General features: G+C 47.0%; 2 protein-coding genes and 1 non-coding gene across 12 annotated transcripts; 2 read left to right on the top strand and 1 right to left on the bottom strand.

Moving 5' to 3' along the window:
- Window positions 1-25,537: 25,537 nt before the first annotated feature.
- MGME1 (mitochondrial genome maintenance exonuclease 1) lies at window positions 25,538-36,198 on the bottom strand. Its single transcript, XM_051845360.2, has 5 exons — window positions 36,064-36,198; window positions 34,984-35,528; window positions 30,042-30,261; window positions 27,063-27,195; window positions 25,538-26,680 (listed from the first exon to the last, which is right to left on the bottom strand). Exons 1-5 carry the CDS (start codon window positions 36,186-36,188, stop codon window positions 26,522-26,524), a joined length of 1,182 nt encoding a protein of 393 aa, XP_051701320.1. The 5' UTR covers window positions 36,189-36,198; the 3' UTR covers window positions 25,538-26,521.
- Window positions 35,524-60,063, top strand: SNX5 (sorting nexin 5). 10 transcript variants are annotated; one of them, XM_070052125.1, is made up of 15 exons: window positions 36,410-36,499; window positions 36,737-36,819; window positions 44,625-45,002; window positions 46,006-46,110; window positions 46,741-46,873; window positions 49,370-49,491; window positions 50,645-50,768; window positions 51,416-51,511; window positions 52,644-52,749; window positions 52,838-52,913; window positions 53,729-53,768; window positions 53,856-53,942; window positions 55,023-55,182; window positions 57,890-57,975; window positions 59,327-60,063. In XM_070052125.1, the coding sequence occupies exons 6-15, from the start codon at window positions 49,418-49,420 to the stop codon at window positions 59,375-59,377; spliced, it is 900 nt and encodes a 299-aa protein (XP_069908226.1). In that variant the 5' UTR covers window positions 36,410-36,499; window positions 36,737-36,819; window positions 44,625-45,002; window positions 46,006-46,110; window positions 46,741-46,873; window positions 49,370-49,417; the 3' UTR covers window positions 59,378-60,063. The 10 variants fall into 10 exon arrangements, 9 of the variants coding, with proteins under 9 accessions (XP_069908224.1, XP_008254574.1, XP_069908222.1 ...); XM_008256352.4 differs by lacking the exon at window positions 44,625-45,002 and having other exon boundaries at window positions 36,359-36,499; window positions 46,741-46,851; XM_070052121.1 differs by lacking the exon at window positions 44,625-45,002 and having other exon boundaries at window positions 36,361-36,499; window positions 36,741-36,819; window positions 46,741-46,851.
- Window positions 41,261-41,494, top strand: LOC127491239 (small nucleolar RNA SNORD17). Its single transcript, XR_007919825.1, has one exon. It is a non-coding gene; the product is annotated as a small nucleolar RNA SNORD17 (small nucleolar RNA).
- Window positions 60,064-65,529: the final 5,466 nt, after the last annotated feature.

Raw genomic sequence — 65,529 nt, 5'->3', positions numbered from 1 at the left:
GGGAGCTCCTGCTGAGGGCGTCTGGAGCTTAACTCCCCCCACCTCCTGGACCTCGGGGAGGCGACATAGACTGTGCCTCAGTTTCCCGCTGACGGGCACAGGACATGGTCCTCTGATGCCCCATCCATCCTTGCTTTGAGAGCTAGCGACATTGAGGGGTTGTCCGTTTCTGGGCCTCACCACCTTGTCCAGTGCACCAGCCTCACATGCTTCCTGTACCCAAAACAAACAAACAAACAAACAAACAAACAAAAAAACAAAACAGGGATCAACGCTCAGCACACGAGGCCCTGAAATTCATGGATCCCAGAGGGGTGGTGAGCATGTATGGTACAGGCTGCTGGCCTGATGATGACACGTGGCCCTCCCGCCCAAGCTCCACCAGAGGATTCAGCCACTCTAAGTAAGTGGTGGTGGGCTGAGGTGGGGGGGGGGGGATACAGCCCTTTCAGCCACAACACTTTGGCATGACCGGCTAGGACAATGGATTATGGAGGTAGCTCCCAGTCTCCACCATGGCAGACAGAGCCAACAGACACTCATGCCTAATCTTGACCTTCCCAGCCTCCCAACCCTGCTTGCCTGTCCTGATCTTTGCCAGTCGCCAGGAAACAGCTAAGTGCCCAGGGTCACTGGTGCTTGGGCTGGTGACCTTGGAACCTAGGGTCTGTTGATGGTCTTGGAAATGAAGATCCATGAGCTATTGGAAACCATGTATTCACCTGTATTAAGTCCACCCAGCTATTGACTATGAGGTCAGCACAGAACGGAAACACTGCCGTCCAATGTGCTGGGCAGAAGTATCCATTACCACAAAAGTGTCTCCGTTCTGGAGAGAGGGCCCTGCTACCCATCAGTGGGGCTTCTCCTGCTGATGTCTTAGGTTGGGACCTAGAAGCAGAGCCTGCAGCATGGATTCTGGATCAGTGATTTAGTAAGGGAGGCTCCAGGCAACCCGAAAGGAGGAGCAGTAAGGAAGCTACAGCAGAGGAAGAAGCCAGGCAGAGCTGAGGGCTGCCGAAGCCTGGCGGCGGTGAAGGGGTGAGGCAAGGAGCTGGTTGCCAGCTGCAGTGGGAGGCGGGGTTTCAGGGACAGCAGCCGAGGCTCTAAGTAGTTCGGGGCTGGCTCCCCCAGGAGGACTACCAGGTGGGAGACAGAAACCACAGGCAGAGATTCTTAGGGGTGAAAACGATTGAGGCCCACGGGGCCGACACCATGGCTCACTTGGTTAACCCTTTGCCTGCGGCGCCGGCATCCCATATGGGCACCAGGTTCTAGTCCTGGCTGCTCCTCTTTCAGTCCAGCTCTCTGCTGTGGCCTGGGAAGGCAGTGGAGGATGGCCCAAGTGCTTGGGCCCTGCACCCACATGGGAGAGGAAACACCTGGCTCCTGGCTTTGGATCAGCGCAGTGCCGGCCATGGCAAGGCAGCCATTTGGGGAGTGAACCAAAGGATGGAAGACCTTTCTGTCTCTCTTTCTCATTGTCTAACTCTGTCTGTCAAAAAAAAAAAAAAAAAAAAAAAAAGATTGGGGTCCACACACTGGCTATGGCTCCTGGGCAATCTCTCTCTCTCTCTCTCTCTCTCTCTCTCTTTTTTTTTTTTTTTTACAAATTGTGCTGTTTTCTGAAGAAACAAAAAAAATGGATATAAAATTCATGCAGCGAAAAGTCTTCCCCTTAAAGCAGTGCCTCACCTGCCAAGTCTCTCTGCTGTCATTAGTTTTTCCTGTAACTTTCCTGAGCCCTTTGCTCTGTATTTATATAAGCAAGTATGAATATATGTGCTCTGGCTCCCTGCTGGTTCTTTTTTCTCATTTTAATTAGCAAATAGCATACCATGTACACAGTCTGGCATCTCGCACATTTCTTTTTAATAACACCTTTGTATTTGTCTCCAAAATGGTACCAAAAAAGCACTTGCATTCATCTAGTATTGTGTTGTACAGATCTTCCTTAACACAGGTTATCACTCTCCTACTGATGGATGCTCTGTGGTTTTCCAAATTTTTCTACTATGGCGAATGCTACCATAACTATATACACGTGTTATTGTGAAATACATCATATATGCAAGCCCATCTATAAATTCCTAGAAATGCAATTGTCCAGGCTAACAATTTCATATGATTTAGGGCCATCTGCAGTTCCTTTTTCTGTGAACTGCTTGAATACCTGTTTAGTTATTTATTTATTTCATTTTATTTGAAAAGCAGAAAGAGATTTTGCCTCAGCTAGCTCACTCTCCAAATGCTTGCAACAGTCAGGGCTGGACCAAGCCAAAGCCAGGAGCTCAAAATTCCATTCTGTTCAGAGCGTGCAGTAGCAGGAAGCCAGACTGGAAGCCGAGGAACCAGTATTGGAACACAGGTATGCTATGGGATGCAGGTATCCCAAGCAGCAAGTTAACCGCTGAAGCCAAAACACCTATACCTCAATATTTGTTTTCCCCTCTGGCTTGTTGGTCTTTTTCTTCCTGCCTAGCTTGTAAGATTTTTTTTTTTTTTTTAATGTATCAGGAAGTCTGTCCCTTTGCAATGTAAGTTGCTGGTTTTGTCACGCTGATAAACAGGGCCCAATTACCCTGCGTAGAGATCGTGCCAATTTGCAGTATGTGAGAATGCCCATGTCCTCGTCCCGGTGCCAGCGTTATATTGCTGTGAGTTTGGAGTCTGGCCAATCTGATGGTGGAGGTTTTTTTTTTCCCCCAATGTCATTGGATGTGACATTGCTCTGATGTTGAGAGAAGGGGATTGGGTGTCCATTTCATGTGACGGAGGGGGGGTATTTGTAGCTGCCTGTTCTGTGTCCCGCCGGAACGCCCACCTTTCTGCTGAGTTCCCGCCAGACTCCTTGGAGAACTGCACCATTTTTGTTTCCTTATTTTACTATCTCAGGAAGGTTAGCCCTTTGTGACTGAGGTTGCTGGTATTCCTCCCAGGTTGTCATTGATCTTTAGATTCTGCTCATGCTAGGGTTTTTTTTTTTGTTGTTGTTGTTTTGTTTTGTGTTGCATTGTGTTTGTTTCTTTGGCTGACCGGAAGTTTTTGATTTTTGTGTGGCCTTTATGACCCCTGGAGGCTTCCTCATGAAATGGTGAGAAAGGTCTTCCCATGCCAAGGTTCCGTCGGAATTCTGCCCTGCCTTCTCCAGGTCTTTAGTGGCTTGTATCACATAGAAATCTTTGATCCGCTTGGACTATTTCCTGGTGTATAGTGGGAGGTATGGATCCAACTTTATCATTTTCCAGATGGCTGACAAGAGATTTTTTTTTTTTTTTTTTACAGGGAGCTGGTCCAAAACACACCAGAGTTTGCTTTGCTCAGGAAAAGGTCGCATGCCTTAGCAGAAGGTGCTGCGAATTATAGTAAGGAGCGATTTTCTTTAATTAACCAAGATGCATGCTTTCAACAGATACCCACGGTGTCCCAGGTCCTTTTATGGATACTAAGACTGGAGAAAAACCAGCCCAAGTCCCTGCCTTCAAAGAGCTCACACTCTCTTGGGGGTGGGGTGGAGACAGATGGTTAAAAACCAGTAACTAGCGTGTTAAGAGTTCACCCCAAGCTCTGCAGGCCCTGGGTTTCTCTGAAGTGAAAGGGTTTAGCGGCTGTCCCAGGTGCTGGTCAAGCAAGGACCAGGTCCTGGGACAGGTTTCCCTGATCAAGACAACAACTGGGAAAATGCCAGCTAGACCTAGGGCTAGGAGTATTTTTATTATGAAGATGTGGGCGAAGAAAAGCCTATGGGGTTTACACGGAGCAGATCCCAGGGAGGGAAGATGCTGGGTGAGAGAGGACCTTGGGACAGGAAGACAGTCCCTGGGGGCAGGGCTTGTTGCTTCTGGATTGGTTGGGGTTAAGAGTCCAGAAAGTTGATACGTGAACAGGATGCCCTGGTGGCCGGACAGGTAGGAATGCAATAGCCTTTTGTTGCTTTCCCTGGACGCTGTTCACTGATTAACTTCCTTTATCTTTCCCCTCCTCCATCCTCGGCTGCTTGTAATTAAATTCAAAAGAAAAGCCCATTTTCTTTGATCACTAGCTACTCTGGGGAATGAGGTGTTCTAGGTATGATGCTTCTGCATCTAATGAGGCCAAAGCCTGCAGGAATGTGGACAGGGCATGGCACAGGCATAGGGACAGCTTTCCTCTACTTCCACAGCGTCTGGAGCCCCAGCTGGGACACGTGAGGGCTGGGGTCTGGAATCGTGCCTCTGGTGGCTAATGCCTGCTGGGGCTTGGGGACCTTGATTCCTGTCTGCAGGCCTCTCCTGGAATGGTCTCTCCATGTGGCCTGGTCTGGGCTGCGACAATGTGGCAGGTTCCACGGAAGGGCGGGGAGAGGCAGATGAAGCCACATCGCGGACTAACAGCGAGCCCCGGAAGGAGGCCTGCGGCTCCCTCCTGCCATGGTTTACTTGTTAGAAGTGTGCGCAAGGCTGAACTGGAGGAGGAAAATCAGAGCAGGTGTTGTGGTACAGCAGCTATGCTATTGCTTGGGATGCCAGCATCCCTATCAGAGTGCCTGGGTTCGAGTCCTGACTCTGCTTCCAACCCAGTTTCCTGCTAATTTACACCACGGGAGGTGGTACATGATGGTTCAACTATTCTGGTTCCGGCCACCCACGTGGGAGGGCTGGATGGACTTCCAGGTTCCTGGCTTCAGCTTTGCCCAGCATTGGCTATTGCCTGCATTCGAGGAGTGAATTAGAGAATAGAAGATTTTTTTTCTGCCTTTTTCTCTCTTTTTCTGTCATTCTGCCTTACAAATAAATAAATCTTTCAAATAAATAGATAAAACAACAACAACAAAAAGGAAGATAAGCTAGGATGAGCATATGGGACTATATCTGTTGCTAAGGCCAATGTCAGAAAATACAGTTTGCCACATTAGGCAAGGAGGGCTGGGACCCAGTACAGATGATGCTGGGGGGATGGGTTGCTTTATAGGGAAGGTAGGGACATGTGACCTTGTTCCAGGCCGTGGGAACAGCAAGTGCAGAGGCCAGGACGAGGGGGTGTGCTTGACTTCTCTGGAGAGCGTGTGGACTGGAGTAGTTTACCTGGGATGAGAAGAGATGGGACAGTGGCGACAGACAGGCCCCAGAGCTGCAGGCAGCAGATGGCCATGTGGCTGTGGTGTAGATTTTGGCTTCCTTGTGAATGGATTGGAGACCAAGGAGAACTTTGAGCAGGGGAGTAATGTGATCTCAGTGATGTGTTTATGGGCTTGCTCTAGCTCAGTGAGAACAGATTTGGGGGTGGGAGGCAAGGGTGGAAATAGGGAGACCAATTAGGAGATGATTATGAAAATAAAGGCAGGACACAATGAATGCTTGGAGCAGGATGGCTGCGGAGGAGGTAGTGAGAAACGGCCGGAGGCTGGACAAGTTTTCAGTGTGGGTCAGTGAGCGGACGGTACACGCTGGCTTGTCTGGGGTGCTTCTGGATTGTGTAATGAAGGTCACGGCCATGCCGGTCGTTGAGGAGGAGTCCAAAGGTTTTGCTCTGAGTTACTAGAAGAATGGAGGCGTCATTTATGGCCCATAATGGGAATGACCATGCCAAGGGGTGGGGAGGGGCAGGGGTGAGTAGAAACCAGGAGTCCAGGTTGAGAAATTTTCAAGTTGTTTATGAGAGTCCAAGGGCTCAGAAGCACCGGGGACTTGCCAAGGGGGTGGTTGAAGTTCAAGAAGGTCTGAGGTGCAGCTGGGAATTTGGGAATTTGAACTTTTCTGGGACTTGGGAAGCCTGAGCCGGCAGGCTGAATGCTCTCATATTCCAGCCAGGAGAAGGCCCTGGGCAATCCCACGTAGAAGCTGGAGAGCTGGGGCTGGTGTTGTGATGCCATGGGTTAAACCACGGCCTGTGCTACCAGCATCCTGTGTGAGTGCCAGTTTGAGTCCTGGCTGCTCCACTTCTGATCCAACTCCCTGCTAATGTGCCTGGGAACACAGCAGAAGATGACCCAAGTGCTTGGACCCCTACACTCATATTCCCTGGATGGAGTTCTAGGTTCCTGGTTTTGGCTTGGTCCAGCCAGGCTCCACTGCAGCCATTTGAAGAGTGAGCCAGTAGATGGAAGACCTCTCATCTGTCACTCGGCTTTTCAAATACATAACTAAATCTTAAAAAAAAAAAAAGTTTAGGGAGTTAAGGAGGTCTCAGTAAAGGAGACTAGGAAGGAGCTGCCGTGGGAAAGGAGGTGACATGGTGGGAGGCAGTGGGGCCTTTGCATGTGCTCCAGTATGGGACACTAGCGGCACAGGCAGCAGCTTAACCCTCTGCACCACACCACCAGCCCCACGTTCTCCTCTCTGGAACAGGGCCGGCGCCTGCTAACCATGCTCTTGTCATTGTTTTGAATGAGAAATTTTCTTAGGTCTGTGCCCTTCCCTCATCCTAACCAGATCTTCGAGTGACTGATCTTTGAGTGATGTGGCTGTAGTCCAGATGGCAGAGGGCCACTGAGAGCCACAGGCTCCAGACTGCTTGCCCTGGGCCCTGCCCTTGCTGGCAACTGTCATTTTCCTTCTTAGGCCCCTCCTCCTTTACTCCAGGACTTTCCAGGATACCATTGTTTGCTCCCCGGCTTATCAGGTGCATGGAATACAGATGAATGTCCTGGGTGTGACCTTTAATCGCTGCTTGGGCTAATTTGAAAGCTTTTTTTCTTTTTCATTTTCCTGGTGTGATTGCTTACTGGAAGGCAGGTTTGTTTGTCTGAAGATTTATTTATTTGAAAGATAGAGGGAGAAGCAGAGACAGAGAGATCTTCCATCCTCTGGTTCACTTCTTAAACGCCTGGAACAGCCGGGTCTGGGCCAGGCCAAAGTCAGGAACCTGGAACCTCATCCGGGTCTTCCATGTGAGTGGCAGGGCCCCAAGTCCTAGGGCCAGTGTCAAGGAGCTGGGTTGGAAGTAGAAGAGCAGGAACTCACTCCTAAATGGGATGCCAGTGCTGGGAAGCGGCAGCTTAACCCTCTGCACCCCAACACAAGCCCCAGGTCCTCAAGTGACCTACTTCTGAGGCAGTTTGTCACTCCCAACAGATAAAAAATATTCTGTTTGTTGTCTCCCTGCTTTAGTCTTAGAACCTGGGACAGTGCAGCTCAGAATAAGCATCCAGTAAATATTTGTTGGATGAATGAACATATAAACACCTAATTGTCTAATATCCAAATAGCCCTGCTTTTTAATTTTACTTTTGAAATTTATTTATTTGAAAGGCAGAGTTACAGAGAGGCAGAGAGAGAGAGAGAGAGAGAGGTCTTTCATCTGCTGATGTACTCCGAAAATGGCCGTAATGGCCGGAGCTGCACTGATCCAAAGCCAGGAGCCAGAAGCCTCCTCCAGGTCACCCACATGCGTGCAGGGGCCCAAGGACTTGGCCCATCTTCCACTGCTTTCCTGAGCCAGAGCAGAGAGCTGGATCAGAAGTGGAGCAGCCAGTATGCCACAGTGCCGGCCCTTAGCCTTGCTTTTATTTATTTATTTATTTTTGATTTGACAGGTAGAGTTATTGACAGAGAGAGAGACAGATAGAAAGGTCTTCCTTTTGTTGGTTCACTCCCCAAATGGCTGCTACGGCCGGCGCTGTGCTGATTCAAAGCCAGGAGCCAGGTGCTTCCTCCTAGTCTCCCATGCAGGTGCAGGGGCCCAAGCACTCCTGGTCTCCCATGCAGGTACAGGGACCCAAGCACTTGGGCCATACTCCACTGCTTTCCCGGGCCACAGCAGAGAGCTGGACTGGAAGAGGAGCAACCAGGACTAGAATCCGGCGCCCATATGGGATGCCGGCGCCACAGGCGGAGGATTAACCAAGTGAGCCATGGCGCCGGCCCCACAGCCTTGCTTTTATAATGACCCTTTTCCACTGTCGGGGAGATGCCCCAGCTTGAAAGGAAAGGCCACCACGAAACACACCAAACACCGGAGTAACGGAAAAGGTTTATTGTCAGGCGAGGGAAACCTGACAGGTTGCTTCCGAGTGCAGAGTACTGGGAGAACAGATGTTACATAGCTTTGCAGAGGTAAGGAAGTGGGATCGGCAAATCCCGTTAGGGTGGGGGTGGAGCTGGCACTTGTGATTGGGCCATTTGGTCACCTGACTTCCAGTATGACACTAACACAACTTTCCAGCACATGTGCTTTTCCATGAGGTGCATCCTGCAACCAACCTCAGGCATGAAAATCCACACAATTTTGTTGACCTTCTACAAGGAAGACTGATTTGAAAACCAATCCATTGACATTTAAAAATAAACAGCAGGGGCCAGCGCTGTGACATGGAAGGTTAAGCCTCTGCCTGCAGTGTCGGCATCCCATATGGGCGCCAGTTCGAGTCCTGGATGTTCCACTTCCAATTCAGCGCCTGCTAATGGCCTGGGAAAGCATTGGAAGATGGTCCAAGTGCTTGGGCCCCTGCACCCACGTGGGAGACTCAGAAGAACCTCCCAGCTTCTGGCTTTGGCCTGGCCTACTCGCAGCCGTTGAGGCCATTTGAGAAGTGAGCCAGAGGGTGGAAGACCTACCTCTCTCGCTCTGCCTCTCTCTCTCTCCTTCTCTGTATCTCTGTCTTTGAAATAAATAAACCATTAAAAAAATGTAAAAGTAAACAGCAATGGGGGATAAACCCAGTTCTCTGTCTGGGGAATCTCTCTTGCTCTTGGAGAGGGGGCCTGGAAGCACTAGCTGATGTGTTTGATGGGGGAAAGGGGCCAACAGCATTAGGGACCAAGGCAGGAGGGTTCTGGTCCAGCTGCTCCCACTGTCCCCTTGGCCACTGCCAGCCCTGAGCCCCTGGGGCTCCAGGAGCTGTGCCTTGTATTCGAGGGGCAGTTCTGTGTTGCTGCCACGGTCCAAATGGTTGCTATTTCCGTAACGCCTCTGTTCCATCAGCCTGACATTTCCTGCACCGGTTCCAGGCCCAGCATACCATTTTAGCTGACGTGGGTGAGTGTTTCGTGGGGACAGCAGATGGATGGAATGACAAATAGCAGGATGGTGGGGACAGCTGAGAAGTGCTTTTTCCTGTGCTGGAACTGATGGCTGGGCACGTGCTCCGACGTAGACCAGAAGGGAAGGCGCAGCGTGTGCTAGAGGCCAGCGGGCAGGCTCACTTCCGTTTTTCCTTGGCTCTACACACCCTTGGCCTTACACCCAATCGATCCACTACTTGACAGTCTCCCATTGGGGTTCTCCAGGAAGCAGATCCTGAGGCAGCAGGAAGTGTGATGAGGCAGGGTGGTTAGCGAGCAGGTCACTGCTGTGGGCAACTGGGGCTCAGCACTGACTCCGGTGACGGTGCAGAGCTCGCCCCAGCGCGGTCCTGGGCTGGGCTGTTCATGCACCAGCGCCTGTTTTTCACTGGATGAGGGTTGCCCCAGCAGTGTTGACTTCCTGGAAATGTAGCCTGACCTGCACCCAGACAAAAATCCTCAGGTTCTTACAGAAGCTATCATTTGGAGCAGTGAGAGTGTGAGTGTGAGTGTGTGTGTGTGTGTGTGTGTGTGTGTGTGTGTGGAGGGGGGGATGGCTTTTTGCTGCACTGACCCACTCTTCCTGTTTGCTCCACATCAGATGCCAAGGTAGCACTGGGGACAGAGGAGACTGAAAACCTGGGCCTGGGACCAGCTTTGTGGTGCAGTGGTTTAAGTTGCTGCTTTGAAATGCCAGTATGCTATGTTAGAGTCCTAGTTCGAGTCCTGGCTGCTCTACTTCTGATCCAGCTTCCTACTACTGCACCTGGGAAAGCAGCAGAAGATGGACCAAGTACGTAGGCCTCTGCCAGCCACTTGGAAGATCAGGATGGAGTTCCAGACTTCTGGCTTCGGCAGATGGATGATCTCTGTCTCTTTCTCTCTCTCTCACTCTCTTTGTAACTGACTTTCAAATCATCTTTTTAAAAAACAAAGTCTTGGCCAGTGCCGCGGCTCACTAGGCTAATCCTCCGCCTGCGGCGCCGGCACACAGGGTTCTAGTCCCGGTTGGGGTGCCGGATTCTGTCCCGGTTGCTCCTCTTCCAGGCCAGCTCTCTGCTATGGCCCGGAAAGGCAGTGGAGGATGGCCCAAGTGCTTGGGCCCTGCACCCGCATGGGAGACCAGGAGGAAGCACCTGGCTCCTGGCTTCAGATTGGCGCAGCACGCTGGCCATAGTGGCCATTTGCGGGGTGAACCAACGGAAGGAAGACCTTTCTCTCTGTCTCTCTCTCTCTCTCACTGTCTAGTCTAACTCTGCCTGTCAAAACAAACAAACAAACAAAAAAAAAACAAAGTCTTTCTCTGAGTCTGGAGGTGGGGCAGAGATGGATATGTAAGCAGATGTGTGCAAACACAAGCAGGAGCTTCTGTTAAATCTTAAGGGAGGCAGAAGAGCTACTGGGGGTGCTCCGGCAGTGAGTTCAAGGTTGCAGAGATGTTGTTGACAGTTCAGCCTCTCTGCGTGTGGTGGCTGTTCTCAGGTATATGGGACAGATGGCATTGCTTGTCAACCTAGAGGTGCATGGGTTCCCCAGCTGGGGATCTGCTCCCAGGGTACTCAGCACAGAAACTACACCAGGAGGGGGCGAGGCTTCTCAGTCAGTCCCATGCTCTGGGCGATGATGGGTGGGATTACATGCTGGTGACAAACCAGAAGCCCTGGGACTGCAAGGTGGTGGGAGAGGCCCCCAGCCTTCCTCCTCGCTAGAGCCTACAGCTGGCTGGCTCCTTGATTTTCCATCCCTGGGAGAGGAGTGTGCTCCTCCCTGCCTCAACAACTCACCCATCCATGCCCACTCCCTCATGCCTGGCCTCAGGGCAGATCCTTAAGGTCTGCTCTACATATCCAGTGTTTGGCAGATGAGGAAGCACTGTGACTATGAGATGTCATTAATGAGGTTTCAGTTGAGGTGATCAAGGCCTCGGATGTCACTCTCGATGGGTCCACATTCCATGGCTCGGAAGTGGAAGGTCCCTGAGGTACACTGGGCCTGTGCCCTGTGTCCTGTGAGTGTTCATCTCCCCACAAGGTTGGAAAATTGTTGCACAGGTGATTTTACCCTTTCTTGCTCTGACTCAGCCTAAATGATCCTAAATGACTTGAGATGGTTTTATCAAATAACAAATATATATATATATATATAATGCACACACTCTATCTTTCTGATTATATTGAGAAGAAAACTCTAGGTAATAGTCTGTGGCACATGTCTTTTGCTCCAATTACCTATTTTTTTTTTTTTAAGGAGAGGAGAATAGGTGTTTAGCCTAACATCTCACATCAGAGTGCCTAGATTTAATTCTCAGCCTGGTCTCCACCCAGACAGGCTCCCAGAACACATTTCTTTTTTTTAAAAAATGATTTATTTATTTATTTGAAAGTCAGAGCTACACAGAGAGGAGAGGCAGAGAGAGAGAGAGTCTTCCATCCGATGGTTCACTCCCCAATTGGCTGCAATGGCCAGAGCTCCGCCAATCCAAAGCCGGGAGCCAGGAGCCTCTTCCAGGTCTCCCACACAGGTGCAGGGGCCCAAGGACTTGGGCCATCCCCCACTGCTCTCCCAGGCCACAGCAGAGAGCTGGATTGGAAGAGGAGCAGCCGGGACTAGAACCAGCACCCACATGGGATGCCGGTGCCTCAGGTTGAGGCTTTAACCCGCTGCACCTCAGCGCTGGTCCCAGAACACATTTCAAATCTAGCACCTTCCTGGCATCTCCTTTGCCATTCCTCTAGGCCAAGCCACTTCATCACTCATCTGGACCAGGAGCTGATGAACTTACTCTGTAAAAGTCCAGATAGTAAATATTTTATTTGCAGGTCACACAGTCTGCATTGCAACCACTTAACTCGGCCACTATAGGACAAAAGCAGCTGTGGACAAACGAGAATGAGTGAGTGATCCTGTGTTCCAATCAGACCTTATTTATGGGACGGGCATTGCAGCAGAGGAGGTTAAGTCTCCACTTGTGGCCCTGGCATCCCATAGTGGAGTGGCAGTTTGAGTCCTGGCTGCTCTGCTTCTCATCCAGCACCCCGCTAATGCACCCGAGAAAGCAGGGGAAGAACGTCCAAGTGCTTGGGCCCCTGCCACCCATGTGGGAGACCAGGATAGAGTTGCTGGCCCAGCCCTGGCTGTTGCAACTTTTTGGGGAGTGAAACCAGCGGATGGAAGATCTCTTTCTCTCTCTCTTTCTGCAACTCAGCCTTTCAAGTAAATTTGTAAATCCTTTTTAGAAAGGTAAAAACAATTCTTAGCTTACAGACTGTACAAACACAGGCAACGGGCTGGGTTTGGCCTATAGGCCATTTTTTGCTGAGCCCCGATTATGACTCTCATAAGAGACGTCCACCCTGTCCCTCTCTATCAACTCTTGCCCCCTGCAAACTGCTTTTCTTGAAAGGGGATAGAGAGGCCGGCACTGTGGTGTAGTGGGTAAAGCTGCCGCCAGCAGTGCCAGTATCCCACATGGGCTCTGGTTCGAGTCCCGGCTGCTCCTCTTCTGATCCAGCTCTCTGCTATGGCCTGGGAAACAGTAGAAGATGGTCCAAGTCCTTGGGCCCCTGCATCCACATGGGAGACTTGGAAGAAGCTCCTGGCTCCTGGCTTCAGATCAGCGCAGCTCTGGCTGTTGCACCCATTTGTGGAGTGGACCAGCAGATGGAAGACCTCTCTCTCTGCCTTTCCTTCTCTATGTAACTATTTCAAATAAAATAATTATTAAAAAAAAAAAAAAAGAAAGGAAAAGAAAGGGGAAAGAGTGACTTTTCTTCCCTGATTACCTCCGTCTTCCCATCTTACTTAGAGTAGAATCCAGCCTCTGCCATGGCCCACAGAGGGTGGCACCCCCTGGCTCCCGCAGTCTGCAGTTCCCTTCCTCACTGCTTTCTGGCCGCTCCCATCCCTGTCTGCTGGGATGTGGTTCCTGTGGTCCATCATGATGCTGGCCACGTTTCATCCATCAGCTTTAATCTTACATGATTTTACTTCACAAAGCTCATGGAAAAATGGAATTAGAAGTATGAGTTTAAGAGCGGGCACTGTGATGCAGTGGATTAAGCTGTGGCTCAGAATGTGTGCATTCCATAGGGCAGTTCTGGTTCAAGTCCTGGCTACTTCACTCCCCACCCCCAGCCCAGCTTCCTGCTAATGCAATCCTGGGAGGCAGCCGATGATGGCTTACATACTTGGGTCCTTGCCATTCATTTGGAAGATCTGGCTGGAGTTCCAGGTTTTGGTCTGGCCCAGCCTTGGCTGTTGCAGGCATTTAGGAGTGAACTAGTAGACAGAAAATTCTGCCACTCTTTCAAATAAATAAAAGGAAATTTTTTTTACAAGAAGTATTATTTAGGGGTGGTGTTTGGCATAGTGCTCTTAATGCTAGTTAAGATGCCTACAACCCACACTGGTGTGCCTGGCTCATACCCAGCTCTGGCTCCTGATTCCCGCTTCTTGGACAATGTAGATCCTAGGAGGGACTGGTGATGGCTTGAGTACTTGAGTCCCTGCCACTCACATGGGATACCTGGATGGAGTTCCCCAGCTCCTGGCTTTGGCCTGGTGCAGTCCTGGCTATTGTGGGTATTTGAAGACTGAAACAGCAGATGGGAGCTCTCTCTCTCTCTCTCTCTCTCTCTCTCTCTCTTTCAATGTGTCTTTTGAATTAAAAAAAAAAAGCACGAATTTACTTTGGTACAACAAAATTGGGGATGCAAATTATTTTTTTCATAATACATGGGAAATGCCTATTTATGAAAAAGCTATGAATAGATTGCTAGGGGGCCAGCGCTGTGGCGCAGTGCGTTAAAGCCCCAGCCCGTAGTGCCAGCATCCCATGTGGACGCTGGTTCTAGTCCCAGCTGCTCCTCTTCCAATCCAGCTCTCTTCTGTGGCCTGGGGAAGCAGTGGAAGATGGCCCCAAGTCCTTGGGCCACTGCACCCATGTGGGAGACCTGGAGGAAGCTCCTGGCTCCTGGCTTTGGATCGGCTCAGCTCTGGCCGTTACTGTCATTTGGGGAGTGAACCAGTGGAATGGAGGACCTCTCTTTCTCTGGTTCTACCTCTCTCTGTAACTCTGTCTTTCAAAGAAATAAAATAATTCTAATAAATAAATAAAAACAAATATTTAAAACATAGATTTCTAGAAAATTTTGTACCAAAATAAACTCATATTTTAAAATGTGTTTATTTATTTGAAAGGCAGAGAGAGAGAGAGAGAGAGGAGAGACATACAGAGAAAGATATCTTCCATTTGCTGGCTCACTCTTCCATACACACAGGGCTGGGCTGGGCCGGGCTGCAATCAGGAGGCTGGAACTTCATCTGGGTCTCCCACTTCAGTGGCAGGGACCCAAGTATTTAGGCCATCATCAGCTGCCTCCCAGGTGTATTAGCAGGAAACCAGATCTGAAGCTTTGGAGTAGCTGGGACTCAGACCAGGCACTCCAACATGGGATGCAGACATCTCCAGTGGTGGCTTAACCTGAAGTGCTGCAACACCCGTGCCAAGCTCTTATTTCAAACTCCATTTTTGTTTGAACATGCTGACATACCATCGTATGTCATCCTTGGAGGAGCCCCCTCTGACCCACAACCCAGACTTGAAATTCCCCTCGCTGGCTCAGTGAGTCTCCATTTCTTCAGGGCAACAGCCATTCTGCGACTTTCTTACTCATTTCTCCCTTGTTAGTTGTCTGCTCTCTTCTGGATGATGACCTCCCCATCTGTCTTGTATCCCCCGTGTTCTGCACAAAGCTAGCTCACGACATATGCAGGCACTTAAGTTTAACGTTTGTTGGGTGATAAAATGATTTAGGTGGCAGATTCATTGGATGGAGGGACACCGAGACAGCTGGTAAAGCTGCGATGGCCGGAAACTGGCATTTGGATCTGTGGACTAAGAAGGAAGACCCGCTCTCACCCACTGGAGCACCACCCAATCAGCTGAGGACCTGGGTGGAGGAACGGTGCCCTTCCCTCTGTCTCTCTCCTGAAGCCTGGAACATTATTCTCCTCCTCCTCCTCTTCCTCCTCCTGGAACATTATTCTCCTCCTCCTCATCCTCCTGGAACATTATTCTCCTCCTCCTCCTCCTCCTCCTTCTTTTAAAAGACTTATTTATTTATTTGAAAGTCAGAGTTACACACAGAAAGAAAAAGAGCCAGAGAGAGAGAGAGAGCCAGAGAGAGGTCTTAAATCTGCTGGTTCACTCCCTAATTGGCTGCAACGGCCGGAGCTGAGCTGATCTGAAGCCAGGAGCCAGGAGCCAGGAGCTTCTTCTTGGTCTTCACATGGGCACAGGGGCCCAAGGACTTGGGCCATCTTCTACTGCTTTCCCAGGCCACAGCAGAGCTGGATTGGAAGAAGAGCAGCCAGGACTCGAACCAGTGCCCATATGGGATGCTGGCACTGCAGCCAGTGGCTTTACCCGCTGTGCCACAGGGCCAGCCCCACTTTTTTTTTTTTTTAAAGATTTATTTTATTTATGTGAAAGAATTACAGAGAGAGAGATTAGAGAAAGAGATCATCCATCCACTGATTCACTTCCCAAATGGTCACAACGGCCATGACTGAGCCAGGCTGAAGCCAGGATCCAGGAGCTTCTTCCAGGTCTCTCACAATGGCGTAGGGGCCCAAGCACTTGAACCATCTTCCACTGCTTTCTCAGTCGCATTACCAAGGAGCTGGAGCGGAAGTGGAGCAGCAGGGACTCGAATGGGTGCCCATGTGGGATGCCAGTGCTACGGATGGTGGCTTTACCCACTAAGCCATAGCACGGGCCCCTGGAACACCCTTCTTTTCCTGCCCTTGCACATCAGAACTTGCGGTTCTCTGGCCTTTGCACTTTGGGACTTAGGCCAGCGGCCCGCTGGTTTTTAGGCCTTTGGCCTCAGGCTGGGACTTTCACGACGTGCCCTTCCCTTCTTCTGAGGCCTCCAGACTCAGACTGAGCCACGCTCCCTGCTCCCTGCAGTCTGTATTCATGGACTCTCTGGGGAAACCGACACAACTAACCCCCAATCCCGTGATTTTCTCAGCATCGCCTCCCCGTCCTGCCTCACAGCCCCGTTTCACAAGCCTTGGCTTACTGACTCCAATCTCTGCACTCACCAGGGAGCCCGCAGCCTTAGCTGTTCAGCACTAACCACCCCGACTCTGGTGAGCCACTCTGATCCCCCACTCTTTTTCTGCTGTTCGTCCCATCGGTGAGTTCTCTCTCTCTCTCTCTCTCTCAGATTGATTTATTTGAAAGTCAGAGTTACACAGAGAGAGAAGGAGAGGCAGAGAGAGAAAGAGAGAGAGATAGAGGTCTTCCATCCACTGGTTCACTCCCTAAATGGCTGCAACGGCCAGAGCTGGACTGATCTGAAACTAGGAGCCAGGAGTTTCTTCTGGGTCTCCCACGCGAGTGCAGAGGCCCAAGGATTTGGGCTATCCTCCACTGCGTTTCCAGGCCATCGCAGAGAGCAGGATTGGAAGTAGAGCAGCCAGGACTCCAACTGGCACCCATATGGGATGCTGCCACTACAGGCAGCAGCTTTACCTGCTATGCCACAGCGCTGGCCCCGACCTCTCTCTCTTAGAACATTCTTCGGTGGCTTTTGTCTACATGTTCCTCTTTCTTGACTTGGAATTCAAGGTGCACCCAATTCTCTCAACTTGTGACCACCTGTACCCTGTATCATGTTCTGCAGTTACTAGCCGAGCCTGGGATTAAGAAAAATACCCACATCTGACCGCTGATTGCAGTCATGGAAAATAAAGTGGTGGCCTGTAGGACAGCTCATTTAATAAGCAGTGTATAGGCATGCAAAGCATATGTACTGGGTGTTCCACGTCTGCCCAGCACTGCAGGTGTTTCCCATGAATGGGGACAGTGATGGACAGGTAGAACACAAATGTGAGTCAAAGTGGGCGGGGAAAACGATGGCACCATGGCGCTCAGGAGCTCCTAGGAGGAAGGAGTTACTACTTGCCTGGTGCCTACACCATGTGCAGCATTTGTCACACATTTTCCCACGTTAAATGTCCAGCAACGCTTAGGTCAGTACTCTCCCCAAATTACGGATGAGGAGACAGGTGTGGAGAGTTAACATGACTCACCTGACATGGCTGGGCTGGGATTTAAACCCGTGTTTATCTTACTCTGAGCCCCTGCTTCCTGCACTCCACCATCTTGTTTCCTGGGAGTAAGCGGGCAGGACATAAGCTGGACATCAGTAGGCTTGAGTTCAAGTTCAAGTCCTTAGACAATTCAGACATGGCTGAACAAAGGGAAGAAGGGAAGTTATTTTAGGCAAAGGCACCAGCATAAGCAGCAGCTTAGAAATGCGTAGGAGGGGCCGGCGCTGTGGCATAGTGGGTAAAGCCGCTGCCTGCAGCATCCCATATGGGCGCTGGTTCGAGACCTGGTTACTCCACTTCCAATCCAATTCTCGGCTGTGGCCTGGGTAAGCAGTAGAAGATGGCCAATTAGGGAGTGAACCAGTGGATAGAAGACCTCTCTCTCTCTGCCTCTCCTTCTGTGTGTGTAACTCTGACTTCCAAATAAATAAATATTAAAAAAAAGTTTTAAAAAAAGAAATGGGTAGGAGCTTGGTGCTGCAGGCAGGTGGGCCCAAGTGGATGCTTCTAATTAGGTGACCTGTGCTTGCGTTCTTTAGACTTCTTTTTTTTTTTTTTTATAACTTTTACTATCTCATTAGCTTTAGCGACAGTGTTTAAGCCATATTAGATAACAGTTCAGCAGCATTTTCCTTTTAAATTCTTATTTAAGGCAGTGAGAGAGAGATAACTTCCATCTGTTGGTTCACTCCCCAAACACCCATAACACCAAGGTTAGGCTGAAGTCGATAGCCAAAAACTCCGTATGAATCCTCCGCCTGGTGGCAGGGACCCAACCACTTGAGCCATTATCACCTGCTGCCTCTTGGGGTCTGCATTAGCAGGAAGCTGGACTTGAACCCAGCCCTACAATATGGGTTTCAGGCATCGTAAGCCGTATCTAAACTGTAATGCCGAATGATCACCCCAGCAGCATTGTTTTTTGATACCCTTTCATACGTATTTTTGTACATATCTTTTCAAATAGCTGTCTTTGAAGATTAATACATAGCATTTATGCACTCCTAAATCCTTTTAGACCATGCTTTTAGAAACATTCACGGCAGACTGTCCAAGGCAGCTTTGTTGTTTTTTAAAAATGTATATACATATGTATGCAAATATATATATTTATGTATACATATTTTTTCTTTCTTTCTCTTTTTTTTTTCTTTTTTACAGGCAGAGTGGACAGTAGGAGAGGGAGAGACAGAGAGAAAGGTCTTCCTTTGCCGTTGGTTCACCCTCTGATGGCCGCCGCGGCCGGCACGCTGCAGGCAGCGCACCGCACTGATCCAAAGCCAAGAGCCGGGTGCTTCTCCTGGTCTCCCATGGGGTGCAGGGCCAAGCACTTGGGCCATCCTCCACTGCACTCCTGGGCCACAGCAGAGAGCTGGCCTGGAAGAGGGGCAACCAAGACAGAATCCGGCGCCCCGACCGGGACTAGAACCTGGGGTGCCGGCGCCGCAAGGCGGAAGATTAGCCTATTGATGATACGGAATACTGGCAACCCAACGGGCAGCTGAACCTGCTGCACCACCCCCACCCCCTTTTTTTCCAAAGCAGATTTGGAGGGATTTTTTTTTTTTTTTTTTTTTTTTTTTACAGTCAGAGTGGATAGTGAGAGAGAGAGACAGAGAGAAAGGTCTTCCTTTTGCCGTTGGTTCACCCTCCAATGGCCGCCACGGCCGGCGCTCTGCGGCCGGCGCACCGCTCTGATCCGAAGGCAGGAGCCAGGTGCTTCTCCTGGTCTCCCATGGGGTGCAGGGCCCAAGCACTTGGGCCATCCTCCACTGCCTTCCTGGGCCACAGCAGAGAGCTGGCCTGGAAGAGGGGCAACCAGGAAAGAATCCGGTGCCCCGACCCGGACTAGAACCCAGTGTACCGGCGCCGCTAGGTGGAGGATTAGCCTATTGAGCCGCAGTGCCGGAGGGACTTTTAACTGGAGCTCCTGTAAGCACTTGGTTCAATCCTGTGTGGGGAATGTGTGATGGGACTGGGGGGTATCCATGTTGCCTCTCTCCCGCTGATGTGGCACTGCTCAAGAAAAGCCACCAGGCTGTAGCTACAGTCTCCTGCCAGTTTGCTAAGTAGGCTTGTTCCTGATTTATGTCTTCTCTTCTGAGCCAGTGACCCAGATGCATTTTTTTCTTGGGCTGTGCATAGTTTTCCTTCATCATGGACTTAGAGGAAAGGCAGTATTGTTGTAGAAAAAATGGGAAGGACAAACTGCCTAAAATAGGGATTAGATAATGGGAGAGTTCTCGTGTAGTTGAGCTTATTATTATTTTTAAAAAATATTTATTTATTTGAAAGGCAAAGTCACAGAGAGAGAGAGACAGGTCCTCCATCCACAGGTTCACTTCCCAGATGGCTGCAACAGCCAGAGTTGAGCCGATCCGAAGCTAGGAGCCAGGAGCTTCTTCTGGGTCTCCCATGTGGGTGCAGGGGTCCAAGGACTTGATCCATCTTCTACTGCTTTCCCAGGCCATAGCAGAGAGCTGGATTGCAAGTGGAGCAGCCGGGATTTGAACCGGTGCCCATATGGGATGCTGGTACTGCAGGCGGTGGCTTTTTACGCGCTATGCCACAGTGCTCTCCTCTTAGTAGTTGAACTTATTCAAGCTAGATCTGTGTTAACGACCAAAACGCCCAAATCATTCCAAAAGACAAGGTCTGCCCACTTTTGGCTTCTGCCCCATAAATGCAGTGCTTGCGCTTACCACTAGATGGCAATCCTGTTCTAAAGCAGATTGTATTCAAGGACTAAACTGATCCAAATAAAGAATGAATTTTTTTTTTAACCCATCAGGCCGGAGAGGCCAAAGAGTCTCAAAATTCTGTGTAAAAGACCATGTAGAAAATCAGGGCATTTCCTGACTGTTGATGAACAACTTAATACTTTATCCCTTCTAGTATTTTTTGTTTGTTTGTTCTACTTAATACAATTGGTTGAATTCTGTAATTAATACACAGTTATTCTTTAGTGTTGAAACTTAACTGAAAGGTGATCCCTGTTAAATATAAGAGTGGGAATAAGAGAGGGAAGAGATGTACAATTTGGGGAAAAAAAAAGAAAAGAAAAGAAAATCAGGGCATTTAAGATACCACCTGGGAGTGTATAAGCTGAAATCAACATTTCGGGGAGGAATTTGGTGGTGGTGTTGACGCGCGTCATCCAGCAGCAGGTCTAGGTCTGATCATTTGGTAATTGCAATGAAGGCAAACATTTTGTCCCTACTGTGCACCAGACACTGCTCTAAGTGCTTGCCTCATTGAATCCCCACAACTCCAAGAAGCAGGTGCTATTATGTTCCACCAGATTACAAATGAGGAAATCAGGCACAGGAAGGGCAGGTGACTTGGCCAAAGTCACAGAGCTGGTAGGTCACAGAGCCATGCACGTGCCTCATGTGTACTGGGAGACACATAGCGGTGTTCAGTGCAGCCCCATGTGTAGCAGTGAAACGCCGTTACCCTAACGGTCCCGGAGCATGGCAAGAAAGAACGAGGGAACATCGCAGAGTGGTAAAACCAATGCGTGGGGCTTTGGGGTGGTCACCTTGGGTATTTCTCAAAATCAGACGCCGAGACAAAGCAAAACAAACACTAAAAGCAGAAAGCAAAGCTGTGTTATTCACGGAGCCCAGTACATGGAGTCAAACTATAAAAAGGAGACACACCCAATTTATGATGGTGGCCGTCTCAGAGGGAAGTGGGATTAGGGAAACAGAGACAAAGGCTTGATCTTTAATGGTCTATTTATTTCATATTCTATTTATTTCATATCTGTCTATTTTTCTCCCTAGAGATTCCTCTTGAGCAAAAAGAAAAAAAGAAACAAAACCTCAAACCCTAACCCAGAATGGCATTTTTGATTGAATCTTCATAAACGTGTTACTCAAATCTGACAACTGTTATTGTCCAGGTGACATCCAAGCCTTTTGCTCAATCAGGGGGCTCTCCCCAGAGATTTCCTAAGGTCCCTTCGGTAGTCTCAGTAACTTCAGGGGATCAGAAGGTGAAACTTCCAGCAGTAGCATGTGTTTGCTTAACTTTTAGGCTTCTGCTGCTCCCAGAGTCAGTTCTGCCTTTTATTTGTCAATTGAACGGTTTATTTTAAGGCTGTTTTTCTTTATGCACCAGATAGAAACCACTTATGTGTTTCTTTAAAAATAGAAGCTCCAACTACTCCCTCGCTTCACTTACTGGTTGAGGGGGTAGGTAGGTTATAATCAAATGTTTAATTGCTCAGGTGGAAAGTCCCAGTTGTTAAAACAAATTACCCTTCCGGTTGAGTCCTTGTAAAGCCAGTAGGCAAACTGGTTACCTAGAAACACAATGACTTATGACTAACCCTTGTTCTGTATTTACTAGGTCAACACATATAAAACCTTAGGCCCTATGCTGACAAGTTTTCCTAGAAAGATAGTATGTTTACAGAGGTTGATGTTCTCAGACTATCAGAGCCTAACGGCTCCAAAGAAGAAGCCAGGTCTAAGCAGAGAAACAGCCCATCATTTTTGGGGAAAGACTTTTGAAAACTGGGGAGGCAGGTGTTTGGCACGGTGGTTAAGATGGGCGAGAACTGTAAGCTGATATGCCTGCATCCCATATCAGAATGCCAGTTTGAGTCCTGGCCACTCTGTCTCTGATCCAGCTCGCTGCTAATGTGCCTGGGAAGCAGCAGCTGATGGCCCAAGTGCTTGAGTCCCCGTCACCCATGTGGGAGAAATAAATGGAGCTGTTGGCTTCTGGATTCACCCTGGCCCAGACCCAGGTGCTGCAGGAATTTGGGGAAATGAACCATCAGATGGAAGATGTGTTACTCTCTTTCAAATAGAAACAATTTTTTTTTTAAGATTTATTTTTATTTATTTGAAAGAGTTCCAGAGAGAGGTAGAGACAGAAAGAGAGGGGTCATCCATCTGCTGGTTCAGTCCCCAAATGGCCACAATGGCCGGAGCTGGGCCGATCTCAAGCTAGGAGCCAGGAGCTTCTTCTGGGTCTCCCACATGGGTGCAGGGGCCCAAGCACTTGGGCCATCCTCCGCAGCTTTCCCAGGCGCATTAGCGGGGAGCTGGATTGGAAGTGGAGCAGCTGGGACTTGAACCTGCACCCATATGGGATGCTGGTGCTGCAGGCCAGCGTTTTAACCTGCTACAACACAGTGCTGCCCCTCAAATAGATAAAATCTTAAAAAAAGAGAAAGAAAGAAAAAGAAACTTGCATCCCATTTCAGAGTCCCTGGGTTGGAGTCCCAGCTCTGCTTCCAATCCAGCTTCCTGCTGATGCACACTTGCAAGGCAACAGGTGATGGGTCAAGTACTTGGGCCCTTCTACTCACCTGCGAGACCTGTATTGAGTTCCAGGCTCCTGTTTTCAGCCTGGCCCGGCCCTGGCTGTTGTGCATATTTGGGGAGTGATCCAGTGAATAAAAGATATTTCTGACTTTTTTTTTTTTTAAGATTTATTTATTTATTTGAAAGTCAGAGTTACAGAGAGAGGAGAAGCAGAGAGTTAGAGAGAGAAGTCTTCCATCCGCTGGTTCACTCCCCAAATGGCCGCAACAGCTGAAGCTGTGCCGATCCGAAGCCAGGAGCCAGGAGCTTCCTCCGGGTCTCCCACGCAGGTGTAGGAACCCAAGGACTTGGGCCATCTTCTTTTTTTTTTTTTTGACAGGCAGAGTGGACAGTGAGAGAGAGAGACAGAGAGAAAGGTCTTCCTTTTGCCGTTGGTTCACCCTCCAATGGCTGCCGCTGCCGGCGCGCTGCGGCCGGGGCACCGCGCTGATCCGATGGCCGGAGCCAGGTACTTCTCCTGGTCTCCCATGGGGTGCAGGGCCCAAGCACTTGGGCCATCCTCCACTGCACTCCCGGGCCACAGCAGAGAGCTGGCCTGGAAGAGGGGCAACCGGGACAGATTCTGCCGCAGCGCCGGCCTTCTCCTTCTTCTCCTTCTTCTTCTTCTTCTTTTTTTTTTTTTTTTTTTTTTTGGTCAGGCAGAGTGGACAGTGAGAGAGAGAGAGAGAAAAAGGTCTTCCTTTGCTGTTGGTTCACCCTCCAATGGCCGCCGCGGCTGGCGCGCTGCGGCTGGCACACCGCGCTGATCCGATGGCAGGAGCCAGGTACTTCTTCTGGTCTCCCATGGGGTGCAGGGCCCAAGTACTTGGGCCATCCTCCACTGCACTCCCTGGCCACAGCAGAGAGCTGTGGGCCATCTTCTTACTGCTTTCCCAGGCCATAGCAGAGAGCTGGATTGGAAGTGGAGCAGCCGGGACTCAAACTGGCACCCATATGGGATGTCGGCGCTTTAGGCCAGGCGTTAACCCGCTGTGCCACAGCACTGGCCCTAATATCTCTTTTAAATAAGTTTTTTAAGAAACTGAAACTTGGGGGTTTTATGTTGTAGCATAGCCAGTTAAGATGCTATCTACAACGTTGACATCCCACATGGGTGCTGATTTGAGACCCTGCTGCTTCATTTCCCATCCAGCTCCCAGATAATGTGCTTGGGAAAGCAGCAGAGGATGGCCCAAGTGCATGGGTCCTTGCACCCATGCTGGAGACCTGGAAGAAGCTCCTGGCTTTGGCCTGGCCCAGCCCTGGTCATTGCAGCCATTTGAGGAGCGAACCAGCAGGTGGAAGATCTCTGTGCCTCTCCCTCTGTCTTTCTGTTGCTCTTTCAAATAAATAAATTTTAAGCAAATTAAAAAAAAAAAACCCTGAAACTTGGTTCAGTGCCAGCATGGTTTTGTGAGCTGTGGAATGTATCAGGAATGCAGAGGAAAAGGAATGCGGTTTGCTCTGAATCTTAGTTCATCTCTCCAGACTGTAGGGCTGTGCTCTGCTCCAGAAAGGAAGCAAAAATCTTCACTAGCCTTAATCGGACAGACTTGCCTTACTGTACATCTGCAGTTGCTTTTCACTGAAGTTTAGTGTGCTGTGTATCACTTAGGGGGAGGGGTGGTACCCCAAAATCCAGTAACACCTTGTCAGTTCTTGGAAAACTGTCTTTTTCTTCTCCTATGTCTTAGGAGTGCTGGTGACTTTTCATTGTCAATCCCTCTCGGGACTGACACTGCTGTTAATGGGTGAGATCCAAGGAGTGTGGGAACTGGTGAGCCCTTGAGTGGTCCAAAGAGTGTACCTGCTTTGTTCTACCGACCACAGCACCTCCCTGGGGCTCCTCTGAGGGCCCAGCTAATGGAACTCTTCAGGTCCCCGTTAGTTTGAGAGACTCCTGGGATGAAGTGATGGCTCTGAGGTGAATTTGGATTAACCCAATTGCAGAACTATATTAAAATGCTATTTTGCTGGGTCTAGTCTCTTAAATTCTGAGATGAGACTTTAACATGTCGCTCCCCCTCTTCATGGAGGAACGACACTAAGCCCTGCCTAGGCTTCATATCCGAGTCACGGCACCATTATGTCGCTCCCCGTCTTCACGGAGGAACGACACAGGACCCTGCGCTGTTCTTTCGTCTGCTCGGCCCTCCCCGGGTTTGCTGCTGGTTCTTCCCGGGTTGGCTGCCGTCCCTTCCACCTCTGTGGAAGGGCGGTTCCCCCTGGCCACTTTCCCCACTTCCGCAGGGGAGCGGCACACCGCCGGCCGGCTCTCTCAGGGCTGCACAAGGTGTTCCCCTTAGATGTTCCCCTTAGATGTTCCTGGTGCATGCCGTCTCTCTCCTCCTTTATAGTCCTTCTCTGCCAATCCCAACTCGGCTGCCCACACGCCGAGTACGCTGCTCTCCTCCAATCAGGAGCAAGTCCTACAGTTTATTGGCTGAACTGGAGGCAGCTGTGTAGAAGCTGTTTTCTCCCAGCGCCATATTGTGGGAGAGCAGATGCATAGAATAAGTCTTAATTCCTGTAACTTAGTCTAGTCCGAGTTGCTCCCAGTTGCTCCCCACATAACAGAACAGAGTGGCAAAAAAAAAAAAAAATCTGTTAGTAGAGGCTTTGTCTTTGGCAATCACAGGGCCTGAGGGTGTATGCTGAAGGGTACTGAATGAACCCAAAGGCCTCCCTCAGTCCTCTCTTGTCTGAATCTTCTTTTTTGTCAGGGGACCATGGTGGAGAGCTCTTCTTCTTCTTTTTTTAATTAAAGATTTTATTATTTATTTATTTGAAAGCGTTTTAGAGAAGGGGAGAGACAGAGAGAGAGATCTTTCAGCTGCTAGTTCACTCCCTAAATGGCCGCAACGGCAGGGCTGTACCAGGCCAAAGCCAGGAGCCAGAAGCTTCTTCCAGGTCTCCCATGTAGGTTGCAGGGTCCCAAGTACTTGGGCCATCTTCCATTGCTTTTCCCAGGCTATTCACAGGGAACTGGAAGGACTCACCAAAGCTACTGGGCCAGTGGTCAAATTTTGAATTTAACAACAAAGTCCGAATAATTTCCCAGTAGACAGAATTAGCCTATAAACACAGATTTAAATAAACAAAAGCAAAAGCCTCATTGCTCATATCTTGTATTTTATTTCTTATAAACAATGACTAACAAAAGAAAAAAAAGTGATCATAGAAGTCTACTATTTTAAGGTAGCAACAGTAACTTAAATGCTAACAAACCCACTTCATAAAATAGGAAACCCTACCCCAGGGCTACAATGGGCACTTATTAGGTTTCCAAAAACCTAATAATGACTACCAATGACTAGCAATACTTCTTATTACATATCAAACACAGGCTTAAAAGCTAATGGATTTCTTTGTTCCTCTAGTAGCTGAAAAATGTCAGATGGCAAATTTCCTGTGTACACAGCAGAAACTGTCACTAAAACACCCACAGTGGCCTTCTGCAGACTGAGCCCTGGACACAGCTGTGGTCATTTGAGGGTGTGCCAAGGGATACTGCAAAGGAACACAGCAAATATGCTCCGTCTTTCTACACAGCAGCACTTACTCAAGGCGAAGCAATCACACGCAGAGTTCTTTTTAAAATGTTTTTCCCCTAGTGGAAATTGGAGCAAGCCCCACGTTTTGGGAGAGAGGAAAGGCAGGGCTGGTTGGCTGATGTGCGTTTGCCCTCCACACACACCCTAAGGGGTACTCGGTGCTTCCCTCCCTGTGAGCCCTGGGGAAACGCTAGGCACGCCAAGCCTCACTGCCTTCCGATCTCAACTCAAAGGCTGGGCATCCTGCCCGGGAGACACAAAGACATCAAGGTGACCGCCAATCAGACTGGCCCTCTCCTCAGGTCAACAACAGGGGTAGCACAGTTGGTACTTAAAGTACTGAACTACAGCTCTCCAAATCTAGGCTTTTCTGTCTTTTTGGTAGCAATAACTTTCAACAAATTAGTACTTCTGCTTACGTTGGTGTAGCTCTGGGCTCCGGCGGCACCTCCATCTTTAGATCACAGTAAACAGCAGTGTATCTTCTGGAACTACAGGAATGTGCTGCAATGTTTCCAAATGGCGCCCTGCCTCCTGCCCCCTAATCTGGCTTCTGAACATTCTGGTTCTTCTTTTCTGTGTATTCTTCTAGTCGAAGCAGCCACTTGGCCCAGTACTGGGCACAGAGTTCTGCATCCATGAAATGTGGGTGGGCAGGGGATCCGTCCTTGTAGGCCACCACAATCAAGCCACACTGAACCTAGGAGGAAACACAGGCAATTCCACAGTTCTCCATCAGGTTCATTTCCTTCTTACCCCAGGGCAAACTCAGTAGAGAACAATTGGCAGGAATATCTCCTACCCGATTTCTAAGGTGGGTTGCTGAAAGACTGCACCAGGATACATGAGAACAGAGAGGACAGATAAAACAATGAAGAATGGGCTGTGATCATTAAAGGAACTATTTTTAAGAAGCCAGGAAGAGGCAGGAAAAGTGTTTTAAAGTGGGAGAAGAAAAACAAAAGGGGTGGGGTGGGGTGAGAACAAGAAATAACAGAGTCAGCAGTGGGATAAGAGCAGAGCAAAGACCCCAGGGTCTTAGGTAGGCATAAATAAGCACTGAGCAAAGCCTGAGTCCTGACCTGGAAGCTATAGTTGGCGTCATAGTTTATGGCTCCCACATATGCCACAACTTGCAGTGGGTTGTCAAATGTATTTCGGAGAAAAGGCTTTGGTTTTTCTGATGTCTTCCAATCAATCACACACAGCTTGCCCCTAAGGAGAAACCAGAAGTCTCAGCAGATGATAGTTCAAACTGAAAAGTTCACGAGGTGAACTCTCCTCTTATGTATCATGTCTTTACTTGTCACCCGACTACCATTGCTTCTATTCCCCGTTTTCCAAACAGGCCATTAAAGGACCTACTGGGGGCTGGCGCTGTGGTATAATAGGTAAAGCTGCCACCTGCAGTGCCAGTATCCCATATGGGCACCAGTTTGAGATCCAGCTATTCCACTTCTGATCCAGCTCTCTGCTATGGCCTGGGAAGGCAGTAAAGATGGTTCAAGTGCTTGGGCCCCTGCACCCACGTGGGAGACCTGGAAAAAGCTCCTGGTTCCTGGCTTCAGATCGGCTCAGCTCCAGCCGTTGCAGCCAACTGGGGAGTGAACCAGTGGATGGAAGACTTTCTCTCTCTCTCTCTTTCAGCCTCTGCCTCTCTGTAACTCTTTCTTTCAAATAAATAAATAAAACTTAAAAAAAAAGACTCCATCGGGGGTAAGATGGAAAATGCATCATGAAAGGCATCCATGAGAGCTGCAGATGTGGGCCAGTGAGAGAGCTGAGAAACCACCTTTGTAGTTCAAGGTTCTAAACTTTCATGTAATTCTTTTGGACTTCCATGGCCTCCTCCCCTTTACCACTTGACAGGGAAACTGAAAACAGATCTACTGTTGTTTTGGCTGATTTCCTTTCAAGTATCTATGAGAATGAAAGACAACACATCAGTAGCAAAGTCCTCATAATGAAAGACTATGAATTTTGGCAGTTCAAATCAAAGTGGGGTTCAAACCCTCAACATTCAACAGACACCAATTTTATGCAGAAACATAAATAAGTTATTATTTTGGATCCTGCAGCAGTGAAGATGGTTCATGTCTTTACGAATTTAAAACCTGGGGGCAGCGCTATGGCATGGTGGGTGAAGCTGCTGTCTGCAGTGCTGGCATCCCATATGGGCGCCAGTTTGAGTCCCGGCGCTCCACTTCCAATCCAGCTCTCTGCTGTGGCCTGGGAAAGCAGTAGAAGATGGCCCAAGTCCTTGGGCCCCTGCAACCACATGGGAGACCCGGAAGAAGCTCCTGGCTCCTGGCTTTGGATAGGCGCAGCTCTGGCTGTTGCAGCCATCTAGGGAGTGAACCAGCAGATGGAAGACCTCTCTTTCTCTCTGCCTCTACCTCGCCATAACTCTGCCTTTCAAATAAATAAATAAATAAATCTATCATAATAGTTAAAAAAAAAAACAACTAAGATAGAGACATCATACTTCTTGACTGGTGGTGCAGCAGGTTAAGCCACTGCCTATGACATTGACATCCCACATTGGAGGGCTAGGTCGAGTCTTGCTTACTCTGCTTCTTATCCATCTCCTTGCTAATGTGCCTGGGAAAGCAGCAAATGATGGCCCGAGTGCTTGGGCCCCTTCCACACATGTGGGAGACCCAGATGGAGCTCTGGGCTCCTGGCTTTGGCCTAGACCTGCCCTGGCTGTTGTGGCAATTTGGGGAGTGAACCAGTGGATGGAAGATCTCTTTGTCTCTCCTGTCACTCTGCCTTTCAAAACAAATAAATATTCAAAATATATTTATATGATTGGAACAAAATAGCACATTATGGGTGTAATAGCAGACACACTGATCAATGGAACTGAATAAAGAGACCAGAAATAAACTCATGCATTTATAGTTATTTTCTTTCTTTCTTTCTTTCTTTCTTTCTTTTTTTTTTTTTTTTTTTAACAGGCAGAGTGGATAGTGAGAGAGAGAGAGACAGAGAGAAAGGTCTTCCTTTTGCCGTTGGTTCACCCTCCAATAGCCGCCATGGCTGGCGCGCTGCGACCGGCACACTGCGCTGATCTGAAGGCAGGAGCCAGGTGCTTCTCCTGGTCTCCCATGCAGGTGCAGGGCCAAGTACCTGGGCCATCCTCCACTGCCTTCCCGGGCCACAGTAGAGAGCTGGCCTGGAAAAGGGGCAACCGGGACAGAATCCAGCGCCCCGACCGGGACTAGAACCCGGTGTGCCAGTGCCGCTAGGTGGAGGATTAGCCTATTGAGCCACGGCACCGGCCAATATAGTTTTCAACAAAGGTGTCCCAGCCTGTTAAATTTCTGGGTCCACAGGACTCTTGTCAGGTAGAAGCCAGTGATGGCACAAAGCTGTTAGGTTGTGGTCTAAGTGGTTTCCAGACTAATGATTATTCCATTGATCTTTTAAATTTAAACTACTGCTCCAAGGCTTACCCACAGATTTCCCCACCTCAACCTGTTCTTACTGCTCACACGCTTTATGTGGAATGGGGGTACCTGCAGTCGATAGCTACCCTTAGAGTCCAGAGTCACCGGGAAAAAATGAACACAGCAGCAATATGAAAACTGCAGGAAGCTTTACTAAGTTCAGAGTTCCTGTCTGTGTCAAACATTGCCTGGAAGCCAGGAAGTTGATTTTCAGGGCCAAGAGATCACAGTGCTATCTCTAGGAAAACAGGAAAGAAAGGCAGGAATCTCATGGTATGTGTCCTCCTGGGGGAAGGGAAAGAGAAATGCGGGTGGGAAAGCAGGCCATGCTACGGATATTGAACAGTACACCACTTCCCCACCAAACAGTTGACTTGGGAATACTAGTTGATGTGGAGTATGTAGGTGCTTCCCTCTGTATCTGTCTTCAACTCCTGGCCCACATCCAGCTCTTGGACATCACGTAGTTTTTGACTTTAAAGAGGCAGAGGCTTCAGTACTTATTGGCACACCCCGAAGCAGGAATTGAAAGAACCTTTTGATGGGCACCATCTGTCCCCGCTGCATTAATTCACTCCCAGCCTATGAGGAAGACAAAGTCACACTTACTGATACTCAGCCACACAGTCCAGCAGACCCGCGTACTTCAAGGTCTCATGTTGAACTGCACTTTCCAGAGCTCGCACTCCACTGACGTCTTTCAGAACATGCTGGACACTTTCGATGTAGCCACATTCGAGGAGATCCTCACCTCTCCCTTGGGAGTTCACCTGGGGTAGAAGTATGCTTTCCAAGGCTTCATGGAACCGTCTCCCTTGCAAGAAAATGTCTAAAAAGGAAATCAAGAGAAAAAGATAGTAAAAAATAATTCTAAAAATGATAAAATTAAAATTATACAGAAATTTCCTTTAAGTGACAATCTTCAAGACACCAAATTTCAGGGCCGGTGCTGTGGCTCACGTGGCTAATCCTCCACCTGTGGCTCCAGCATCCCATATGGGTGCAGGGTTCTAGTCCCGGTTGCTCCTCTTCCAGTCCAGCTCTCTGCTGTGGCCAGGGAGAGCAGTGGAGGATGGCCCAGGTGCTTGGGCTCCTGCACCCGCATGGGAAACCAGGAAGAGGCACCTGGCTCCTGGCTTTGGATCGGCACAGCGCCAGTGGTAGCGGCCATTTGGGGAGTGAACCAACGGAGGGAAGACCTTTCTCTCTCTCTCTCACTGTCTATAACTCTACCTGTCAAATAAAATAATAATAATAATAAAAAAAGACACCAAATTTCAGCCTCTTTTTTTTTTTTAAACAGGCAGAGTGGATAGTGAGAGAGAGAGACAGAGAGAAAGGTCTTCCTTTTGCCGTTGGTTCACCCTCCAATGGCCACCACGGCTGGTGTGCTGCGGCCGGCGCACCTCGCTGATCCGAAGGCAGGAGCCAGGTGCTTCTCCTGGTCTCCCACGGGGTACAGGGCCCAAGCACTTGGGCCATCCTCCACTGCACTCCCTGGCCACAGCAGAGAGCTGGCCTGGAAGAGGGGCAATCAGGACAGAATCCGGCACCCCGACTGGGACTAGAACCCAGTGTGCCGGCACCGCTAGGTGGAGGATTAACCTATTGAGCCGTGGCGCCGGCCTCAGCCTCTTGTAAAACCACAGGATGCACTTTGAAACCAAAGGGATAGAACAGTATATACAATAAAATGAATTTTTTAGAAAAATATTTATTTATTTGAGAGGCAGAATTACAGACAGAGGGACACAGGGAAAGAAGTCTTTCATCTGCTGGTTCACTCCACAAACGGCTGCAATGGCCGGAGCTAGGCCGATCTGAAGCCAGGAGCCAGGAGCTTCTTCCAGGTCTCTCATGTGGGTGCAGGAGCCCAAGCACTTGGGTCATTTTCTACTGCTTCCCCAGGCCATTAGCAGAGAGCTGGATCAACAGAGGGGCAGCTAGGACATGAACCGGTGCCCATATGGGATGCCAGTGCTGCAGGTGAAGGCTTAACCTACGCCATAGCTCCGGCCCCAGTAAAATGGCTTATAATGAAGTATTTATAGTAGAATTAGGACAAAGATCCAGGGGCTAAAGGTCCACACTTGTATTATCCCACTTGTATTTAACTGTAAACTTCAGTAAGTTAACTGATTGTGAAAAATAAAACCATTAAAACTTAGGGAACTGTGCTTCTGCTTAAAGTTCTTTTACAAACAAAAACTTACAATAACAATAGATGGGGGAATCCTTTAACAAACAGGATTAGTGACTGACAAGGAATGAAAATTAAGGCACACTCAAGTTAAAATAATGAATTGGCTATTATATGCAGTTTGCAGGGACAGGGACATTCTCCTGTACCTTTTTTGGTTTGTTTTTGGTAACAGGACAGTCTGACATGGTTGCCATGTCCTGATTTTTTCCCTCTCAGACTTTAAAGTTTAGAAAAGGAAATGCAGTAGATTCAACAAATCCAAGAAATACTACATATTCCACTTGACTTTTGGTGAGGGAATGAGAGAAAAAAAGAGGGAGGCCTTGTTAGGATAAGCAGTGGCCTTAGTGCCTTCAAAATATTATTTAGTTTTCAAACAACAATTCAGCAAGTTAAGGATCATCACCTCCACTTTCATGAATGAGGCCCTGCTCTAGAAAGTGCAGTTAAACTGACAAAAAGCAAGACGTCAGAACAGCAGCCTGGCACCAGGGTCTTTGTTCTTTTCAGTCCACCTTACAGAATAGCAAGGGGGGCAAACTCAGACATACAGAGAGGGAAATGCACAGGCTACAGTCCCATCCATGGAAGAGGAGGAAACAATCTCATCGAATGAGGTGACGCTAAACCATAATTACATTTGTCAGTCTTTGAAAGGTCAATTCTACTACGGGCAAAAACCAGAATCACTTCTGGAAAATTACTTGGAGAGTTAAATGGAATTCAGACAGAGAAACCAAGTTATTCTACTCCAGGTTTACTTGGGATTAATAGTACATGAAAGGCTTATAGGAAATTTAAAATCAATGAATTAAAACCTAGTAGGGGGCCGGCGCCATGGCTCAATAGGCTAATCCTCCATCTGTGGCGCCGGCACACCAGGTTCTAGTCCCAGTCGCTCCACTCCTCTTCCTGTCCAGCTCTCTGCTGTGGCCCGGGAGTGCAGTGGAGGATGGCCCAAGTGCTTGGGTCCTGCACCTGCATGGGAGACCAGGAGAAGCACCTGGCTCCTGGCTTCGGATCAGCGTGGTGTGCAGGCCGCAGTGGCCATTGGGGGGCGAACCAACGGAAAAGGAAGACCTTTCTCTCTGTCTCTCTCTCTCACAGTCCACTCTGCCTGTCCAAAAACAAAAAAACAAAAAAACAAAAAAACAAAAACAAAACAAACCCAAAAACCTACTAGGGGGGAAAGGCGTTGTATCCCAAAGGATTAAGCCACTTGGGATGGGACACCTGTATCACATGGTCCCGACTCTTCCAGTTCTGATCCAGCTTCCAGCTTCCTGCTAATGCACACCCTGGGAGGCAGCACATAATGCCTCAAATACCTGGGTCCCTGGTATCCACAGCCCCAGCTGGTGTGGGCATTTAGGGAGAGAACCACAGTGGATGGAAGATCTTCCCTCACCCCCCCGCTCTATCACTCCACTGCTTTTAAATAAATAAACAGATCTTAAGAAAAACCAAAACCCTAGTGAAAACCAGGGTAGTATTTGTCTACAGCATAGCTTAATGAAGCATAAGACAAACATGTTAAAAACAGGAAGACTGCTGTATCCACGGCTACACCAACAACTGATTCCCTGCAGCAGGTCTAAGCCCTGCTAGGGTCTTCACAGCCACAGGCCCACAAGCATGCCAATCTACCCGATGGCACCCTTGGAATCTAAGGCTCAGAACACTAAGCATGATTCAATTGGTAAAAATAAAATAGAAAACAGTCAAGAAAAGACTCACTGTAGGTGGCATCAAGCTCGAGTATCCACTCAATTAAAGGGATGAAAGTGAAATGCTTTTAAGTCCCAGTATATAAAGTACATTAAAAACGTTCATACATTTCCAATATTCTGATGCTGGAGCTGACAAGATATGGCTTCTATTTTAGAATTAAAAAAATCAGCATACCAAAAACATTATAACAAATAAACTCCTGCCCTTTCTACTATGGTCAACATTTATTATAAATTAGACTAAGTCAGACACTCTGCTTATCACCAAAACGGTGAACTGATGCTTGGGATATTGCTCAAGAGTTTGGAAGAATGCCAGCTCTGGGCACATCTCTGCGCTCTGGACTTCGGCAAGAGCAAGCAGGAAGGAATTTATCAATTCAGGCTTTTTCAGACTGCTCCTCTGGACACATTAATCAACTGAATTCTGATTTTACTTGTCTTCTCTTTCTTTTGACCACAATACTAACCTATACTATTTTCTAAAGAGTGATTCTGCTCATTTCTTTAAGGTTGATACTGAGATAAGGAAAACAGAGGAGTGCTAATTTTGATCAAAAAGCTGACTCTGGAATTCCTTGGGGTGGGGCTATTGGGGCTCATTCACATTCCAAACAGAAATTCCTCTCCTTTATGAAGAGGGCCACCAGCAAAACTTCCTTATTTTGTGTCAAGAGCTAAAGACTCAAACTATCAATTCTAAATTTTAGAGGTACATATAAAAATTCCAGATGTCACTGAACGATTTTTATGTTTCTTGTTTAGAATACAGAGAATTGTTTGCTTTGTGTGTCTGCCTCACACAGCTGAGGAATGCTTTAAGGGGCTAAGGTCACTTGTGTCATGTCCAGGACCACCTGTAAACTTAGCGTTTGTCTTTAGAACGTATGTGGCCACATGTTTAATGTGTTATACATTTACATACACAGTTGTTTTTAAGCTGTCAGAAAATAAGTACACTACTTGAAAAATAAAAGTGCTTGGGTACCACCGGGGCACATGTACTGCACAGGCGAAAGATTGATCAAAGTGAAACTTAATTTTGACAAAAAACACTGACACCATCCTTATAGGAGTAGCTATTTCATCCCTGCCAAATGGTTTTTGTTTTTAGTCAGACTCTCTTTTAAGGAAGCCATTTTTCTTACTTGTCTAACTTAGAGGTTGAAGGCTAACATCTATTTATTCTCAGTTCTTAATCAAGATCATTGGATTATCTCAGTTTACTAAGATCTAAATCTGGACCATGTGTTTTTACTGGATTCTTTACAGAAGCCTAGCAAATAACTAGAATTGTTATCAGGTGATCCACGTCTTTCCATAATCAAGGAAAACAAGCAATTCTAGTATTAAGTTTTACATCTCATAAAACAAATGAATTTTATGTATCACTGAGTCAAGTTACTTGACCTCACTGCTTCAGTTTCACCTGTAAAATGGAGACAATATTATCTATCAATATCTAACTCAGAACTTCAGGAGGATTGAGTTAATGATGTACACACAAAGCGCTATTTAGTGCTCATTATTTGAAAGCGATTCCTTACTAGCTGAACCCCGGTGCTCTGTATTCTAGAAAAGGCAGTGACCACGCAGGACCAGACTGTAAGCACATTACTTGAAGTATATTCTGCAAAGCCATCTTCTCCCAGTTCCAGAACCATCCGCTGTTTCCACCTCTCCAAATAGAAAACTTGTTGTGGTGTCATGGTGTGCTGAAGGATCCGGGTCACACTCGGAATCACTTTCTTTTGCAGGGGGATTTTCAGAGGAACCGAAGGGTCGCTTGCATCGGGTCTCACGTCCCTCTCCGGATTGAAGATCGGAAACCAGTTTCGCGGAACTTTTGCTTCCTTATCCTGCTTAGGGGGATGACGCTTACTGACAGGTCCGTAGAGCAAAGCGTCTTCCTCAAACAGAGATTCTGGGGTCTGGGCAGAGCCTCTGCATGACAACACAGAGCGTACTAAATCAGAGTATTTTCCTTGGTCCACTTCTTCGTAAGGGTTCATCTTTTTCTTCCGGCCAAAGCAGTAAGAGGAAGTGAAGAAATTCATCCGGGGAGCCGGTTCCCCAGGGAACCCCTTGGAAGGCCTGAGCTGCCTGCAAACGGCCTGAAAAGCCTTCATCTCTGATTTCCAGTCTTGTGTCCTTTTTGTCTTCCTATTAAAGAGAGAAGCAGTGTTAGGTACCAGACACGTCGAGTATCCGAATCACCCGGGCGGAAGCTGCATCAGAACGACATCGATCGCGCATCGAGAGCGCGGTCAATGAACTTTCCCCGCACGTTCGGACAAGGCGGTAACCCACGAAAGGGTCATCACTACCACAAGGGCCAGCGAGACGACCCCAGTCCCTTCATCTGAAAGAGGACGCCCGGAAAGGGGAGGCAGGGGCGACTCAACGAGGGAGCCCGCCCCGCCGCGGCCTCGGGTCCCAGGTTAACAGTCCCCTGCCTCCTAAACACTGGGCTCTTCGCTAAATACTCCGTGTACGTGACTCTGAGGACTTTGACAACCTCGTTTGACAGACGTGGGATTCCAGCTGCCGGAGCAGGGTTGGAGCAGGCAAGTGGCGGGCGTCCCCAAAAAGCTACTTCCTGATGGCGCCGGCAGGATGGCGGGGGCCCCTCGGGCAGGAGTCTGAGTTAGGGAAGAGCTCTAAATGGAAAACCAGCCTAAAGCATGGGGGTCGGTACCTCAAAAGCCACCACGCTTCGCTTAAGTCCCGGAGCCCCAATAACCTCTCGGGACCCGTACTTTCATCGGTCCCGCGCTTTGGTCTGGAATTAAGCCCCGCCCCCAGACAAGACAGCCCCAGCATGCACTGCGCTACTCACGCCCCACCTCCTCGCCTCTCGTTCACCTCCAAAGTCGCGCGCTTTGTGGGAGGCACCGCCTCTGCCCCTCCCCTTAGGCGGAAGCGCGGGCGCTTCCAAATCGCGCCCGTTCGCGCTCTCACGAGATCTTGAGTACGTCACCGCTCGTCGCCATCTTGGACTCGGGCTGAGTAATAAATTCGCCCGCAGCAGAGCGCGCTCTTTCTCGAGACGTGCCTCGCTCAGAGAGTGCCCGTGGCTCCGCGTTCTCGTCGCGGTCCTGCGGTCAGCGGCCTCCGCGTGGTGCGGAGCGAGGGTAGGCCCCGCGTTGCTTCTTTGCCCGGCTTCAAGATGGACGGCAGCGGGGACGGGGGAGGCCGCTCTGGGGGAGCACGTGGCGCGCCTCCCGCCCGCTCCCGGGGCTGCTGGGATGGTGGCGGAGTGTGGCGGCCTCCCGCTGCCGTCGTGCCGGGAGGCCAGCGGAGGCGGGGCCGCGGCCGCCCCTGAGAGGCGCCCCGGCGGCGGCAGCCCAGCCTCTTCTTTCCTCGCACAGCCAGGCGGCACCTGCTCGAGGCCCGCGTCGTCATGGCCGCGGTTCCCGAGTTGCTGCAGCAGCAGGAGGAGGACCGCAGTAAGGTGAGGGCTAACCCGCCGACTTCCAGGGGCCCCCCACGTTCCTCCCTCGACCCTCCCCGGGGGGCCCTGCCCGACGCGGGAGGCACCCGTGAGCTTGGGGCAGACCCCGTGGACCCCAGGGAGAGCAGAGACGCGCGGCCTTGCTCAGAGGCCAGTTCCCGTGTTAATCCCTGCAGGCTCCAGTTTTTTCTTTTCTTTTCTTTTTTTTTTTTTAACGCAAAGATTACCAAACTTCCCTTGATAACGTGGTGGCTGGAAAGGGGATGTGAGATCCACTTGACATTGCAAAAACGACCCGTTGGGCCTGTTGTCTCCGAATTGGCGCCATCTCTCCCTTTTTGGAGAAAACGATCTCTTGGCTCAGACCACTGGGCGAATTCCCATCAAATCAAGTATACGAACCACGCTTCCTTCAACTCGATAAACACCAAACACCAAACGCATTGTCGTGGGGATTGTGTGGGCTTTAGTAGGTGCTCAAATACTCACTGAAGTCGGTCTTAGGTTTTGAAGTCTGATGTGTCTGGATAAATCGCCCGCAGGCCGCGTGCTGAGGGTTGAGCGGTTACTAGCGTAATTAAATGAGGTTAGCGTAGCCAGTTGACGGTCCAGAGGCTTGCCCTGCGCTCCTGTTGGCTCGTGCGATGCTTACGGTTTGTGAGTCAGGACTTTGCGTGCACAGTCGTCAGCATCATAGATTTTGGTGATAGAAGGAATAACAGACCCTCAGGGAGCGGTCTTAAAACTCGCATTTCTGGAGCAGTCAAAGGCACCTTCCAATGGTGACACCTTCCTGTGCGTGCACAGCACAGTTGGGCCCAGAGCGCTGGACTGTAGGAACAGGAGTACCCTGTGTCCCTTAACAAAGTAGAGCGTTGTGCTTGGGAGCATCTTGGTTCTCTTTTGAAAGTTGAAAGAAGTTTTTTTTTTTTTTTTCTAAAACTGGAAGTCAGAACTTTGAGACTTTTATTTTTCCCCAGAACACTTTCCCTAAAGTGTTGGGACTGGATATGAATTTTTAGAGCCATTTGTGTTTTACTCTTTCTGGAACTTAATTCCTTCTGGCTGTCCTGAGCCAGGAGCAGTTAAGGAAAAGGACTTGATTGCCTAAGCTCCATCTCCTTACTTGTTGCAGCTTTGGTATAAAAAGACCTCCTCCCCCAGTCTGATTCAGCAAAATTTGCAGGCTGCCAGGGACTTTAACTGTCTCCTGGTTTTAGTGGCTCAGAAACTTCTGATTTTTTTTGAATTACAGAAATGAGATAAAACTAAATATTAGCCTTTTTGCTTCCTGATCTATGCTTACAGTAGTGCTGTGATTGATCAGATCTAGGGAGTAAGGGTGCGTATGAAGTGGTAATGAGAGGCCAAGTCATGGGCTAACTTGCCACATTGCAGTTCTGTCAGTTCACCGAAATATTTTGTACTTGTTTAAATATTCTGATTGTATGCTTTGGAATTTCCATGAGGGTGGATTTCATGGATTTGCTCACCCCACCCACCATGAGGTTAAAAATAGGGAATGCACTGGATTCTTGAGTTTGAGCGCTGTTGAGCAATAGTCATTTTGTCTACTTCAGCAGAAGACTTTCATTTTGTAATATCATTTAGCCAAAGATGTTGGGATGTTTTTCCTTCCTCAAAAAGTGGATTTCAAGAGAGTTAAGTAGTTAGTGTAGTTCTTAGTTCTCTACTAATGGTAAAGAGTGTATATAACGATAGAATTTAGAAAACCAGAGTTTAGCCAATACGTAAATTCTGTTGATGCTACCTGGGTCTCCAGGCTTTGAGTTTGCCAATAGTCATGGAGTAAGCAGCTGGCCCCTATATTTAGGTGACCCTCATGGATTTAATGTATACCTTGAGGGATTCTTTGGGGATGAGTCATTTCTGTTAGTCTAGCAAACACTTGCAAATCAAATGTAACATTGTAGTTCTTGGAGTCCTGCCCCTTGGCTTTTCTTGATTATGAAAACTTAAGATTTCTCTGCTTTATAATTGCAAATGGGTGGAACTAAGTTGAACTCGTGGAAAGGTAAGGCTCTGCAGGTGCTGGGCCCTGGGCCGGGTGACCTAAACTTTCACAGGTTGATACATGGCTTTGGGTTGATACATGGTTCATGTTGGCGCATGCGTGTGTGTGTGTGTGTGTGTGTGTGTGTGGTTTTAAAGGTTTTATTTATTTGAAAGAGTTACAGAGAGAACTTCCATCCACTGGTTCACTGCAGGTAGCTGCAATGGCCAGGCAGATACCAGGGACTGGAAGAAGCTCCTGGCTGTTGGCTTCAGATTGGCCCAGCTCTGGCTCTGGCTGTTGCAACCATTTGGGGAGTGAACCAGCAGGTGGAAGACTTTTGTCTCTCCCTCTGTAACTCTGCCTCTCAAATAAATAGATAAAATCTTTTTTTTTTTTTTTAAAGGAGCTCCCTGGTCTCCCAAGTGGGAGCAGGGGCCAAACACTTGGGCTGTCTGCTGCTGCTTTTCCCAGGCCATTAGCAGGGAGCTGGATTGGAAGTGGAGCAGCCGGGACATGAACTGGTGCCCATATTGGATGCCAGCACGGTGTTGGCAGGCAGTGGCTTCACCCCTATGCCACAATGCTGGCCCCTGCAAGTATAGTAGTTTTTTTTGTTTGTTTTTGCAAGTATAGTTTTAAAAAACTGGTAAGGAAGCTACCTCTTAAGGGCATCAGCTGGGATGAAGGTGTGTCTGATTTGTTAGTATGGAAACAGTCCTGAATTTTGACCAATACTGCATGAAGCTCAAACTTACCAGTTCTTATAGACTGAAGTTTCCTGCTGTATTCAAGACTTTTTTTAATTCAGGAAGTGTGTCTTAAGCACTGCCCACACTGACAGTTCTGCGTCAGTGACTTGCACACAGCCAGCATCTTAAGGCCCCTATTTGTGAGTGCTACATTAGCATTCATGATCTGCTCACATTTCTAGTTTTGACTTATTCAAATTCTCAATCAGTGAGACCTAGAAGGTGACTTACACTTAATCTGGGACTTTAGTTTAAACCAGAGTTTCTCAGTCTGAGCAGTGTTGACATTTTCTTTCCTAGGGATTGTCCTGTGTTGTAGACTGTTGAGCAACATGGGTGGCTTCCTACATGACAGCAGCCTTCTCCTGTTTTTTTTTTTTTTTTTCTTTATTAATTTGCGAGTCAGAGAGAAAGAGGTCTTCCATCTGCTGGTTCACTAGATTGGTGCCTTGAATGTCTCGGGTAGGTCAAGAAATGGGCAGTGAGGTTAGATGCATTCCATCCCCTAACTTGTAGTGAGGGCATAGACGTGTCTCCCCTGGATGTGGTAAAGTGAAGTACAGAAGTGTCTCACCTGTGGCTGTTGTTTTCTGACTGGCTGTTGAGTTACTCTGAGATGCCTCTCCTAAAAGAGGAACATGGAATTGAGTGGTTTTGCAACTTAAAGGCAGATAATAAATACAGCAGAGAAGTGTGTAAGTTGCAGTTGGAGGGCCAGAGGAACTGAGCTGAACAACAGTTTAAAAATTAGGTCTTTGGCTTGACTCTTCCCCTTTCTGCAGATTGACGTAACTTTTTCAACTGCTGCATTCCGGTCTGGAGAGTAAAGTGTGATTTTCTGCTTTTGTTAGCCTGAGCTCTGTCTGAAGGGCGTGCTGGTCAGTGAAGAGTACAGATGCGGTAGCTTCAAGTCTGGGCTTTCAGTGGTCTTCAGAGAAGAGCAAGCCAACACTGGGGCACTGTGCTCATGGTTACCAAGGAGCTGGTGGGTGATAAGTAAGCTTTGGAATATTTGCATCTGGAAAATGACCCTCATCATGCTCAGTCCGCCCATAGAGCAGGCAGCCTTCTCTCCATGCTGCCATTGTGTCTTGAACTGCGAGATGGCTGGTAAGTTTTAAATTCCTATAGTTCTGCCGTGCTCCTGAATTACCTTTCTTAGTAATGAAGATAAATGTTTTCATCTTGGTGATCCTGAAATGAGATCACATAAAGGGCTGGCAGTGAATGTTCTTATACTCGCTTCCACTTGAGTAACCAGAACAGTGTGTCAGCTTTGTCACAGATGTCCTCCAGTTGAAGAACCTGGGAAGGAAGGGAGGTAGACTTGAGGGCATCTACTGTAGGGGAACGGCTTTAGCACTGAGTAAAGGAAGAAATTAGTTTTTTCTTTTATTTTGGAGTTGCTTTCTTTGCTGCAGTGGTGTGCTAATTCCCATTAGGATTTCTGTGCTAGGGAATCCAGACAAATCATACATGGGGACTTCAAACGCTCTATGGAAAATGGGACTTCCATGAACTTTATGAAGACCCCTTTGTATAGCTGAAGCCTTTTTGTGAAATGATTTGACAATCCAAATGGGATTTCTGGACATGATTTAGTTACTTAGGGTAGTCATTTAGTTGATTTCTCTCTCCATGTTGAGATTCAATTAGCGCATGGGCTTGCAACCTTGTGAAATGATGATTCAGTTTATCCATTCGCTGAGTGCGCTGTACTGACCGTCTTCCAAACCTCAGTTCCTGTTCTAGGAGCTGGGGCTGTGCAGCCTCCAAATGCCCTGCAGCCTGCAGTGTTCTACTGTGGGCTGCTCGGGTGTTGGTTGGCTGCTGGTGAGAACGGCTAGTGACAGCAGGGGTGAGGCCCTCTGGGCCCATCTCACCAAGATGAGTGGTAAAATCTGATCACTTGCTCGCAGCCCTTCTAGTTTTTTTAGGCTTATTCACGAGAAGTTTTCATAGCTATATGTTAGTAGACAGAGATCTAGAAGTCCTTAGTTTTTGGTTTTTTTTTTTTTTTTTTTTTTTTTTTTACCTTTAAGAATTAAGATACATTGCAGGTCTGAGATACTGGAAGAACGCCAGCAGGGCACAGGGAATGGCCTGTAAAGGCAGAGTTAATGTATTCTTATCGTTAATGTAATTGTTTTTCATTTGCTAGCGCAACAGAAATCTGGGATAGAATACAGGTAAATTAGCTTTTGATTGTTTGCGGGATGAGGAAGAAAACTGTTCTGAGTACCAGTTCTTTGAGACATTTTAGCCGTTTAGTATCAAAAACTTGAGGCATAAGGTGGAGTTTGAGAGAATGGAAATTTACTTTTCTTGGGGCTGATGCTGTAGCACAGCAAGTTAGCTGGCATTCCATATGGGCATGGATTTGAGTCCTGGCTGTTCCACTTCTGATCCAGCTTCTTGCTAATGTCTTGGGAAAGCAGCAGGGGGTGACCCAAGCGCCTTGGGCCCCTGCATTCATGTAGAAGACCCAGAATAAGCTCCTGGCCCAGCCCTGGTCATTGTGACCATTTTGGGGGGGTGAACCAGTAGATGGAGGATTCTCTTTTTCTCTGCCTGTGTCTCTGTAACTCTGATTTTAAAATAAACAAGGTTAATTAAAAATTATTTTCCTTGTGTGGTGAAACAGTAACATGATAGTATGTTTCCTAGGTGCTGTCTTGTAGATCTTTAATGTGTACAGAAGTTAATTCAAATATGGAGTGTTATAGATTTTATTTTCTCACCAGTGATCATTAGACAAGGTGTGAGTGATAGCATACCTGCTGAGATAGACTCTGCCTTTGCTTTTTATGATGAAAGGAAAATTTGACCCAAGCCGCAGGCTTTTCACCTAGACATTGTGAACAGATCCTCATTGGCAGTCTTGGACAGACATCTTAAGAGTGAAGGATAACAGGCCGGCGCCGCGGCTCACTAGGCTAATCCTCCGCCTAGCGGCGCCGGCACACCGGGTTCTAGTCCCGGTTGGAGCGCCGGATTCTGTCCCGGTTGCCCCTCTTCCAGGCCAGCTCTCTGCTGTGGCCAGGGAGTGCAGTGGAGGATGGCCCAGGTGCTTGGGCCCTGCACCCCATGGGAGACCAGGAAAAGCACCTGGCTCCTGGCTCCTGCCATCGGATCGGCGCGGTGCGCCGGCCGCAGCGCGCCGGCTGCGGCGGCCATTGGAGGGTGAACCAACGGCAAAGGAAGATCTTTCTCTCTGTCTCTCTCTCTCACTGTCCACTCTGCCTGTCAAAAAAAAAATAATAATAATAATAATAATAATAAAAAATAAAAAAGAGTGAAGGATAACAAAGCAAAATCCACAGAGTAACATTTAGAAGGGAAAGCAGGAATGTAGCATGTGCTAGCTAAGTACCTTTCTTAGCTTTGGCAGTAGAAACTAGAAAATCAAATAGATACAAGTTGTCTATCTGGTAGTTTTCCTTCTAATATTCAAAGTGGAAACAGTGGTCTGGCATTGTATGTTATATATACAGCTGGCTAAATTTAAATGACTATTGGACTAGCCCCCATCTAGCTTACCAGTTACTGCAGAATTTATTTCTTCCAACTGTGTCCTGTTGCCTTGGTTATATAGCATTAGTCAAACAGTTTGCTGGTACCACAACAACTTAGATTTATCATACTTTAGTTTGTATTTTCTCTGTTCCCTTTGTGGGTTCTGAGTTTTGGGATCTCCTTTTGTGATGTTCAGCTTCATAGGTACCTTTTGCCATCTTTTGAGTCTTTAAACCTGTTTAGGGAGAGGGGGCACTGCTGGTGGTGTTACATGTGTCACATGTGCCAGGGTGAGTCATGAGATTTGGACCAAAAGTGAGTACTTGAAGACAGCTCTGCAAGGTCTTGGGGTGCCCCAGCTGGGGGGTTGTTGATCAGGTGAGCAACTGCATAGTGAGTCATCCTCTGAGACATTTTCTGGGGCCTGCCCTGTGGCACGGCAAGGTAAGTGAGCAGGTTAAGTCACAGCTTGGCAGTGCCAGCATCCCCATATGTGCGCTGGTCTGAATCCCAGTTGCTCCACTCCCAGTCTATAGTTTCTTGCTAATGTGCCTGGAAAAGCAGTGGAGGATGACCCCCTGCATGCATGTAGGGGACTTGGATGGATTTCCAGGCTCATGGTTTTGGCCTGGCCCATCCCTGGCTGTTGTGGCCATTTACTTAGGGACTGAATCAGTGGATGAAAGATTCTGTCATTCCCTCCCTCTCTCTGCCTCTCTAATTCTTTTTTTTTTTTAATTAATTAATTTATTTGAAAGGCAGAGTTAGAGAGGTCTTCCATCTGCTGGTTCACTCCCCAAATAGCTGCAGTGGCTGGAGCTTCTTCCGGGGCTCCCATGTGGATGCAGGGGTCAAAGGATTTCCACTGTTTTCCCAGGCCATAGCAGAGCGCTGGATCAGAAGTGGACCAGCCGGGACTTGAACCGGCACCCATATGCAATGCTGGTCCCTGCCTTTCTAATGGATAAATCTAAAAAAAAGAAAAAGAAAAGGAAAAAAGAAACCAAACCCCCAAACCAGTACTTTGGTTATCTTGAGATTAGGGAATAGTGAGTTGGGTGGCAAGAGTGCCACCCACCTTCTTAAGCAAGTATGGTGGTAAGGGGTTGTGGAGTTAGTGTCCTTGACTAAGCATCTGCAGGAATGCAGAACTTTGCACCCCACTTGGTGCTTCTGGAGTGAGGGCACGAATGCTGACTTAGAAACGCCAAGCATTTCACAACCCTTTATTACTCTTGGATGTTCTGTGCGTCATTTGGAGGTTATAGGCTATGATATGAGAAAGTTCATTTAGCACAGGGCTAGAGACTGAGCCTGGATGCTCACATTTTGCAGCTATATTTTAGACAATCCTTTAAGACCCAAATACAGGCTGTTTATTTGGTGGTTGAAGCTTTATAAAGTGGTAGGGGTTTGCTCGAATCCTTTCTAGTGTGGGTGCCCGATACCCTGTTAGTCATCAGGCTGCTAACAAAAGCATCAAAAGTTAGTGATTCTGTATTCCTTTGTGTCTTTTTTGACAGGCAGAGTTAGAGACAGAAAGGTCTTCTTTTCCGTTGGTTCACCCCCCAAATGGCTGCTACGGCCGGTGCGCTGCGCCGATCTGAAGCCAAGAGCCAGGTGCTTCCTCCTGGTCTCCCATGCGGGTGCAGGGCCCAAGCACTTGGGCCATCCTTCACTGCCTTCCCGGGCCACAGCAGAGAGCTGGACTGAAAGAGGAACAGAACCTGGGGTGCCGGCGCCACAGGCAGAGGATTAGCCAAGTGAGCCACGTTGCCGGCCTCCTTTGTGTCTTAACATGCATGCCCGAAAAACTATACTCATCAGGGAGGAAGACACTTCATAAAAGAGTTAAGCGTGGGAACCAGAAGATAATCGTTCAGTGGAACAGAAGTTGGCTGGTAAAGTTCATTGTAGCTGTAACTGTGATACTTATGAGATACTTATGAGGAGTGTGTTCATTTGGTAACACCTGCTTTGTCTTTTCAACCCTCATTTCAAAAGTTGGGACAGGCTCCCTCATGGGGAGTTGGACAGGCTCAGCAGCTTTGCTAGGCTTATAGCACGGGAAAAAAGGAATTATCAGCCAGGGTTTGTAATTTCAGGAAATGGAATTGGCTAGTTTTGGGGGATGCATTTTAGGCCTATCCTGTGGGCTGTCCTGTCTCTAAACAAGTGTTCATTGCTACTCTTACACTTAGTTCATTTTATTCCTCTGCGTGGGCCTGTCTGACCCCTGGCAGATAGAAACATAAGGTAGGTGAAGTGGCCAGTGTTGCTCTGAAATCACATTTTGGTTTGTTGTACCCTGGTATTTTTGAAGGTTGTATTTGCCCCATGGAAACTTACTTGAAGAAAGGAAGCTCTTACCAGAAATAAACCAGAGCTGGAGTCCTTGTTGTGATAAAAAAGAAAAAAAACTAAAACTCTTTAAAAAAATAAGGGCCAGACACTTGGGGAATTCTCTTGCCTTCCCAAATACATTAGGAGGAAGCTAGATTGAAAACAGCAGTGGGGATTTAACTTGGTACTAACAGGGGATGTTAGCAACACAAGGTAACCTACTGAGCCTTGTTAATACTTCTTGAATGTTCTTTGTACTTTGGCATTTATGTAATAAGTTAGGTTTTGTTCTTTCTAGGCATCCAAGCTGTCTTAACATACAGTTAAGTATTTGGCTAAATATTTCTCATGTAGTTATAAAGTGTGTGATGTACACTGCATTAGAAGCATATTACAGGACTCAGGCACGTGAAGAGTGAAGTTTTCGCTTGAAGTGAAGATCTCAAAACTTACTTTGTTCTAAATGATCTAATGAAGACTACTTTTAAGTAGTTCCCATGTTTGAAGGGTAATTTTGGGGGCTAAAACATTAGAGACTAATATAAAACAAATGTATTTCAGCTGAGATCTGTATCTGTGGACCTGAATATTGATCCTTCACTTCAGATCGACATACCTGATGCACTCAGCGAGAGAGATAAGGTCAAATTTACAGTGCACACCAAGGTAAGTGACTGCGTAATACTAAGAGTTCTGTCTTGTACCAGCACCACGTGAGGACCTGTCACTTGCAGTAAGCATCAGCTACTTGCTGATGCTTCAGCTTTCTGCTTCCCTGGGGCTGAGGGTGCTGCTGGTCGTTAAGTGTGGTCTGTATTCTTGAGAAAGCCTAACAGGCAGAGTAATGCAGCAGTCACCCACCTACACAGCCCAAGGCTTCCACCTTTGGTTTTTTGTTTGACTCTAAGGGAAGTGTCCATCTTTCCCTAATTCCTGAGTTTAGAAGGTCTTCTCCCCTGTTGTTAATGCCTCTGTGACTTGGTTGCCACATCTCACTTGATAAGGAGGCAATGAGAAGACAGGCAATGGGATTGATTCTCTGCCTGCTTTGTGCTGATGAAAGCAGATGAAAGAAGCGTGCAATTCTGGCCTCTGGGTGGTCATTGCAGGCTTTAGAAAACTGTTTTGTGTAAAGAATTTTCTTAGAGATGTGGTTTGATCTTAGTCTTCATGGGGGAGTTTATTTCTGCTTTGTTCTTTGTGAATACAGAATTTTCCCATAGGCAGCCCAGGAAACCCAAACCGCTTTATCTAAGAGTGGTAGTTACCACTTAAATTTCTCTCCTTTCTTTACAGACCACACTGCCCACGTTTCAGAGCCCAGAGTTTTCTGTTACAAGGCAGCATGAAGACTTTGTGTGGCTACATGACACACTCACTGAAACAACAGAGTATGCTGGGCTTATTGTGAGTGCTTTTTAGAAAACAAGTAATTGAACTAGTTTCTTCTTTTTATTTTAATGGTTCGTGAAAATCTTATTTTATCTGCTTGCTAGGATGTTTGCTAATTCTTTACTGGTAAAGTTTTTTTTTTTTTTTTTAAAGATTTATTTTATTTGAAAGAGTTAGAGATAGAGAGAGAGGTAAAGATAGTTCTTCCATCTGCTGGTTCACTCCCCAATTGGCCGCAACAGCCAGAGCTGTGCCGATCCAAAGCCAGGAGCCAGGAGCTTCTTCTGGGCCTCCCACGTGGGTGCAGGGACCCAAGGACTTGGGCCATTTTCTACTGCTTTCCCAGGCCATAGCAGAGAGCTGGATTGGAAGTGGAGCAGCCAGGTCTCAAACCGGTGCCCATATGGGATTCTGGTGCGTCAGGCTAGGGCTTTAACACTTTGTGCCACAGCGCCGGCCCCTACTGGTAAAGCCTTAAAATGTACATGGAGAATAAACAGCTATGAAGTGAAGCATAGTGTATCTACTACATGTACAAGGGTAAAAAGCTGAATACTTTAAGTCTTGATGCACTTGTGTATATGTTTTTTCCTCTGGCATTATTTATTTGAGAGGCAGAGAAAGCTCCCATCTGCTGACCCAGTCCTCAGATGACTGGTGGACTGAGACTAGGCCAAAACTGGTAGCTGGTAACTACATGCAGGGCTCCCAACAAGGCAGGTGGTGATGGTGTTGATGGCAGCAGAAACCCAACTACCTGAGCCATCACTGCTGCCTCCCAGTGTCCTTATTAAATAAATAGGAAGTTGGTTGAACCCAGATACTCAGCTGAGGCCAAATGCCCTGTGGTCGTTTCTCTGGGATATCTGTAGAATTGATTTCTGGAAACCTCAATTTTGACTTATCAGAAGTGCTCCAGCAGTAAAGGAGATAGTTGTCAGCCTTCAAGTTAATTCTTGGCCATAGGAAAAAGGACTTCATATGAAATTTACATGTCTTGTCTTATCGCACACCAAATCATTACCCTTTTTAAAGATTTATTTATTTATTTTTTCTTTTCTTTTCTTTTTTTTTTATTTAATGAATATAAATTTCCAAAGTACGATTTATGGATTACAATGGCTTCCCCCACATACCGTCCCTCCCACCCACTACCCTCCCCTTTCCCACTCCCTCTCCCCTTCCATTCACATCAAGATTCATTTTCGATTATCTTAATATACAGAAGATCAGCTTAGTATACATTAAGTAAGGATTTCAACAGTTTGCTCCCACACAGAAACATAAAGTGAAAAATAATAGATGATTTTTTTTAAATGATGATGAAATCAGATCAGACCTATTGTCATGTTTAATCCCAGTGAGAGTCAAGTTGGGAGTTGATAATTTCTTTTTTTTTCTTTTTTTTTTTTTTTTAACAGAGGATCAGTTTAGTATACATTAAGTAAAGATTTCAACAGTTTGCACCCCCATAGAAACACAAAGTGAAATATATTGTTTGGGTACTCGTTATAGCATTAAATCTCAATACACAGCACATTAAGGACAGAGATCCTACATGAGGAGTAAGTGCACAGTGACTCCTGTTGTTGACTTTACCAATTGACACTCCTGTCTATGGCATCAGTAATCTCCCTATGCTCCAGTCATGAGTTTCCAATGCTATGGAAGCCCTCTGAGTTCTCCGATTCTTATCTTGTTTAGACAAGGTCATAGTCAAAGTGGAGGTTCTCTCCTCCCTTCAGAGAAAGGTACCTCCTTCTTTGAAGACCTGTTCTTTCCACTGGGATCTCACTTGCAGAGATCTTTTGCCAGAGTGTCTTGGCTTTCCATGCCTGAAATACTCTCATGGGCTTTTCAGCCAGATCCGAATGCCTTTAGGGCTGATTCTGAGGCCAGAGTACTATTCAGGACATCTACCATTCTATGAGTCTGCTGAGTATCTCACTTCCCATGTTGGATCACTCTCCCCTTTTATTCCATCGGTTAGTGTTAGCAGGTACTAGACTTGTTTATGTGCTCCCTTTGACTCTTAGTCCTTTCATTATGATCAATTGTGAACTGAAATTGATCACTTGGAATAGTGAGATGGCATTGGTACATGCCACCTTGATGGGATTGAATTGGAATCCCCTGGTATGTTTTTAACTCTACCAACCCAAATGACTTCTTAGTAACTGAACAAAACTAATACTGACACTTGTATTTAAAAATATTTACTTCATTCTAAATTAGACTATATTTTGATTATCCTTTGGAATTAGAAAAACATCTTGATGGTTAATTCCCAGTTGTAAGCATTGTCACAGTAGTTTCAGGCTGACATTGAAGCAATACATTCTCGTGCTTACTGATTGTAATGGGTGAACTGAACACATAATGTGGTCGAAGTGAGTGCCTGGCTGTAGGGAGGACACTGCTTTTTAAATGGTCAGAAGGAATAGGTAAAGAGAAAAACAGGAGTGGATTGGATGGCTGGCTTCTGTGTGCCAGCCAGAGCAGGGTATTCATGAGTTCTGCCTCTCTGCTACAGATTCCACCTGCACCTACAAAGCCTGACTTTGATGGCCCTCGTGAGAAGATGCAGAAACTTGGAGAGGGTGAAGGGTCTATGACCAAGGAAGAATTTGCCAAGATGAAACAAGAACTGGAGGCGTAAGTGGATTTTTTTGAACTCATCTTGTGAGAAGTAGAGAAAAATGGTGCCATGTACAGAAATAAGTAGAAGCTGACAACTTTTTAAAGCCATTCTCTAGCAGAGTTTTGGGGCAGACTATGAATGTACTTTGAAGAGATGCTGATCTCTTAGGGAAGAAAGACAAATTGATGTCTCTAAGTAATTTTTCAAGCTGCTGCTGATCTAGTTTGGTTACTGGAAGGAAGTATTGGAGGAATTTGATCACAGTGAATGCTGTTACAGAGAAGCATTCTGAATAAGTTACTGGCTGGTCCTCAGGTGGCATATTTTTGCCTTGTAATTTTAATTATTTCAAGGAAATTTTTTATTTGTGTCAGTTCTAGGTCTGTGTTATAGAGAACTGAAAAATACCAAATGTTCTTGAAGTAGTACTTGTTTCTCTAAAATCAAATGTGGACTCAGACCACATACCATAATATCTGAAAGGGTAGGCAAAGAATAGTGTATACTTCTCCTTTTACTTCAGTGAGTTTTTGGAACATTTCTTATGAGATCTTTGGGCTTCTTTATCTTGGCTCAAAAGCACTTTCCCCATCAGCCTTTTAGAATTGGGGTGAATTTCCTGTTCATTACCTCTGCAGCTCTGCCTCAAGCCCTTGTTACCTGGGGCTGTACTCACACCCTCATCATGGAATCATTCAGTACATGCTTGCATGCCTGGGCTGACCAGGTCTGGGGTGGAGCACTGAGCCCAACAGACCAGGTTCCTTCCAGCAGGAAGTTTAGAGATCTTTAATGCCTGTGTTGACCTAAAGCTGCTGTGTAATTTCTGCTCACACCGTGCTTTATTAGATGCATGCTGTGCAACATGGCTGTAGGAACATGTTCTGGGGCTGTTAGATAACAGCAATATTAGCATGTAGTTTTGGAACAAACATGTGATCCATCATCCAGCTATATCATTGCTTTCAGTGGTTGGTTCATTCCACAGATTCCAAAATTGCAGTTACTTTATACCTAACTAGAAACCAAGTTGTACCAAAATATTTTGGTTCAGTTGTGCAGTTTTTTACTTAGTACCGTAAGCCGAACCATGAATACATCTGGGAGTAGCCTTGGTTAGGCAGTGTAGTGATGCCAACTGAAAGCTGTGTGCACATCTCTTTTCAGTGAGTATCTCGCTGTCTTTAAGAAGACTGTGTCCTCCCATGAAGTCTTTCTTCAACGGCTTTCTTCTCATCCTGTTCTCAGTAAAGATCGCAACTTTCATGTTTTCCTGGAATATGATCAGGATGTAAGGCCTTTTAATTCCATTTCCATGATCCAGTTTAAAAAATGTATAAGATCTTTACAGTTTCTGAAAGTTCTGAATTTCTTTTCAACACAACAAATCTTTTAGATGCCACACCCAACCCCATTATTTAAGTCAGTTTTTAAAATTCTGCTCAAAGAAAATTTTAATCTTTTGTTCTCCTTCCCTAATTAGTTCTCAGTTTAGTTTGGGATATTAGTAGGAACTTAAATTGATCTACATTTGTTTTGTTCTGCTGATAGTAGCCTTTTTGTAGAAAGGAATTCATATTGTAGGTTCCTGCTACTTCGTGTGAGCCATGCCCTGACTTTGAAATGTCTTCAAACCCATGAAGCTTAATAAACAGTGTAAATAAAACAGAACAGTAGTAATTCTCACAAGGATTTAAAAGCCACCAAGACTTTGTGCCTAGATAGTTATTCAAAATATCTCCCAAGTTACCCTTTAGAAATGAGATAGCCTATTAGCTTTAGCTATTTGTTTGGTATTTTACATTTGGTTGAGACAGAATTAAAGATTCGTCATACATATATCCATGCTATTAAAGAGTATTGCTTGTACTGTAGAGCTTCTAAGAGAACCTAGAAAAATGTATACCTTAACTGCCGTTTTGGATTTTCTTCTTTTAGCTAAGTGTCAGGCGGAAAAATACCAAAGAGATGTTCGGTGGCTTTTTCAAAAGTGTGGTGAAAAGTGCTGATGAAGTCCTTTTTTCTGGAGTTAAGGTCAGTGGCTTTTGGCTGTTTTGAGAAAAGTGTTTCATGTGAATAGGTGGCCTATTGTCTTGGGAGAGTGATCTATGAAATGAAGAGTGTTAACTTAAGAACTCTAAATTTCCTTCAGATGTTTGGTTATTTTTGTATACTCATTTAGTTTTCACTTATTTTCCGAAAATACCTTGTTCTCTCAGGAAAGGTGATAAGAACTTTTCATCATTTAACTCTTCATTTTCTCAAATGTTGCTGTAAGGAGAGGGGTTAATCAATTTTATGGAAGAAAGTAAGCTTACGTGATCAGGTTTCGTGCTATTCTGGCAGAATTGAAGTGTCCAACAGCCACAGTGTCAGGTAGCCTGGCCGTTAACAGTTAGGGAACCAGGTTGGGTTGTGTGTGTGTGTGTGTGTGTGTGTGTGTGTTTAAGATTTATTTGAGAGAGGGTAAACATCCACCAATCTTCTCCCTAAATACTGGCGGTGGCTGAGACTAGGACAGGTCAAAGCCTAGATACAGGCATTCGATAGAAATTTCTCACATGGATGGCAGAAACCAGTCTCTTGAACCATCACTGCTGTCTCTCAGGAGCCAGAGCCCAGTATCAAACCTAGAAACTAAGATGTGGCCTAACTAGCGTTTAACCACCAAGCCAAACCTTTCTTGTAATTGGACAGACTCAACAGGTTCTATGCATTGTCTGACTTTGCTGCTGTAGGATCTGAGTGGGAAGACCAGAGTACATGTGTTCCAAGTAGAAATTTGGAAACTCTTGGTGCAATTTAAAAGGTGTGGGATTATTCTCTATCCAAGTTTTGTAGGATATTTGATATCCTTGACCACTGCCTATCCAGTGCCAGTGTTGCCTCACAAATTAAAAAATAATAATAACCCATATATACAGCTGCAAGTATCTAAGTTACATCCCACCTTGCAGAACCACTGCACTCAGTGGAGTTGCTGGATCGTAGAGTGAGATCATAGTTTCCTGGGCATTACCAGGATGCTCATCAGAATGGTTCTCTGTTGATGCTTCCTGCCAGTCTTACAAACAGGCAGTTCTCTGTGTAGTGTTAGACTTCATAAGCTTACTTGTCATAATGCATCTTTGGAATTCTGCTTCAAGTTTCTTTTCTTCCGTTCTAGGAGGTAGATGACTTCTTTGAGCAAGAGAAGACCTTCCTTATTAACTACTACAACAGGATCAAGGACTCCTGTGGGAAAGCTGACAAGATGACCAGGTCTCATAAAAGTAAGCACTGTTGACGCACGAGCCACTTGCAGCTTTGCTGACGTGCCTGGCTGGGCTCATGTTGAATGGGCTGTCCTTGTTTCTGCAGATGTTGCAGACGACTATATCCACACTGCAGCTTGCTTGCACAGCCTGGCTTTGGAAGAGCCCACAGTCATCAAAAAGTAAGCTTGTTAGAAATGCATTTTCCCATATGTCCTAGTGGAGACTACAAGTGGTGTAAAAGAAATGAGTAATGACTACATGGGTTCAGTTCTGATCTGGAGTACATGCTCATCTCCAGCCATCAAATCTTAACCCACCCACTGTGTATGGAGAGACACTTAGAGGAGTCATAGAGATGAACACACGCCGTGGCTGTTGTCATAGCCTTTCCTGTCAAATATCTCCAGTCTTTTGCGGATTATGTTAATGCTGGAATTGTCTTTGAGAGGAGTTTGCTTGGGTTGTCTTGGCAGTTGGGGCTTCCTATTATATGTGCTGATGCCCTGGAGTTTCTTAAAGAACTGTGGTTGTAGTGGTCATGAGAATAATAGGACATCAGTCTGATTTTGCACTTATTTTTCAGTTTCCCCATCCCGGGCATTTTAGTGTGAGGCAATATTCTGCTTCCTGGGCTTAGTGTAACAGGATAACAAGTGACACTACATCTGACTTGCAATCGATTGTCAGGGCTGATGGCAGAACCAGGGGATGAAATGACACTCGTGGTGGTTAGTTATAACCTGACTTTCGTTAATAAAGCATTAGCAGCTGATAGAAGTATGCTGGACAGGGTAGGAGATGGTGTGCGGGCTTCAAGAGAACCTGATGCCAGAGAATGCGATACTGTAAATGGTTTGATTTTTGTACCTTTGTGCCAACTGATGTGAAAGTGTTAATTGGATAATAATCCTAAAGTAGCCATTCCTGAGAGTATTAATGCAATCTTTTGTAGGTGATTTGAGGCTTTAATCCAAAGTCATGTGTGTGTTTTTAGGTACCTGTTGAAGGTTGCTGAGCTGTTTGAAAAACTTAGGGTAAGACTTTTTATCTTGATCTTTCAAATGCATATTTTGTAATCTGTAGATTTGTGCCTTGATGGTGACATGTCCTGTTTTAAATAGAAAGTAGAGGGTCGAGTCTCATCAGATGAAGATTTAAAGCTCACAGAACTCCTCCGTTACTACATGCTCAACATAGAGGCCGCAAAGGTAAGACACTGAGTTCCCTCATCAGCATGGGGCAAGTCCCCCTTATTGTGACCAGAGTCTAATGGCAAAGAAGCAGTTGTTTTGATAAAAAGGAAGGTTACTTTACACTCACGTGGTTAGTAAGATTTATTTGAGAGATAGAGTTAAAGACAGAGGGGGAGAGAGACAAAGCTCTTCCTTCAGCTGGTTCATCCCCCAAATGGCCGCAATGGCTGGAGCTGGGTCGGTCTGAAATCAAGAGTTTTTTCTGGGTCTCCTACGCAGGTACAGGGGCACAAATACTTAGACCATCTTCTGCTTTCCCAGGCCATGGTAGAGAGCTGGATTAGAAGAGGAGCAGCCAGGACACAAACCGGTGCCCATGTGAACAGGTGGAAGCTGAGCCTACTATGCTATAGTGCATATGTCCCCAGTGTCCTGAGCCACAAACATACTTCTGTTTTCATTTTATTTGAAAAGTGACGGAGAAGTCTTACACAACTCAGGACTGACTTTTTTTTTTTTTTTTTTTTTTTTTAAGACATTGTATATTTGAAAGGCAGTATTACAGAGAGAGGTCTTCCATCTGCTGGTTCACTCCCCAAGTGGCTGCAGTGGCCAGAGGGGGGCTGATCTGAAGCCAGGAGCTTCTGGGTCTTCCACACAGATGCAGGGGCCCAATGACTTAGACCATCTTCCGCTGCTTTCCCAAGACATAGCAGAGAGCTGCATCGGAAGTGGAGCAGCCGGAACTCAAACTAGAACCCATATGGAACGCCAGCACTGCAGGTGGCAGCTTTACCTGGTACGCCACAGTGCTGGCCCCACAGATAATGTTTTAATTGCCTATTTTAGATACTGTGAGATTGAATAATCTTCATTTTAAATAACAGTGATACAAGGGTTGCTCATCCCTGCTAAATCTTGAGAAAAGGAATGAGGGGCAAGATGCAGAGGCAGATTGATTCTTGTCATCTACCATTTCAGGTTGTTGCATTGGCACCATGGGTACTGGGTTATTTATTTTCTAAACCAGTTGGGATACTTCGTTCTTCTGTTTTTCCCCTGGAGATTTTTATGTTGTACCTGTTGACTGCCCAGGACCTCTTATACAGACGTACTAAGGCCCTCATTGACTATGAGAACTCAAACAAAGCTCTGGATAAAGCCCGGCTGAAAAGCAGAGATGTTAAGTTGGCAGAGGCACACCAGCAGGAATGCTGCCAGAAATTTGAACAGCTTTCTGAGTCTGCTAAAGAAGGTTGGTCCAGGATATTCTTCTGTACTTGTTATGTGTAATTTCATGCTTAACAGAGAAGAAAGTTACACAGGTGATGCAAAGAACACCCTTAGAATCCCTAAGAATTCCCTAGTTGACTAGGTGTCCCCATGTGCATTGTCACTTGTACACCCGTCTAGCCATTGCATGTGTTTATAAGCACATGCCTTGTTTATTTTACTGTTTTTTTTTTTTTTTTAAAGATTTATTTATTCATTTGAAAGAGTTACAGAGAGAGAGAGGGGTCTTCCATCTGCTGATTCACTCCACAATTGGCCGGAGCTGAACTGATCCAGAGCCAGGAGCTTCTTCTGTGTCTCCCTCGCGGGTGCAGGGGCCCAAGCACTTGGGCCATCCTCCACTGCACTCCCTGGCCACAGCAGAGAGCTGGCCTGGAAGAGGGGCAACCAGGACAGAATCCGGCACCCCGACCAGGACTAGAACCCGGTGTGCCGGCGCCGCAAGGTGGAGGATTAGCCTAGTGAGCCGTGGCGCCAGCTGGTAATTTTGATTATGCAGTCAGATATGAGCCAGATTTCTCCTGCTTAGTTACACCTCCACAGCCATGGTGATGTAATTTGTGTCCATGGGTGTATCTATCTGGTTATCAAAGCTTTCTTCCCAGATTTAGCATGTATTGATGATTCTTACTTGAACCAGTCTTTCCTCTACTCTGACTGCAAAATGGTAACTTCTAGGGCTGACATTGTGGTGCAGTGATGCCTCTGCCTTCAGTGCTTGCATCCCATATGACCCACAGTAGGGTTCTCCCAAATGAACCCTGACTGAATCTGTGAGGTAGGCTGTGTTGAGTTTATGAGGAGATGAAAGAAAAGAATACAGTGCTTAGTTTTGCCATAGTTTCCGGTAAGCCTATAGTCCTGAATTCTGATGGCAATAGAAAGGAAAAAAGATAGTTCCACAGATCATATCTGGTGCAAAAGCACTTTTTACCTTTTTTTTTAATTATTTATAATTGTATTGCATTTGTCAAGTAAGGTAATGGTTTTGATACAGCGTATACAATGTGGAGTGAGAAAATGAAGGAAAAATGCGCTTTACATTTTGTTGACATTCAAAATTTGATTATTTTGAAATACATAATATGTTATTGACTATTTGGTCACTGTCATGCAGCGAATGTAACTGCTCCTCTCTAGCTAAGACTTTATGCCCTTTGGCCAGCAACACCCTATTCTGCTCCTCTAGCTCCCAGCTCTGCTAACCATCATTTTATCCTTATGCGATGGAAGGGAACTTATAGATTCTGCTTGTGAGGATGCAGCATTTGTCTTTCTGTGACTGACTTCGGAATTCGTACAAGTTGTCCAGATGACAATTTCATTCATTTCTTTGCTCTTTGTTGTGTGTGTGTTTTAAAAATTTATTTTAAGACAGAGACGTCTTCCATCCCCTGGTTCACTTCCCAGATGGCCTGAACATCTGGGCCTGGTAGAACCCAGTAGCCCGGACCTTTATCCCATTCTCCCATGTGGGTGGCAGGAGCTCAAGCCATTTTCCACTGCTTTCCCAAGTGTATTAGCAGGGAGCTGGATTGGAAGTGGAACAGCTAGGACTGGAACTGGCACTCTTGATAGGAGGCTCTGGTGTCCCAGGTGGTGGCTTAACCCACTGCACTACAACACTGGCCCCATTTCTTGCTTTTTTAGTATTTATTTATTTGAAAGCCAGAGTTAGACAGTAGGCCTTCCATCTACTGGTTTGCTTCCCAAGTGGCCACAACAGTCAGAGCTGGGCTTATCTGAAGCCAGGAGCTTCTTCCCAGTCTTCCATGTGGGTACAGGGGCCCAAGAGCTTAGACCACCTTCTATTGCTTTCCCAGAACATTAACAGAGAGCTGGATTGGAAGAGGAGCAGCTGGGACACGAACTGGTGCCCATGTGGGATGTAGTCACCGTAGGTGGAGGCTTTAACCTACTATGCCACAACACTGGCCCCAGCCCTTTGTTTCTTAACGCTGGATAGTATTCATTGTATATGAGAATATACCCCCCCCCCTTTTTTTTGTTAATGGACACTTAAGATGACATCTTGTCTATTGTATGTAATGCTACTATAAATATGGGAGTACAGATGTCCCTTCTTCATATTGATACATGATGAGTCTTCAAAAAGTTCATGGAAGAATACTATGAAAGAAGTATGCATAGATTTCAAAAGTCTGGGCCAAACTAGTTTTAGTTTCATTTTCCATGAACTTCAGTTCCCTGAAGTCATGTTGCTAGATCTTTTTTTGTTTGTTTGTTTTTGGACAGGCAGAGTGGATAGTGAGAGAGAGAGAGACAGAGAGAAAGGTCCCCTTTGCCGTTGGTTCACCCTCCAATGGCATGTTGCTTGAGATGAGCTTTCACTGGTTTAAAGCTATTGGTGATGTTAGTCACACAAACCCTCCTGGCCTGTTGGCTCCTGCAAGGTAAAGGTGAGGCTGCATGTCACAAGGCCCCCGAGTAGTTGGTGCCCTCTGTTATCCTTCCAGTTGTACTTGGCGATCCGGTGCTTGTTACCTACTGAAAAGTATTAACCTCTTCACAGTGGTCCTGCCCTGTGTTACTGCTGAGTTAGAAAAAATGTGAGAAAATAATGGTGGCTTAAGAAATACTTTTGAGATCGTTTACAAGAGTAATACTAAAAGTGAAGGTCAAATTTGTAAACTTGTCCTCTCTTACAGAACTGGTAAATTTCAAGCGGAAGAGAGTGGCAGCATTTAGAAAGAATCTAATTGAAATGTCTGAACTGGAAATAAAGCATGCCAGGGTAAGTAATTTCTTTAATTCAGTAACATTTTAGTGGTTTTAAAAAGTTGTTTGCCAATTCACTGTCTGGTGTCATCAAGTCAACCCGTTGTTGAAGTAATTTTGAGGAGATTATTCTGACCTACCCTGCAGGCCACTCTGAAGAACCTGCCATAGTGATCTCACCAGTGAGCTCCATGGAAAACTGTTTTAGAAGTGGTTGCTTTCTAGTTTACTGAGTATCTTCTGGTGTTCCCATTTGGTTTAGAAAGGAAGACAAACTTCTATTCTCTCCGTAGTGCGTGTTTAATGGCTGTAGCTTAATTAAGCACACAGGCGGTAGAGAATGGTGCTTCTCAGTGCTTGGTACACTTTAGATCTACAGGGATCTTTTTTATTTAGAATCCTTGGGAGTGGATCTTTGGGTGTCTCCAGGGACGCACCTCTGGGGAGCTATCTGGTCAGTGTAACTAGGCCAACCCTTGCATCAGGGTCCATGGGGATAAACCCTTGATTAAAGCAGGGAGACCACAAATGTATGTGTTTTGAAATTATTTTTATTGATTATAGAATAAATACCTTTACTCACTTGCTTACTTTATCAAAATCCTGTTGTATATGGCTTTAAATTGGAGCTTTAAAGTATTTTACATACATCACTCCCAAAATGTTTCTGGATGTAGAATCCTTTATGAATGTTATTTGTACTTTCATTTTTACTTTACCTATAAGTTCTAAAAATTTGGCAATGTGACAGAGAAGGAGAGGCAGAGAAAATCTTTCATCTACTGGTTCACTCCCAGAAAGCAGCAATGGCTGGGTCTGGTCTAGTCTAAAGCCAGGAGCCTGGAGTTCCATCCGCATCTCCCACTTGGCTGGCAGAGTCCCAAGTACTTGGACTATCTTCTGCTGCTTTCCTAGACTGTTAGTTGGGGAGCTGAATCAGAAGGAGCAGCCAGGAGTCAAACCAGTACTCAGGGCATGCCGGCATCACAGGCAGCAGCTTAACCTGCTACCACATAGTGCCAGCCCCACCGGCAGCTTTTCATCTAGCCTTTCCAGGGCCATCAATTTCATCACATTCATTTATGTTATATTTAAATGAAGGAATTAACAGTAAGCAGAACTGGCTTGGGTGCATTTGGTAGCAAGTTGGTTGTAGACATCACTGTTGCTAGAGCCATGTCTGTTAGCCCCTTTCACTGGGAGTGTTTGAGTGAAGAGTAGATTGGGTTTTAATTGGGATTTAAAGGAAAAGTACCATCTAATTTTACCTGGCTTTGCTGGCTTTGAATCCTGTGGGGAAAGCTGTGTCTAGATTTGTGTGTAACCTTTGCAGGTCTTAAGACTCTCACTTTTGGGTTTTTTTCCAGAATAATGTCTCCCTCTTGCAGAGCTGCATTGACTTGTTCAAGAACAACTGATCTACCTTTACTCTGAAGGAAGGAAATGAATGTGAAAGAAAACCAGCATCACTTGCACTTAAATCATTACCATGGAAGATTTATTAGCTTTGACTTTAGTTAAAAATTATGTGAACTATTTTGATTTCTAAAAATCTTTAACACTTAACCATGTTGGTTTAAAAATATTTTTATTGCATGCTATTTGGATATAACTAATCTTTTCCTTATGCATTCAATACCTCAAAGTGGGCAAGATATAAATACTGGATACTTCTGTTGTTTGTCTTTCATTACCAAGAGGGTGTAGGAGACATGTGCCTTCTGGAAACCAATAGAAGCAATCACCTGGCACATGTTTCTCCATGTGCTCATGTCCACACAAACTGATTTTGTCAGGCGCCAATTCCAACATAGGTAACAGACATTCCATTCGTTAATTACATAGTTCTCACTCCTTATTACTCATGTTTCTTGAGTCACCTGAAGTGTTTGTATTAGACAATGGCAAGAAAATCTCATTTATCTTTGTATACCCTTTGCAGCTCCATTTTTATAGTTGAGATGAAATGTTCGAGGATAGAGCTATATCTTGGGATACCCATAGACATGGCTACATGAAGGAAGACTCTGCCTACTAGTGGTTGGGGGGTGGTGGATGTGTTTTGGGACTTTTGTCTTCAATAAAGCATATAATGAACAAGAAACAGTGCTGTTGTGTGGAGTGTTTTTGTGGACAGCAAAGCCAGGCTGTGCCCCAAGAAGGCAGTGACAGCTAAGCCTTGACTAGGAGAAGTGTTTCTGCCCAGTGTCCTGTGGGCTTCCATTCTACTCTTTAAAGGGTTTTTTTTTTTTTTTTTTTTTTTTTTTTAGTTTATTTGAAAAACAGTTACAGAGAGAGGTAGAGACTGAGAGAGAGGTATTCCATCTGCTGGTTCACTCCCCACATGGCCGCAACGGCCAGAGCTGTGCTGATCAGGAACTTCTTCTGAGTTCAGGGGCCCAAGGACTTGGGCCATCTTCTGTTGCTTTCACAGGCCATAGCAGAGAGCAGGATCGGAAGAGGAGCAGCTGGGACTAGAACTGGCACCCATATGGGATGCTGGTGCTTCAGGCCAGGGTTTTAACCTACTGTGCCACAGCTCAGGCCCCCAGGTTTGCATTTTAACATGAGTAGTGCTGGGTCCTCTGGGGAGTGTGTTGTCCCTGTACTTCTCCACTGGAGGTTACTTTTTACCCCTGTAGTGACTGACTGGGGGAGATATTCTGATACTATGTTAAAATAAGCTACACTACCCTACTTTTGAAAGGCAGATCTTCCATTCTCTGGTTGACTCTCCCGATGGCCACAGTAGCTGGATCTGGGCCAGGCCAGTCTGGAGCCCAGAACTCCCATCTTTGAGTCTTGTGGGTGGCAGGGATTCAGGTACTTGAGCCATCATCTACTATTTCCCAGGTACATTAGCAGGTACCTAGACTTAAAACCAGCACTTTATAAAATTTTTTGAATTTATTTTGTTTATTTGAGAGAGTTATAGACAGAGGGAGACAGAAAGGTCTTCCATGTGCTGGTTCACTCCTCAAAACGTCATAACAGCCAGAGCTGGGCTGATCGGAGCCCATAAGCTTCAGCTGGGTCTCCCACGTCAGTGCAAGGGCCCAAGCATTCGGACCATCTTCCGCTGCTTTCCCAGAGATCGGAAGAGGAGCAGCTGGAACACAAATGGAATGTGGGCACTGCTGGCAGAGGCTTAGTCTACTATGCCACAGCGCTGGTCCCTAAACCAGCACTTGCTGATACAGGATGTAGACAACCCAAACAGCAGCTTAATTCACTGTACCACAGACAGCTGTGCTGTCATATTGCCTTGTTCCTTTGCAGTGCATACTTGGGAAACAACCCACAAAATGAGTGGATTTAATTAGGTATAGCAGTTGTGACGCCTGTGCTGCTTTCTAACCACGTCTGATCTTCCCTGTCACCCCAGCACTGTGGGTGAGCAGGGTAGTAGAGCCAGCACCCCAGTGTGAGGAACACCAGTGAGGTCAGACCTGGTTCACAGCTCTGGCTTCTGGCCCTGGAGCCTTGTGTGTGCATTTTGTGTGAACTGAGAACTCTTGCTGGATAGAAAGGCAGCCAGGATCGGGTGTGCTGCTCTCTGAGTGGCCTAAGCAGGGCCCCTTTGAGAAAGCTGGCTACAGTGTTTTAGGCCACCCTCAAGTCTTGGACCTGTGATCTCTGTGAGGCCCTGCTGCGTTGCCAGATTTTCTGCTTGCTTAACTGCACCCTGTCTCAAGGTCTCAGGTCAACTCATGGAATTTCATGGGGGCATGAGAGTCAGGGGTGTTTGTAGTCCTTTTTCTCATTTATCTGTGTCATCCAATGAATTTATACCGTCTTTGTATGCAGTATTCTATGAGTACACTGGTAGTCAACAGTATTGGTGAACTGGCAGAGGTGGCCAGCATTTTGGAAACACCTGAAATAAACACTGAGCATGATCGGATTGTGTGCCACTGGGCAGATCCCAGGGATGCTGAAGCTGAGGCCAGGGAAGGCAGGTTCTTTGTGGGCCTTTTGAGAAAGAATTCCATCAACAAACCTCAGAGTCAATAGGTAGTTTGTTTCTTAAAGTTCCAGTGTTTGGGGGTGTGCTTTTGGGTTGTAGATTTGTTCCTCTAGGAAAACCTTATGTGGGGCTGGCGCCTGCATATGGGTACCAGTTCAAGTCCCAGCTGCTCCACTTCCAATCCAGCTCTGTGCTATGGCCTGGGAAAGCAGTAGAAGATGGCCCAAGCCCTTGGACCCCCGCACCCTCGTGGGAGACCCGGAAGAAGCTCCTGGCCTCCTGGCTTAGGATTCACGCAGCTCTGGCCATTGAGCCAACTGGGCAGTGAACCAACGGATGGAAGGCCATTCTCACTCTGCCTCAACTTCTCTGTGTAACTCTGACTTTGAAATAAATCTTAAAAAAAAAAAAATGCACATGTGCTTGATTTCCTATAGAACACTTCTTGAAAGGTTCTAGGAGTAACAAGGGGAGTGTGAGGTGCGAGCCAGTCCAGCTGGCCAAGTTGCATTGTAGCACGTAAAGCCCTTTGCTTCACAGGTAATGCATATTCCCCGCCCTTGCAGAAAGATGTCACATCAGTCCACTCTTGGTGACAGCACAGCACGGGGCAGCTCACCTCCCATATACTGCTTTGTTCCACCTGTTTTCCTGGGTCTATTTTCCTGAACATTTGCCTCATTAGGATTTTGAAGGTTGTTTGAGCTAACCCTGGGGAGGTGTTCTCTGTACACAAGGAAGCAGCTTGCACCATCAGCCTTCTGCCTGTAGGGGGCAGAGGTGATCCAGAGTAGCCACTTCGCCTCCAACTGGTGGGGCTTCCAGGTGCCCCTGAGAGGGGCACCTGAGGGACCTGCCAGGTGCTCCCACCTTCAGCCTGCTGCCAAGGTGCCAATGGGAGCAGGGAGTTCAGCGTTGGTGCTGAGATCAGTGGTTCTGGATGGGTAGCGTCCTCCCAGGCCTGTAGCCCCCTCTCAGGTTTTTGTGGGCCTCAGATCTGATTACCCAAGACAGCCTCTGTTGCTGAGCTCCTGTTCCAGAAACTCGCTGTCTGGGCCTGGTGTCAAACTGCTGAGGAAACGAAGGGTCTAAGCCAGGTCACATAATACGTTAGGAAGGCAGGGAGGAGGGCCACAGCTGGGTGGTGACTGGTTCCAAACTGCACACACAGAGCAGAGGACTAAGGTCCAGGGGCTGCCTCCTGCATCTGCTCCCACCGCCTCTGAAAGGTTACACGTAGGTAGGCTGCCCAACATGATAACTTACTGTAGGTTTCGGGTGTCCCCATTCAAAAGTGTTGACTTTGTTTTTCATTTATTTGAAAAGCAGAGTTAGAGATCTTCCATCTGCTGGTTCATTCCCCAAATGGCCACAAAGACCAGTGATGGGCCACGCCAAAGCCAGGAGTCAGTAGCTTCATATGTGTCTCCCACGTGGGTGCAGGGCCATCTTCCTTGCTTTCCCAGGCGTATTACCAGGGGGCTGCAGCAGGAGTGGAGCAGCTGGGAACTTTTAGCACCCCATGGGTGGCGGTGTAGCAGGTGGTAGCTTAGCTGTTTGTGCCACAACGCCAGTCCTAGGTGTTGACTTTTTAAAGGATATTTACTTTCAATTATAGATGTAAGGAAGTGCAACGATACACATACAGGACATAAAAAGAACCCTTTTTTACGGTTAACTCCGCATATTTCATTGAAAGCTATTCAGGGTGTTGCCAGCACTGGGCTTAGTTTCTAGAGGCTTTCAGCTGTTGGTTTTCTCTCCCTTGGGAGTAGTGGAGACTCACGGAATGCTCTACCAGAAGCTCTAGAGCAATTTTTGCTTCCTTGCCCTCAGCTGTTCTAGGAAGACTTTCATTTTGACTGAGTCTGATACATGCTTTTACTACATTCCTTTAAATCTTGTTAAATTGTGGGGACCTATGATATTTGAAATACTGTTTGCTAACCCAGCCCACTGCTGGGTCGTCTCCCAGCCCTCTGCCAAAGTGCCATTTGCAGGCATTTCTAGCATCAGTCAAATGGAATTGGGAGCTAGGTGGGTGGGCATAGGGCTTCCTCTGAAGTTCACTGCAGACGCTGACGTGGGAGGCTGGCAGCTGCTACTGCTTCAAGTCCTGTTTATTACTGGCCTTTAACTTGAACTGCCACATTGCAGAATCCTTTCCTGTCATTTGGTGGGGTTTGGAGGTGGAGTGGGGGTTGCGTGTCCGTTGCCACGTCCCAAACCGCATCGCAAAACTGCAGGAGGGACAATTGGTGCTCCTGGCAGTCAACCTAAGACAAAAGAATGTCCCACAAATAGCCGAGGGGAGTGCGGCTGTGCTGATGCCCGTGGCTGGCCAAGTGCCAGCTCCCCGTGGTCCTGCTCTGCTGAGGTGAGGGACATTTCTGGGAAGCCACTGAGCACCTCCCGCAAGGGTGGAAAACTTCAAGCCAGAGCCAGCCCTGGAAACTCTGGCTGGATCCAGCTGTGACTCTCTGGCCTCCCCTTGGATTTGCGGACTGGATCACGAAACCAGCATTCAGATGTATTGGGAGGCAGGTGGTCTCGCATCTTACCTGGGAGCAGAACAAGAAAGTGGCAGGAGTAGGAAGAAGAATCTAAAGGGGGACAAGGAGAGGGACCAGTTTGAGATGCAGGGTTTTGAAACCCCTTCCTTCCATGCAGCTGGCCTTGGCCTGGGAAGACAGGAAATCCCCAGCATGTGGCCTCGAGTGGGACTGATGTGTGTCTGGTGGTTGTCCGCAGTGCTTTGACCTCTTTTGAAAGTGCTTGTTGTACTGGAAGAGGGCAGGGGGATGGGGCTTGCTCCAGAGTTGGGGGCAAGGACCCTCGTTGGGGTGAACTCAAAGCGAAGTGGGGTACACAGGCCAGGAGCTTCAGGCCAACTCCTCCATCACCAGTGACTTGGCTCAGGTCTGAGGTCAGTCTAGCTCAGGGCTAAATCTACCCCTGGTCCCTCGCTTGACCCTGTTTTTGTCTTCACACACAGCAGCCACAGGGATTTTCTTAAGAGCATAGGTCAGATCAACATTTCCTTCGAAAACACCCCATTTAGCTCAAAAGCCCAAGCCCTAATAATGACTGCAAGGCTGCTTAACTTGATGCCCCCTACTCCAGGGTTCTATTTCCAAAAGCGTCCCCAGCTGTGTCCCGCCCTGTGTGCTCATGTGTTGTGGTCTGGCCACTTCCCCACCAGAGGGAATCTCACTTTCCTCCTCTTGCATCTGGATGGGCCTTAATGGCCCACGTATAACCTGTCAAAAGGGACAGAAGTGACCCTGGGTGGTTACTTCCAAGTGTGGAGCACAGGAATCTTTGCTCTTGGGTCACCCTCAGAATCCCAGTGGCAGCTGTGAGGAGCCCAGGAACCAGATGTCTCCGGATTGACTGTCCCATAGAACTTTCTGTGTAGTTGTTTCCTTCTACACCTGTGCTCATGCAGTGGCTGGTAGCCACACGTTAGCTGCATCCTGTCAAATTGGAATTTCAGACATATTTACTTACACTAAATGGATGATGGGTGGTCAATCTGAAATTAACATTTCTCTGGGTGTCTCGCCTTTTTACTGGCCCTGGTCTGTACTAAACATCTGGAAT

The sequence above is a fragment of the Oryctolagus cuniculus genome, chromosome 11 (assembly GCF_964237555.1).
Source record: "Oryctolagus cuniculus chromosome 11, mOryCun1.1, whole genome shotgun sequence".
NCBI lineage: Eukaryota > Metazoa > Chordata > Mammalia > Lagomorpha > Leporidae > Oryctolagus > Oryctolagus cuniculus.
This window is presented reverse-complemented; position numbering and strand designations above follow the sequence as displayed.

What these genes read in the sequence shown, in the direction of transcription:
- SNX5 (XM_008256351.4), top strand. Translation starts at nt 44,742, where the DNA reads ATGCGGGTGCAGGGCCCAAGCACTTGGGCCATCCTTCACTGCCTTCCC. An exon ending in CAGAGTATGCTGGGCTTATT is followed by an intron (nt 46,852 to 49,369) that starts GTGAGTGCTTTT and finishes TCTCTGCTACAG; the next exon opens with ATTCCACCTGCACCTACAAA. An exon ending in TTCTGAGTCTGCTAAAGAAG is followed by an intron (nt 55,183 to 57,889) that starts GTTGGTCCAGGA and finishes CCTCTCTTACAG; the next exon opens with AACTGGTAAATTTCAAGCGG.
- MGME1 (XM_051845360.2), bottom strand. Translation starts at nt 36,188, where the DNA reads ATGCTGGGGCTGTCTTGTCTGGGGGCGGGGCTTAATTCCAGACCAAAG. An exon ending in CTTTGCAGAATATACTTCAA is followed by an intron (nt 30,262 to 34,983) that starts GTAATGTGCTTA and finishes TTTCCTTTTTAG; the next exon opens with ACATTTTCTTGCAAGGGAGA. An exon ending in GACTGTGTGGCTGAGTATCA is followed by an intron (nt 27,196 to 30,041) that starts GTAAGTGTGACT and finishes GTTTCTCCTTAG; the next exon opens with GGGCAAGCTGTGTGTGATTG.